Consider the following 72,089-nt stretch of genomic DNA (forward strand, 5'->3'; position numbering starts at 1 on the left):
TATGCGGATATGACTTTTTTAAAATGGCATATAAATGGTAAGTCATGTAAATATGAACAAATTCATTTTTAAACAGGTCATACAAATTTAAAACAATAGAATGCTTACCTTGTCCACAGCACAAAGTTCCAAAAGCCTATCTGTAAATGCCCATCGTCTTCACAACACCCCAATGCCTACAATCCTCAACACTTGAGTCCTCTCTTTTGAAATTGAAATCCAAAAAGACTGTTCAGGACTAAAATATTTAACAAATATTAATAAAATTGTTCAAAAATTAAACAAAGCTTCCCGTGTCCTTTTCTTCAGTTGCAGCTTTTAAAACGTTTTGAGATCACCCGCTGAGAGAACTGAGAGGTCTTCTTCCCGGTTCTTTCAACATCAAAAAGCAGTCAGAACAGTTGCAGCATAATTGCTGGGCAAATAGCCCAATCGCGCCAGCAATACTGAGCTTCCATGTTGTTTGGATGATCTGTCAAGATGTACAGATCGCAAGTTTGAGACTCAGTGCATGCGGAAATCCCGAACTTGCGGTGGATTTCAAAGGCAGTATGACGGAGTACGCTCATACACACTGCAAAATCTGGGCCTAAAGAAGGAACACACACACACACACACGCAAACAGCAGCAATGCAGATATTTTATTAAGCAGCAAATCGAAGAAGCTATCAAATGAGTCTGCTTTTGATCGGTTCACTTCATCTAGACATCTGACAATTATGTTTTCAGCAGTATACATGTGTGAAAAATCAGCCTAAATATTAGGATGGCATTAAGTACTGGCTGACTGCACAATCAAAGCAATTTTTAAAAAAATTCGTAAGGAAAGTTAGTTTTTAACCTCGTGAAAAAATTTGGACTTCCACTAAGTGGGAATTCGATACAAATATAAACAAACATCGAGAACAGTTCATGTAACCGTAGATTTCAACTGTAATGGGTACATAAATTCATAGGATTAGGCAGAAAACTAACTGCACAAAGTACAGTACTCTCGTAACAAGTTTTAGTATGTGTCAGTTTAAAGTTAGTGACCTTTAAAATTAGTATTTGACCTGTCGGATGCAAAGTAAGTATAAAATTTAATAACTGACAAATTTTAGTTTTACAAACAAATCTGTGATCTTATAAAATGTGTAATACAAATTACAATTAGTCAACATTTCATGGTTTGAAAATCTAAGATATTTGTGCTGACATAGGCAGGAAGCAAAGGGTAATGGTTGCGAGGAGTTCGTGTGACTGGAAGGCTGTTTCCAGTGAGATTCCACAGGGCTCAATACTCAGTCCCTTACTTTTTGTAGTACCTGTATATATTAATGATTTAGACTTGAATGTAAGGGGCATGATAAAGAACTTTGCAGATGATACAAAAATTGGCCATGTGATTGACAGTGAGGAGGAAAGCTGTAGACGGCAGGAAGATATCGACGAACTGGTCAGTTGGGCAGAAAAATGGCAAATGGAATTCAAACCGGAAAAGTGAGATAATGCATTTGGGAAGAGGCAACAAAGCAAGGGAATACACAATAAATGGGAGGATAGAGGTGTGGAGGAACAGAGGGACCTTGGCGTATATGTCCACAGATCCTTAAAGATAGCAAAACAGATCAATAAGATAGTTAAAAAGGCATACAGAATGCTTTCCTTTATTAGCTGAGGCGTAGAATACAAAAGCAAGGAAGTTATGCTCGAATTGTATACAACACTAGTTAGGCTACAGCTGGACTACTGCATGCAGTTCTGGTCACCACATTACAGGAAGGATGAGAGTTCACTAGAAAGGGTGCAAAGGAGATTAACAAGGATGTTGCCAGCATTGGAAAACTTTAGCTATGAGGAAAGATTCGATAGGCTGGGGTTGTTTTCCTGGTCAAAGGAGGCTGAGGGGAGGTTTAATTGAGGTGTATAAAATTATGAGGGGCTAAGTGGACCTATTTCCTTTAGCAGAGGGGTCAATATCCAGGGGGCATAGATTTAAAGTAGTTGGTAGATGGATTAGAGGAGAGAGGAGGATGCATTTCTTCACCCAGAGTGGTGAGAATCTGTAACTCACTACCTGAAAGGGTGGGAGACAGATACCCTCATCACTTTAAAAAGTACTTGGATGTGCACTTACTACAGACCTAGTGCTAAAAAGGTAGGATTAAGCTGGGTTGCTCTTTTTCGACCGGCATGGACACGATGGGCCGAATGGTCCCCCGTGTCACAATTTTTCTATGATTCTACAGATAGAAAACTGCTATTCGGTAGAAGAACTTCTTTCAAAATCCTATTAGAAATCCACAATTGGTTAGTAAAATTGCACCTTATTTTTTAAAATCAGTCAGAAAAAGTACAATTTAGATTTGTATTAGATGCATGTAAAAATGGAATATTCAGGTAATTAACCATTAGCATTGTCAACTAAAGATCACATTGGTCCAAGCTTCAATTTTCCTTCTTGGAAATGTGAGAGATAGACAAGAGTTCCCGATTTTAAAACTGGAGCAAACCACATATGGAGTTTAATACCACATGACTCTCACCTCATTATATGTCATAATTCAGGGCGAGGACATTCAGATTACACATTTTTTCCTCTGGTACTTCATTTTTAGATAACATTGTATATTAACTTCTCATTTAGCTTTCACAATAAACTAATCAACAATAACACTATCTCTAGCGAAGAGAAGTTTCAGTTTCTCCAAGTGGACAATTCTAGACAGCATTCCACTTCACATGAAATGCAACATTTGTGATCTGTAATTTTCTGCAGAATAGACTATGTTAGGAAGACTAATGGGACATGATGTATATCTCATTTTGATCTTTACTAAAATTCAGGATTCTTGCAAGCTATCCATCTAGCTCATGAAATATCAATCACATCCCAGTTATCTTTACAACGTGTCAGCTACTTGAATGTTACTGAAGTATTAAAACACTAAATGAGACTGGAGGTTTCTTCATTCAACCTGCAGACTTGGATTGCTCATACTGCTTTTGATCCCACTTAGGATAGCAAATCCCTGCAGAACTATGCAGAGCAGCACCGGAAGCATGCCAGGCTGTTCACCAGTTACAACTTTGATGGATGACTCTTTCCTTTCAAGGCAAACATTTGATAAAGAAAATAGTCGTTCAGCAATGTAGAAGTTGTCCTCTTCTTTCAAGAGCAGAAGGTCTTCTTTATCAATAGAAAGCATTCCATCATCAGGGATGTTATTAATCTGTAAAGAGGAGATAGCCTTTCAACAAGTGACTTGTGCTTTATTGAACCTTCATGCCCTTACAGAGCAATATGTTTAAAATCCATCTGGTAAACTGATCCTCTGCATAATCTCAGTTTGCATAATGCAAGAATTATAACCCTTTATACTTCCTGGACAAGGCATTTCTTACATTAGCAAATGGGTAATTAATGACAAGAAATCCCAAAAAACAAAAATTCTAAAATGAGGCAGATGCACTTTTCTTTGGTGTTGGAGATACCAGCCCAAGAATTGGCCTCTTCAAGACCATTCTAATTGGATCGCTTATGCAACAACCAAAAAAAGTTCAGATCACAAGGGGATAGTATTGGTACATCCTGGATTATGCAATCGTACAAGTAGATATATGTCAGTGTGTGTTAACTTCCTTAAGATGTTCATTAGTTTAAAAGGAGCAACTGACACCACTGAACCAAAGGAGGCACCTATGGCATACCTGAATTTGTAATAGTGAGTTTTGATTTCTGGGATGTGACCACTGACAAGGCCAGCATTATTGTCCATCCCTAATTGCCCTTGAGAAGGTAGTGATGAGCCACCTTTTTGAACCACTACAGACCTTGTGGTGAAGGTACTCCCACAGGGCTGCTTTGTCCTAGATGGTGTAGAGCTTAGAGTGTTGTTGGAAGCTTCACTCATCTAGGCAATGGAGGGTATTCCATCACATTTCTGACTATGCCTTGGAGATGGTGGAAAGGCTTTAGGGAGTCAGGAGACGAGACACTCTCCACAGAATACCCAGCGTCTGACCAACTCTTGTAGCCACATTATTTATGTGGTTGGTCCAGTTAAGTTTCTGGTCAATGGTGACCCCAGGATGTTAATGGTGGAGGATTTGGCCATGGTAATGTCATCCACTGTCAAGGGGAGGTTGCTAGACTCTCACTTGCTGGAGATAGTCATTTGTGTGACGTGAATGTTACTTGCCACTCATCAGCCCAAGCCTGAATGTTGTCCAGGTCTTGCTGCATGGACTGCTTCATCATCAGAGGAGTTGCGAATGGAACCAAGGAACTGAAAGCCTTATGGTGCTCGAGAGAACAATGTCCTTACTGAGTCTATGAGTACAAAGGGGGAAAAAAAACTGAAAAATATTAAGTAGTAAACTGCAAGCCACCATTTGTTATGGAAACTTACCAAATAATGCAATGTTGGAAGAATTTGAATTTCACAGCAAATACCCAAGACTGCAAGACTTTCTTCAGACATACCTAAACAAATGAAAAGGTACTTTAGATATAAAGTAACCCAAATATTGTTTAAAATGGAGCTTTAAAAAAATTCAAAGCTTGATAAATTTGACAAAATTAAAAGGTTACTTTAAGAAAATGCTGTTCCTGTTAATAAACACTTTGCTTTAGTAATTAATCCAGACAAAAAGTAATTTGGCTGAAAACTTACTGGTCTAAGCATACGATTCAAAACATTCCCATTTAAGTGCAATGAAAAGTTTATCAAGAATAATACAAAGAAGTATTTAATTAAAAATCCACTTGTTCCGATGGTGGACAAAGTTTAAGTTATGACAACTTACTTGATTTGAGAGTTATTATTTACAACATTATAGCCTCTAATTTCTGCAAAGTTCTCCTGATTTCCCACTGTAACTTCAGCAGAGCCACAGGAGAAACCGGGAAAATGAGAGGTTGTGTTGGTCCTCCAGGGGTTCGGCCAATTTCCTGCCAGAGAGCCTCAACAGAAATTTCAGGCAAATACATTGTAAATGTTTTGCACAATGAGAATGTTTTTTGCTTACTGGTTAATATTTTGGAAACATTCTCAGGCATGAAACTTCCTACTTTACCATCTAAAGCACTAAAAAGGTAGAATGCAGCTGTAAATAGTTCTGGTGTCGCAATATCTGTGTTTTTTGAAGAGCCGTCCTCATTTGGGTAACTATAGCCTAAAATCTGCAGTAGATCCTTGACTTTTTGGGCCTGTGTTGACTCCAGTTCTTGTAGTTCCATTAGATTTGGCTGCTCTGCTGAAGAGAGCTCATCCAGCTGCAGAATACCAAAGAAATAAAACTGTTGTCACACAAAGACAGGCACTTTCTGACCAATGATATATGGGATGGAATGTTAACGACTTATTAGGTACAACCACACATTATTTGAAACCTCATCATCCCATCTGGAAAAATGATGGCAAGACTGACCAAATGGGCACACTGCAACTCACCATCTCTCCTGCCTTCAGATGCGGCACTTTTGAGCTGAGGCTTTAGAGGCCAGAAGCAATGAATAATTTCATTACTCCCCCAGACCCACACCATTGCTCATGTAGTTTTCACCGACATCAGCAAAATAGTGTACACCAATAGCCTGGATCTCCCTCTCCTGCAATACACCTGTGTGAAAAGCACTTTAGACATTTATCAGCTCGTACAGGCGCTGCTTGGAAGCTATTACATGTCTGGGCATATTCCATCCAACTCTTCTTGTCAGCTGTGACCAACAAGACCTCAGGAGGTGCAGGATGTTGTTAACTACAGACTACCTTTCCCACGCAACTGAAGATTTATCCCCCATTTGGTGTACCCAGTAAATGATATACTCCCAAGGATGAGAAATTCACAGGCAAAGTGTTTTGTTCCTTGCAAGTGACCAATACATTCACAGGCTCATCCATTTCCAGAGGTGAAGATAAACAGTTAAAGATACTAAATTGTATCCCATTGTTGGCTACCCCAGTATTTCAGGTTTGGTTAACTATGTAGTGCCCACAGTTCATCCAGTACTATACAAATGAAGAGACATTTACAAGACCAACACTTGAAAAAGCCTTTCATTGTCATCACTGAAAAGCAACTGCTGAGATTATTTATTTCTCAGATGGATGTGGTTTGGTTCATTAGAGGTGCGTTCCTCTATACCAAATGTTACATAGTGATTTGAGGTTTACTGTAAAAGGACACAATTCAACCAAAATAATTTACTTACAACATTTTCGAGAAGGGAAATCACGTCCTCATGATACAGGAATTCACAGTAAAATTTAAACAGTTGCTGACACTTTTCCTCTGAAAGTTCAATGAATGGCTGGAACTGTTGCTTCGCCTCTTCAATAGCTGTAAAATATTAAAGATATGAATGCTAATTTCACCATTGTGTCAATGCTTGCATAGAATATAGGCACTTAATTCATAATTGTTTATATTTGACTAAAGCACTTATAATCACTAGATTGAAATGAAAAATATTTATGGAGGATGTTGATCACTGAGCATCCCCGATTACAATCGCTCAACCATTGGTGGCCGTGCCTTCTGTTGCCTAGGCCCCAAGCTCGAATTCCCTGCCTAAACCTCTACCTCTCTTTCCTCCTTCAAGAAGCTCCTTAAAACGTGCCTCTTTAACCTGCCCTGATTTCGCCTCATATGGCTCAGTGTCAATTTTTTTAAATCTCCTAATACTCCTGTGAAGCACCTTGGGATGTTTCACTGTGTTAAAGGCGCTATATAAATACAAGTTGCTGCTGCTAGCATATTTAGCAAACTCATTGCTAATTGAAAAAAATGCATTATACAAAGACCTGTGTAGTACCCTTTGTGCATTTAATATACAGACCATAGCATAGGAATTAAAATAGACACCACAAAGAGCAGGCATTAGCCTCCTGTTCTTCATAATCAGGCTTCTCAAAATTTACCACCAGTATTCTAGGCAGAAGCAAATGGGCTTTTGAATCAAATGTCCTGTAGCATAAAAGGCAAGAGTAGAAACTCCTGTTTTCAGTAAAACAAATGTGACAACAGATATGAGGAGATGCTAAAAAATGATAGGCTCTCCAGCTTCTTTAAAATTGCTAATGCTTGATGCTGCATAGGCACAGAAAAATTCTAATTTATCACACTGCTTCTAAGCCCTCAATATTTCAGAACTATCCACTACTAAAGCAACTATTAAACCAGGAGTTAATGTATAAACTCAACTGCATGTACAGCTTTATATCAATAAACCTTACCAAGTAACATTAATTCTTGAATCAGGATTTATATGAATTGGCTAAAAAACTAATTAAAAAATCATTGCTCCACAGCCCATCAATTGGACTGTTTTGTTGAATACATTAAATTAGAATAACACAAAGCAAAATCTAGAGTCCTAGTTTCACATCTGGATAGCATGCTTACTGACCTATTTTTGAGAGAATCTGGAGTCCAGCTACCACCAGGTGGCATACTTTCCCCTTGGCACAAATGCTGGAGCTAATCAATTACTGCCAGAGACAGAATTCCCAAGTTATCCTCTGGTCTTCTATTTTTGAAATGCTAATATTGGCCTTATTGCTAAACCACACCGCCAACTTCCTGATTTTTTAGTTCATGGCCTCCACAAGACAAAAATCCACAACATAGAACTTTTTCATATTACCATCTGGATGCCAATTAGCCTTTGTCAGTTTTTGTTCTCTTAGGATCCATGCTGCCCGCAATTCTATCAGAAGTCAGCTGATAATTTACATTAATAATCCTTTTTCCATTAGTGCCAGTTTTAATACAATGGTAAGTAGCACATTTTCTGTAGTCTGTAACCTCCCAGAAAAAAAAATAATCCCAGATCAATTTGCTATTGTTTTAAGTTGAATTTCATAGTTATATGTTGTGCTGAAAATTGAAAGCCAGAGGACCTGGAAACAACTTACAGGTGAATTGGAAATACTGCACGATAGCAATGGCTGGGAAATGCTTTGTTACACTGTAACGCAAGTCAGGATTATGCTACACATATTCAAAATCTTAAGGGGTATAGACAGGTCAACATAAATGTTTAACATAGTTACAGATTCTATAATAGGGGATATCTAAATTAGAAGAGGGAGGGTGAAAAGCCAGTTCAGATTTTAACTACTTTACAGAAAGAGTGATGAATGTATGGAATGTGATGTGTATCTGTAAAGCATGCACTCACATGTTCCGCCACCAGGGAGCTCATCCCCTAAAGTCCCAAAGGATCCCAGCATCCCTTGGGAGCACTGTATATAAGCCGGCCCCCAAGGCCTGTTCCTCACTCTGGAGTGTCTTATCAAAAAGACTGAGGTCACTGTTACTTTAAACTCCCTGTGCAGCCTCATGTGTGTTAGGAACACAATAACTGGCGACGAGAATATGAATCCAACGCAAAGATGCAGCAAACTGTGGGCATCTGGAGAAGTTCTCGGAGAGTGAGGACTGGGAAGCATATGTCGAATGGCTAGACCAGTACTTTGTAGCCAATGAGCTGGACGGAGAAGGAAGCGCTGCAAAAAGGAGCGCGTTCCTCCTCACAGTCTGCGGGGCACCGACCTACAGCCTCATGAAGAATCTTCTGGCTCCGGTGAAACCCACAGATAAGTTGTATGAGGAGCTGTGTACACTGGTTCGGGAGCATCTTAACCCGAGGGAAAGCGTGCTGATGGCGAGGTATCGGTTCTACACGTGCCAGCGATCTGAAGGTCAGAAAGTGATGAGCTACTTCGCCGAGCTAAGGTGATTTGCAGGACAATGCGAGTTTGATGGCTACCTGGAGCCAATGCTCAGACATTTTTGGACTGGGCATTGGCCACGAGACCATTCTATGAAAACTTTTGACTGTCGAGACACCGACCCTCAGTAAGGCCAGTGTGATATCACTGGTGGACATAAACGCCTGTGCTAACACCAAACAAATCTCTCAGCACACAAGTGCTAGCAATGTTCATAAATTAACTGGAACTGTGTTTGCGAGCAGAAATGTACAGGGCAGAAACCACGAGTCTGCAACTGCCAGCAGGCCTCAGGTGACCCAGATGACTCAGAATCTGCAACAAAGGATGAATGCAAGGCAATTCACACCTTGTTGGCGTTGGAGGATTCCATTCAACCTATTCATGCCGCTTCAAAGGGTATGCTTGCAAGAGCTGTGGAACAATGGGGCACCTCCAACGAGCTTGTAAACAAGCTGCAAGCTCTGCAAAACCTGCTAACCACCACGTGGCAGAGGAAGATCGGTCCATGGTGGATCAAAGCAATTTCAAGCCTCAGGAGGAGGCAGATGCTGAAGTACACAGGGTGCACACATTTGACAAAATGTCCACCTATAATGCTAAACGTAAAATTGAATAGCTTACCCGTAGCCATGGAACTGGACACTGGCGCTAGCCAATCCATCATGGGTAAAAAGATGTTCGAGAGACTGGTGCAACAAGGCATTCAGACCTGCCCTGAGCCCTATCCACACGAAACTGAGAACGTACACCAAAGAGCTTATCACTGTCCTGGACAGCGCCATGGTCAAGGTCACCTACGAGGGCACGGTGCACGAACTGCCACACTGGATTGTCCCAGGCAATGGCCCCACACTGCTTGGAAGGAGCTGGCTGGGCAAAATCCGCTGCAATCTGAGCGCTATCACATGTCAATGAGGCTTCATGTACCCAGGTTCTTAACAAATTTCCTTCCCTTTGAGCCAGGCATTGGAAACTTTCAGGGCGAAGGTGCGGATCCACTTGGTCCCAGAAGCACAACCCATTCACCACAAGGCGCGAGCGGTACCTCACATGAAGAGGGAGAGAGTGGAAATCAAGCTGGACAGGCTGCAACGTGAGGACACCATCTCCCCAATGGAATTCAGCGAGTGGGCCAGCCTGATTGTTCCAGTGCTCAAAAGTGATGGTACGGTCACGATTTGCGGCGATTATAAAGTAACTATTAATCGTTTCTCGCTACAGGAGCAATACCCGCTACCCAAGGTAGACAACCTATTTGCCACGCTGGCAGGAGGCAAGACGTTCACCAAGCTCGACCTGACTTCGGCCTACATGATGCAGGAGCTGGAGGAGTTTTCGAAGGGCCTCACCTGCATCAACACACACAAGGGACTGTTCATCTACAACAGATGCCCGTTTGGAATTCGGTCGGCTGTAACGATCTTCCAGAGAAACATGGAGAGCCTACTCAAGTCGGTACACCACACGGTGGTCTTTCAGGGTAACATATTGGTCACGGGTCGGGACACCGCCGAGCACCTACAAAACCTGGAGGAGGTCCTCCAGCGACTGGATCGCATAGGGCTGCGGCTGACGAGGTCGAAATGCGTCTTCATGGCAACAGAGGTGGAGTTTTTGGGGAGAAAGATCGCGGCGGACGGCATTCGGCCCACAGATGCCAAGACAGAGGCTATCAGGAACGTGCCCAGGCCACAGAACTGCAGTCGTTCCTGGGACTCAACTATTTTGGTAACTTCCTACCTGGGTTAAGCACCCTTTTAGAGCCCCTACATGTGTTATTGTGCAAAGATGAGAACTGGGTATGGGGAAAAAAAAAAAACAAGTAATTACTTTTGAGAAAGCCAGAAATATTTTATGCTCCAACAAGCTGCTTGTATTGTATAACCCGTGTAAAAGACTTGACGCGTCGTCGTACAGAATCGGGTGTGTGTATTACAACAAGCTAACGTTGTGGGCAAGTTGCAACCTGTCGCCTATGCTTCCAGGAGCTTGTCTAAGGCCGAGAAGGCCTACAGCATGATTGAGAAAGAGGCATTAGTGTGTGTGTTCGGGATAAAGAAAATGCATCAGTACCTGTTTGAACTCAAATTTGAGCTGGAAACCAATCAAGCCCCTCACATCCCTGTTCGCTGAAAACAAGGGGATAAATACTAATGCCTCAGCCCACATACAAAGGTGGGCACTCGCGCTATCAGCATATCACTATACCATCCGCCACAGGCCAAGCACCGAGAACTGTGCGGATGCTCTCAGTCGGCTACCATTGCCCACCACGGGGGTGGAAATGGCGCAGCCTACAAACTTGATGATGGCGCAGCCCGCAGACTTGTTGATGATCATGGAAGCGTTTGAAAAAGATAAATCACCTGTCACGGCCCACCAGATTAGAACTTGGACAAGCCAAGATCCTCTGCTGTCCCTCGTAAAAAAACTGTACTGCATGGGAGCTGGGCCAGCATCCCCGTTGAAATGCAAGAGCCAATCAAGTCGTTCCAGCAGCGAAAGGACGAGCTGTCCATTCAGGCAGACTGCCTGTTGTGGGGTAACTGCGTAGTGCTACCAAAAAAGGGCAGGGAGACGTTCATCTCGGATCTCCACAGCACACACCTGGGTATAGTAATGATGAAAACAATAGCCAGATCCCACGTGTGATGGCCCAGTATCGACTCTGACTTAGAATCCTGTGTACGGCAATGCAGCGTATGCGCTCAGTTGAACAATGCGCCCAGAGAGACACCACTAAGTTTGTGGTCCTGGCCCTCCAGACCATGGTCGAGGATCCATGTCGACTATGCAGGCCTGTTTCTCGGTAAAATGTTCCTGGTAGTGGAGGATGCTTTTTCAAAATGGATTGAATGTGAAATAATGTCGGGAAGCACCGCCACTGCCACCATTGAAAGCCTGAGGGCCATGTTTGCCACCCACGGCCTGCCGGAGATACTCTGACAACGGGCCACATTTCACCAGAGCCAAATTTAAAGAATTCATGACCCGCAATGGGATCAAACATGCCCCGTTTAAACTAGCCTCCAATGGGCAGGCAGAGCGGGCAGTACAAACTATCAGAAGGCTCACACCAAACCCACCTGTCCCGAGTACTGCTCAGCTACCGCATGAGACCCCACTTGCTCTCAGGGGTGCTGCTGGCTGAGCTACTCATGAAAAGGACACTTAAAACCAGACTCTCGCTGGTTCACCCCAACCTGCATGTTCAGGTAGAGAGCAGGCTGCAGCAACAAAATGTAAATGATGGTCGCGGCACTGTGTCACGGGAAATTGATCTGAATGACCCTGTGTATGTGCTAAACTATGGACATGGTCCCAAGTGGATCGCAGGCACGGTGATAGCTAAAGAAGAGAATAGGGTGTTTGTAGTCAAACTAGACAATGGACAAATTTGCAGAAAGCACCTGGACCAAACGAGGCTGCGGCTCACAGACTGCCCTGAACAACCCACAGCAAACACCACCTTCTTTGAGCCCACAACACACACCCAAGGGATCAACGACACCACGCTGGACCAGGAAATCAAACCCATCACGCCCAACAGCCCAGCAAGGCCAGGCTCACCCAGCAGGGCCAACAACACGTCAACCCAACGAGGGCACAGCCAACACACCAGAACAGACATTTGTACCGAGGCCGTCCACCAGGGAAAGAAAGGCTCCCAACCGCCTCACCTTATAAATAGTTTACACTTTGACTTTGGGGCTGGAGTGATGTGTATCTGTAAAGCATGCACTCCCATGTTCCGCCACCAGTGAGCTCATCCCCTGAAGTCCCAAGGGATCCCAGCATCCCTTGGGAGCACTTTATATTAGCCGGCCCCCCAAGGCCTGTTCCTCACTCGAGTGTCTTATTAAAAGACTGAGGTCACTGTTACTTTAACCTCCCTGTGTGCAGCCTCATCTGTGTTAGGAACACAATAGAATGAACACAATTTATAAATGGAAATCTGTATGGAAACATTTAGTGTGACTAATTCTATGTAAACAATAGTTCGTTATACTGTAGTTGCGTGTTTTGTGGCCCAAATCACCCAACTTCCCATTTTGTTCTTTTTTTATTAATACTTACTGCATGCGATTTTATCTGCAATTTTTTTAATTTAAAAACATTTTTTTTTTAAAAAAAAGCTAGTTTTTGCCATAGGCCTTATGTATTGGCCTAGCCTGTATGTGCTTGCTGCTGGCAACTTGTCCTCAAATTATTTTTTTTTAATTATGGTCTCATCCTCACTGACTGAAAATTAAACTACCAGCCATGCACAGACAGCAACGATGAGGGGCCAGAACAAAAGACAGGATTGTGGAACAAGTGGACAGCAATGGCCACACACAGGCTGAATTGATAAACAGGTCTACAGCAAATATCAGCCAGAAAAAAAAAATGGGACTGTCTGCCCTTCCTCAAAAGGCAAAAGAAAAAGAATGAGCAGACAAAAATGAGGGACGTTGGGGGAAAAGTGAGCAATAGAGAAGGCTCAGTGTCAAGATACCAGCATGCACAGATTGACAAAGTGTGACAGTGAAGTGGGCATCTAAGGGAGCGATACTAAGGAAGAATTTCACACAGGGCAAAGGAGATGGTAGAATGTGCTGAGACATGAAAGCACATCACCTATTTTGTTTTTTGTTTATTCGTTCTTAGGATGTGGGTGTCACCAGCAAGGCCAGCTTTTATTGCCCCTCCCGAATTGCCCTAGAGAAGGTGGTGGTGAGCTGCCATTTCAGAGGGCAGTTAAGAGTCACATTGCTGTGGATCTGGAGTCACATGTAGGCCAGAGTGGGTAAGGATGGCAGATTTCCTTTCCTAAAGGGCATTAGTAAACCAGATGGGTTTTTACAGAAATCCCGTAGCCATTACTGATACTAGCTTTTTATTCCAGATTTATTTAATTAACTGAATTTAAATTCTGCAGCTACTCTGGTGGGATTTGAATTCACGTCTCTAGATCAATAGTCCAGGCCCCTGGATTGCTAGTCTAGTGATGTAACCACTATGCTATCATACCCACCAATTGGTGCAGCTGAAAAACTGTCAGAAGGATGGGAAGAAATGCAATGCATGGAAATGAGAAATGTACAAAAAGGGAGCACCTAAAAGCAGAAATAAGAAAGTAGTGATAAGAAACGGAAGTACTGAAAGACAGGGCAAACGAGAAAGAAGAACAAGCCAAACAAGGGGAAACAATTGGAGGTTAGCCACAAGAAAAGTGAACGGGGACAACAACATGATGCAACAGTTAGACAACTAGAAGTGCAATAGCCCACATTCTTCCCCCAGCCATGGGAGCACAGAAACAGATAAAGGGTACAGCAGACAAACAAAAAGGCAAAATATCAGCCCAATAACCACTAAACATAAAAAGGCAATTACAAAAGAAAACAGCAATACCATGTGGAACAACGCAGACAAGTAAGGCACAGATATAGCTGCAACTTACCATGAGCACTTCCACAGAAAATTCATGAGCATCTTTAAAAAGGGCAAGCAGAATTTGACAAATATTGCCACTGACAGAAAGCTCTGCGGTACAACAGTTAGACAAATATTTGAAATTACCGTCAAACAACGTTATGATGGTGTTCATTTACCTGGTTTTAAAATGCTTAGTGAAGTTTCACTGGGGACATCTGTCCTAACCGCACACATCTGGCTTTTATTTGCTCCGTCAACACAAGAGGAGCACAATGTGCTGGCATAATCTTTTTTAGTTTTGCCTAGCAGGACTTTATCAAAACCGCCACATTTTTCTGAAATCAGGCATAACTCTGGCATAAAAATAAAACTTAAAAAATTAGTAACAGTTACATCAGCATCAAAACTATCAAAACAACAGCACTATTAGAGATAAAATTGCAATAGCCAATTAACAGCACTGGAAATTATTAAAATCAGACGGCAAACAACTAAGATATTGTATATTTATGAGCTACACTCTGATTTCAGTGATTAGCTGCATGTTTAAGCTCAACTGAAGACAGACTTGAATCCAACTGGGTGTCAACTCATCTCCAATACTATGCTTTACATCTCCACTTATCCTTTAACATGTTGATTTAGCTGGAATGAATTTTGATTTCATCCTCACTTAATGTCTTTATAAACTTTCTATTAAAAAAATCTGTAGTCCTCACAACCGTTATTCTCCAATTAACTTAAAAATTTATTTTACATTCCCTTCGCGCTACTCTTGTAAAGCGCACTCAAATGTGAGAAAACAGGACAATGATTTATTAGGTGACAGACTAAAAATGGGATCAAAATTTGAAATAGCATTTTGCAGCACAAAAACATGTTGTTATTTGCCAATAAAGTCAGTGCTGGCATTTTTCCTCCCACGAGCCACCTAGTTTAATCCCACTCTAATTCCTTTTAAAATACTTTATGGAATCGGCTTCAACAATGGCAGAGAATTCCACATTCTAACCATCCTCTATAATTCTTTGTGACTAATTTACATTCTCTCATTACTTGCTTGATGAATGCAAACACTACTATATATATCAGATGTACTTTCTAATGTCAGAGATTGAAAGCACAATTGGTTGTTCGAAAACAAAACTACCAGCCTATAGCAGGCCTATTATTATACTATTTGACTTAAGTGTCAAGTCCAATGCATACCAAACTGCCCACTCTGGTTTATAAAAAGCTCTGTGACACTGTATGCAATAACGGTGCGAGGTGGGATCTCCAACACAATATCAGTATCCTTGGATATAGTACCATCATCGTTAGCTGAAACCTACAAAACAAAACCAGTTTAGAAAAATTTTCAATCACTTATCAGAGACTGCAAGGTTGTTTGACAGAATACTAATGTTTCGAAGTATACTGAGAGATTGTGGTTCACAAACAATAATTTGAAATCCACTATTTCTTGCATTTTAGAATCTTGCTAATGTGTGTCTGCCTGGTTTCCTTCTTTAGATTGTCAGGTACATTATCGGAGTGATAGTGTCATATTGCATCTGCTGCTACAACCCCCTTTCCTCAACCAACAGATGCACAGAAGCTTCTCCCTGGCTAAATGGGAACCGTTTCAGTCCTTGCTGTATGTAGAGTTCAAAATGGCCAGGGCAGGGGGTGGTGTAACGCACGCACACACACACACACCTCTGTGGCTTTCACAGATTGATCTCTTAAAGGGAATATGGGCAACATTGTATACAGCAGATATACAACGTTGCTGTATAATTATTCTTGCATCAAGGGGTCTTAAGTATTACAAGTAGCACACTTTTCTTTTTAAAAATAAAGCCACAACCCAATAGGTCTGCTATTCCCAACAGCTTTTTTTTTAATGCTACTCCTCATTGAATGAGTGACCTCTCTTGTTTTGTGTGCTTTATGAGGCCATTTCCTCTCCAAGGAACCAGATGGAATTTGTGTACACTGATGCAAGAAAGCAGAGGAAGTGCTTCCACATCGTTTAGTATCCGGCTTTTAGGCCAGGGCACAAAAAGGATCAACATATCTACACTGCTATAAAATAAATAGAAAGGCCCTAGAGATGTAGCACTATTTTACATCAGTTATATCTTGTTGATCCAGCCCATTACATCACTTACCAATGTTTTCCACTGTTTTAATGAATTTCTAAATACATTTCCAAACAGGCTGCTTATAGATTTGTTACAATTAATGCAGAGAGAAAAATATTGGGCAAGCCCCCAAGATCCATGCTATATATAGTCAAAATGTTATGGCAGCTACAATGAGAAACAACTTGTTTGGAGTCAATATACACACCTTCAGTATTTTTGTTTTTAGCCCCAGTGTGCCACCACACTTTTCTTCAATCTGCAAGTGTTCGGAAATAGAGCACTTTTGGGATGTGATAACCTTTTCATTTACAATACATAAAATTTCATTCTTTTTTTCACAAGTTTGCTGGACGAAAGAGTGGTCCAAATGTATAGCCCTAAAAAAGTAAGCAAGCAGATGAGATGACTGTTTGACCCTTTCATCACCATAAACCTTTCTATAGGTCTGACCAAATAGCATCAGATCGCCATTAATCTATTGTGTTCTAGAAAATGATTACTTATTGCAGAGAGTAGGCGTGATGCTCATCTAAGTAAACAATTGAGTATTTGTCTGAAATTCATGCTTGCATTTATTGCCAACTACTGAAAGTCTATATCCTAGATTTCATAACGCCAATTGTATTCAGCTAGGGGACAGACTAGAAAAACAACAGCAAGAAAGAACTGACATTTATATAGCATTTTTCACAGCCTCGGGATGTCTCAAAGCACTTTACAGTCAATGAAGTACTTTTGAAGTGCAGTCACTGCTGTAATGTAGGACACATGGCAGCCAATTAGCACATAGCAAGGTCCTACAAACAGCAATGAATTAAATGACCAGATCATCTGTTTTTAGGTGGTGTTTTAAGGATAAATATTGGCCAGGACACGGAGAACTCCCCTGCTCTTCTTCGAATAGTGCAGTGCTATTTTGTACATCCACGTGAGGGAGGAGACAGGACCTCGGTTTAAAGTCTAATTCGAAAGACAGCACTTCCAAAGCATAGAACTTGCTCAGTACTGCACTAAAATGCTCGCCTAGATTATGTGATCAAGTCTCTGAAGGAGGGCTGAAGGAGACCTTCTGAATCAAGAGGCGAGAGTGCTACCACTGAGCCAAGGTTGGCACACAAGCCAAAACTTCATGGAACTCCACGATAAACAGTCCTCAGAATCTAGCGAAACTAAATCTGCAGATACACACGGCTTTTGTTCATTTAATAATTTCTTTGATGATAAGAAGATACATTTTAAAGATGTTACTAAACTAAAACATAATAGACGAACACATACCTTTAGGTCCAGTCTATGGCTATGTTACATTTCTGAATTTTTTGACCAAGTTGAGTGTTCAAGTTTTAAAAAAGAGGCACCCAGACAAAAGCTGGTGAATATGCTAATCAGAAGTTGCTTCTCCCAGAGACTAAACCACAAGTGATTTATTGGTATGTCTGGGTATTCTGAAAGACATCCAGCATAGTTTTAGAAAATCCTTTGATCATCATTGGTCTGCGAGGAACGAGTTTTTTTTAAACACAGATTGAGGGGCTTAGGAACAGAACAGACAAGAAGCAGTTGGAGTTTGGAAATAAGAGGTTGCACACGCAGCCAATGGCTGTGAAAATATGGAAGTGCAGGAAGAGTGTTGGGACAGGATGCAGAAGGATTATTTAATTTAAATTAAGTAAGCCTACCCAATGATGTGGGGATAACGTTGCATGGTCCTAATTTTGTACCATTATGGAAATTTAAGTTGTACCACTTGAACTAACAACTCTGATGGTGCCCAGTACTCAGTACATTTTACATTTGAAACCAAGCTTCACAACAAATTGTTCAATCTCTCCAAAGGTGGCCAGAGTTAAGAGATAAATGTGTGAAAGAACATGCACTCCAGATCACAAGGGATTGCTATTGTTATTCGGGTACAACGTCCAAAATCATCAGGATAGAGTCCGCTCAGGTTTTTGGGTTTTTCCAGATTTCAGACAACAAAACCAATAGTCTGAAATTCGAGATCCTTGGCCGAGCCGGGTTTTGAGCAGCGAGGTCCCAAATCTGGAAAAAACCAAAATCCGGCATGAATTTAGTCGAGGATTCCGGATTGCAGACTTGATTTTCTGGTCTGAAATCCGGAATCCTCGACCGAATGCGTTCCTCAAAAATGTCCGGTTTTCGGACAATAATTCCGGATTCCAGACGACTCCATCAGCTATGCGCAAAATGTCCAAATTTTGGACAATTCTAGTTTTCGGATTCGGGATGTTGCACCTGTATCTCTGGGTTAATGCTTATGCTATTGTACAAGCAGATATGGGGGTGGGGTGCGAGTCAATTCCTGCAAGACGCCCAGACCACTTAAGGGAGTGACTACCACCACTGAATCTGCAAAGATACCAGTGACAGACCCAATTTCACTGTTAGACAACACAATGAAACCACAGTTGAGTCTAATATTATGCAATGAAGAAACTCAAATAATTCCTGACCTGGAATTGAATAGCTGGGACCAAGTTAGTGAGTTCCAACCTAGCATTTAGAGTTAGTACATTAAACTCTATTAAAATGTTCCCTGTAAATTTTTTGATACTGAGCAAGCCATAAACTCCTTTGAGCAGTCTTTTTGACAGTGGGCAAATTTCACAAAAATATTTTTTACGACGACAACAGCAACCACTTAAAAGCATGTATACAGTAATGTCATATTGCCACCCCACTGTCTCAAATCATGAGACTCAGACAAGGTTCTATATAGGTTTAACATAACTTCACGGCTTTTGAATTCTATTCCTCTAAGAATGAACCCTAGTGCTTTATTTTCACATTTATGGGTTTTTTTTAAACCTGTGTTGCTACTTTTAATGATTTGTGAATCTATACCTTTAGATCCCTTTGCACCCATTTTGACTAATTTTAAAGGAGTAGGTAGCTTCCTTATTCCACCTACCATCTCACTTATCTATATTGAAATTTAGGTGTCATTTACATACCCATTCTTCAAGTTTATTTACGGTAGAATCAATTAAAAGCTTTTAGTTCATCATGTACAATTTTAAAAAATGTAGTAACTTGTCAGAAATGACGGATATAAAAGAACTGCATAATATTGCGTTAACTTCAGAACTAGGAGTTTCACTTCAGTTACACAGTTATGCATCAACAATCCAAAAGCCCAAGGTGAGCTGAAAGAGGCATATCCATTTGTGCAATTAGTATTAATTTTAAAGTTTTCAATGCATTAGCCTATCTCTCATGTCACTACAGCAATGGCTGCACAAGCAGCAGAAATATGCAACTTCTACAAACCCTCCCCAGCCCTCTCTCCTCAACAGCATGGTTGCATGTCTGTGTAAAGCTACTCACTTCAGGCGATCATTCAAAAATTTAATTTAAAAAAAAAATGCTTTGAGCACTTCAGAGCCTCTTTAAAAGCATTTGGACTTCAAGACTTGGTTGAAATGTGTTTAGATGAGGGGGAAATTATTTTTGCTTGTGTTTCTTAAACATCACATTCGAAACTTGGAGGGGAAAGGTTTTTAAACACTTATTTTTTGTGAAAAGTTCATTAAAAATCTTTAAATTATTTCAAGTCTCGTAACTTCAACAGAAGAAGTTGAGTCCAAGTTGCTTTTTCTCTCTTCAAAGCTGTTGCTAAACATACAAACAAAATAAATTAACTAATTCCAAACGGAGTTCAAGTAAGAAAGTGAATAGTCATTAAACTCTCCAATCCAAAGGTGGTTATCCATCCCCAGCCTGAGGAGTTGGGATCAGTTGGAGAAGTTGTTTCGGCTTTTTCTGCTGCTGTTCCCTCTCACAGACAGAGGTACAAACAGGAGCATAAACTTTAACCATGCGGGTCTATCTCCGGCCCAAGATCCACAAATAGACCCATCGTTTCAGCCCGTTCTTGCCCCACGAAACTTATCTCTTCCTATCTCAACTCGATTTTTTCTCCCCTTATCCATTATCTTCGCACCTTCATCCACGACTCTAACACCCGCCACCATTTTAACAGATTCCAGTTTCCTGGCCCCAATCATCTCCTTTTCACGATGGACGTCCAATCCCTCGACACCTACATTCCCCAAGATGGGTGAATCAGCCAACAGATAATTAGATGATTGTTTTGGCAGGGGAGCTCCCGAGGGAGCTGTCACCCTGGTGGCATCATCTCCCGCCACCCGACAACTTTTCACCCTCAACCTCCCCCCTCCCACTGTTTAAACTTCCCCTAGTCCTAATAAACCCTAATAGGGGATCCATTTTCTTAATACTTCACTTTAAACCTTAATCCCACAAATTCGGGCCGATCTCAGGCACGAACCTCTCCTCCCCTCCAAGCATCCATGCCTCTCACCGGCGACGACCGCAATACCAGCGACCAAACCTCCTGCAACGGCGACCTGGACCCCTTGGTCATCCTTAAACCTCTATAATCCACAAATTCGGGCCTACCTCATGCGCAAATCTTCCTCATAAGCCCCACAGCACTCCTCGACGATGACCGGACCATCAACAACGATGACCGAACCTCCTACTGCAGCAGCGAACTGGACCTGGACTGCTTCCCTCCTTCAGCGACCTGCTCCTTTGACGTAGACTCAGCTGTCCCACCGGATCCTCGGCGACGCCCTGCAAGCCAGGTGAGCCTCCAAATGTGACTGGACCTCCTCTAGCAATGATCAAGCCCTCCCCCTCCAGCGGCGTCCAGGCCTCCTGTATCAACGAGGACTGGGCCTCTCCTCTCCAGCAACGATGACTAGCCTTTCCTTCTCCCTCAACGATGGCGGGACCTCTCCTTCCCCACTGATGACCTGATCTCTTCGCCCCCAGCACGTGGCGAGTACCATGGCTGTGACCACCCTGACCTCCCACACTGAACTCCAGGGGATCACTGACCCCCCTCAAAGCCTGCCCCCAACCACCTACCATCAAGTGCACTACCCAGCACAGAGCTTGCGGCCAACATCTCGCCGTAAGCAACTAAGCTCATACAGCAGTGCCTGGTCTCCAGTTGTCTTGGACCCCCTTGCCACTGGACCAAGACCTTGCTCAGCTAAGCCCGTGTGGTGATCGGTGTGCAACGACCACCCCACGTTAAAAGAACTCACACACAGGCATCTTCCACTCATTTAATGAGATTTGGGGCCTGGAACGTCAAGCCCCTAATGGACAATTCCAACAGCGAAAGGCCGGAGTGCCGCACTGCCATAGTTGCCTGGGAACTTAGACTCTTGGACATCGACATCGCCGCCCTAAGCGAGACCTGGCGGGCAGGGGAAGACCAGCTTAAAGAACATGGTGGAGGTTATACCTTTTTCTGGAAAGGTAAACCAGAGGAAGAACACCGTCTTCATGGAGTTGGCTTCGCTGTCAAAAATGACCTGGTCGGCCACCTCAAAGACACCCCCTGTGGGATTAACAAATGCCTGATGACTCTTCGCCTTACCCTATGCCGGAAACAATGCGCCACAGTCATCAGTGCATGCACTCCAGCACTTGATGCAACGGATGAGACTAAAAAGGGATTCTATTCCAACCTCGAGACATCCCTGTCCTGCGTCCCCAAGGACGACAAATTGATCCTCCTAGGAGACTTTAATGCTAGGGTCAGCAAAGACACAGCCCTTTGGGGAGGCATAATTGGCAGAGAGGGGGTAGGGAAAGCCAATTCCAGTGGTACCCTACTCCTGACAAAATGTCTAGATCACGAACTCCTCATCACCAACACCCTGTTCCACCAGAGGGACAAATACAAGGCATCGTGGCAACACCCTCGCTCCAAACACTGGCACCCGCTCGACTATGTCATCGTCCAAGCCAAGGATCGCAAGGATGTGCGCATCACCCATGCCATGACAGGAGCTGATGACTGCTGGACGGACCATCGCCTAATCCAATCCACCATCATCAATATAAACATAGCCCCAAAGTAAAGTAGAGGGTTCAGCAGAAGCAGTGCCGCAAAAAAAAAAATTAATACCGGGGCACTTAAAGATCCAGCTAAGAGAGCCCTATACAGCCAGTGCCTCACAGCCAATCTGGCGTGCCTTGATGGCCCCGAGATGCTCAATGTCCACAGCGCTTGGTCTGCCATCCAGGCCTCCATAACAGTAGTTGTGACGTTGGGGACAGCATCAAACAAGAAATAAGGGATGTGTGCAATGAAGGTACAGCAGATATCATGGGTGACTTTAATCTACATATTGATTGGGCTAACCAAACTGGTAGCAATGCGGTGGAGGAGGATTTCCTGAAGTGTATTAGGGATGGTTTTCTCGACCAATATGTCGAGGAACCAACTAGAGAGCGGGCCATTCTAGACTGGGTGATGTGTAATGAGAAAGGACTAATTAGCAATCTTGTTGTGCGAGGCCTCTTGGGGAAGTGTGACCATAATATGGTAGAATTCTTTATTAAGATGGAGAGAGACACAGTTAATTCGGAAACTAGGGTCCTGAACTTAAGGAAAGGTAACTTCGACGGTATGAGGCGTGAATTGGCTAGAATAGACTGGCAAAGGATACTAAAAGGGTTGACGGTGGATAAGCAATGGCAAACATTTAAAGATCACATGGATGAACTTCAGCAATTGTACATCCCTGTCTGGAGTAAAAATAAAACGGGGAAAGTGGCTCAACCGTGGCTAACAAGGGAAATTAGGGATAGTGTTAAAACCAAGGAAGAGGCATATAAATTGGCTTGAAAAAGCAACAAACCTGAGGACTGGGAGAAATTTAGAATTCAACAGAGGAGGACTAAGGGTTTAATTAAGAGGGGGAAGAGAGAGAGTATGAGAGGAAGCTTGCAGGGAACATAAAAACTGACTGCAAAAGCTTCTCTAAATATGTGAAGAGAAAAAGATTAGCGAAGTCAAATGTAGGTCCCTTGCAGTCGGATTCAGGTGAATTTATAATGGGGAACAAAGAAATGGCAGATCAATTGAACAAATACTTTAGTTGTGTCTTCACGAAGTAAGACACGAATAACCTTCCGAATGTACTAGGGTCAGTGGGTCTAGTGAGAAGGAGGAACTGAAGGATATCCTTATTAGGCAGGAAATTGTGTTAGGGAAATTGATGGGATTGAAGGCCGAAAAATCCCCAGGGCCTGATAGTCTGCATCCCAGAGTACTTAAGGAAGTGGCCCTATAAATAGTGGATGCATTGGTGATCATTTTCCAACAGTCTATCGACTCTGGATCAGTTCCTATGGACTGGAGGGTAGCTAATGTAACACCACTTTTTTTTAAAAAGGGAGGGAGAGAGAAAACAGATTATAGACCGGTTAGCCTGAATCAGCAGTGGGGAAAATGTTGGAATCAATCATCAAGGATGAAATATCAGCGCATTTGGAAAGCAGTGACAGGATCGGTCCAAGTCAGCATGGATTGGTGAAAGGGAAATCATGCTGGACAAATCTTCTGGAATGTTTGAGGATGTAACTAGCAGAGTGGACAAGGGAGAACCAGTGGATGTGGTGTATTTGGACTTTCAAAAGGCTTTTGACAAGGTCCCACACAAGAGATTGATGTGCAAAGTCAAAGCACATGGTATTGGGGGTAAATGTACTGACGTGGATAGAGAACTGGTTGACAGACAGGAAGCAGAGTCAGGATAAACGGGTCCTTTTCAGAATGGCAGGCAGTGACTAGTGGAGTGCTGTAGGGCTCAGTGGTGGTACTCCAGCTCTTTACAATATACATTAACGATTTGGATGAAGGAATTGAGTGTAATATCTCCAAGTTTGCAGATGACACTAAACTGGGTGGTGGTGTGAGCTGTGAATGGGACGCTAAGAGGTTGCAGGGTGAGTGGGCAAATGTATGGCAGATGCAGTATAATGTGAATAAATGTGAGGTTATCCATTTTGGGGGCAAAAACACGAAGGCAGATTATCTGAATGGCAGCAGATTAGGAAAAGGGGAGGTGCAACAAGACCTGGGTGTCATGGTTCATCAGTCATTGAAGGTTGGCATGTAGGTACAGCAGACGGAGAAGGCGGAAAATGGTATGTTGGCCTTCATAGCTAGAGGATTTGAGTATAGGAGCAGGGAGGTCTTACTGCAGTTGTACAGGGCCTTAGTGAGGCCTCACCTGGAATAGTGTGTTCAGTTTTGGTCTCCTAATCTGAGGAAGGACATTCTTGCTATAGAGGGAGTGCAGCAAAGGTTCACCAGACTAATTTCAGGGATGGCTGGACTATCATATGAGGAGAGACTGGATCAACTGGGCCTTTATTCACTGGAGTTTAGAAGGATGAGATTCTGACGGGACTGGACAGATTAGATGCGGGAAGAATGTTTCCAATGTTGGGGAAGTCCAGAACCAGGGAACATAGTCTTAGGATAAGGGGTAGGCCATTTAGGACTGAGATGAGGAGAAACTTCTTCACTCAGAGTTGTTAACCTATAGAATTCCCTGCCGCAGAGAGTTGTTGATGCCAGTTCATTGGATATATTCAAGGGGGAGTTATATATGGCCCTTACAGCTAAGGGGATCAAGGGGTATGGAGAGAAAGCAGGAAAGGGGTACTGAGGGAATGATCAGCCATGATCTTATTGAATGGGGTGCAGGCTCAAAGGGCCAAATGGCCTACTCTTGCACCTATTTTCTATGTTTCTATAACCAGTGCCTGTGAAAAGACACTTGGTTACTCAACCCAAAAGCACTAGGACTGATTTGATGAAAATGATCAGGAGGTCCAAGAACTAATCGACCGTAAGCATTTTTGAGCCTCAAGCAACAGCCAAACTCGGGTGCTTCAAAGCAACATTACAGACGGCTCAAGGCTGAGGTCCAACAAAAATCCCAGGACCTAAAAAACAGGTGATGGATGGAGAAAGCACAGGTAATACAACAACTAGCCAACATCCATGATATACGAGGATTCTTCACTGCAGTCAAGGCCACCTACGGTCCAAACTCACAAGGCCCCACCCCACTCCTGGCAAAGAACGGGGAAACACTCAAGGACACCAAGGCGGTCAGGGCCCACTGGAAGGAGCACTTTGAAGATCTCCTCAATCGAGACTCTGCCTTTGACTCGGGTATTCTCAACTCCATCCCGCAGCATGCAACCCGCCATCACCTCAGTGAAACTCCAACGTTGCAAAAAGTAGCAAAGCCATAAAACAGCTCAAGAACAACAAGGCTATGGGTGCAGATGGAATTCCTGCTGAGGCGCTTAAATATGGTGGAGAGGCGCTGTTGGAGTGGATACATAACCTCATCTCTCTCATTTAGAGGGAGGAGTGTATGCGGGGGGGGGGGGCATCTCAGAGATGCAGTGATCATGTCCATTTTTAAAAGGGGGATCTTTTAAAAAATGGACTGTGGCAACTACAGGGGAATCTCCCCACTATAAACCACTGGGAAGGTTGTCACTAGAGTCCTCCTCAATCGTCTTCTCCCTGTGGCCGAGGAGCTCCTCCCGGAATCGCAGTGCCGATTTCGTCCCCTACGGGGAACAACGGACATGATCTTTGCAGCGCGCCAAGTACAGGAAAAATGCAAAGAGCAGCGCTAGCCCTTAGACAAAGCCCTTTTCGACCTTACAAAGGTCTTTGACACTGTTGACCGTGAGGGCTTATGGAGCGTCCTCAGTTTTGGGTGCCCCCAAAAGTTTGTCGACGCCATTTGCCTGCTCCACGACGACATGCAGGCCGTGATCCTTACCAGCGGATCAATTACAGAACCAATCCACATCCGGATCGGGGTCAAACAGGGCTGTGTAATCGCCCCAACCCTCTTCTCAATCTTCCTTGCTCCACCTCAGTCAACAAGCTCCCCGCCGGAGTGGAACTAAACTACAGAACCAGTGAGAAGCTACTTAACCTACGCTGCCTCCAGGCCAGATCCAAGACCACCCCAATCTCCGTCTTTGAACTGCAGTACACGGACGACACCTGCGTCTGCGCACATTCGGAGACTAAACTCCAGGATATAGTCAATGTAGTCACTGAAGCACATGAAAGCATGGACCTTACGCTTACCATCCGAAAGACAAAGATCCTACACCAACCCGTCCTCGCCACACAGCACTGCCCCCCAGTCATCAATATTCATGGCGCGGCTCTCGACAACGTGGACCACTTCCCATACCTCGGGAGCCTCGTCAACAAAGGCAGACATTGATGCGAAGATTCAACATCGCCTCCAGTGCGCCATTGCAGCCTTTGGCTGCCTGAGGAAGAATGTTCGAAGACCAAGCCCTCAAACCTACCACCAAGCTGATGCTCTACAGGGCTGTACTAATTTCCGCCCTCCTATATGGGTCAGAGACATGGACGACTTACAGAAGACACATCAAGTCACTGGAGATATATCACCAACGATGTCTCTGCAAGATCCTGCAAATCCCCTGGGAGGACAGGCGCACCAACATCAGTGTCCTTGCCCAGGCTAACAACCCCAGCATCGAAGCACTGACCACGCTCAATCAGCTTCGCTGGGCAGGCCACATAGTTCGCATGCCAGACACGAGACTCCCTAAACAATTGCTATATGCGGAGCTCCTTCATGGCAAACGAGCCAAAAGTGGGCAGCGGAAATGGTACAAGGACACCCTCAAAGCCTCCCTGGTGAAGTGCGACATTCACCACTGATGCCTGGGAGACCCTGGCTGAAGGCCGCTCTAGGTGGAGAAAGTGCATCCAGGAGGGCGTTGAGCTCTTCGAATCTCAACGCAGCGAGCGTGATGTGATCAGGCACAGGCAGCGGAAGGAGCGTGTGGTAAATCAGTGCAATCCCCCTCCCTTTCCCTGACAAATATCTGTCCCACCTGACAGCGTCTGGCTCTCGTGTTGGACGGTTCAGCCACCAAAGAACTCACTTTAGGAGTGGAAGCAAGTCTTCCTCAATTTGAAGGGACTGCCTATGATGATGACATTCCCCACCAGGACAGCCTGAGGGCACTACACTTCTTCCGAAGAGGCCCAACTAGTCCCCATCCTCTGCCTAGCTGAACTTGTTCTCACATTGAACAACTTCTCCTTTGACTCCTCACTTCCTCCAAATTAAATGTGTTACTATAGGAACCCGCATGGGCCCTAGCTATTAGCTATGCCTGTCTTTTCGTGGGATAGATGGAACATTCTTTGCTACAGTCCGACACAGGGCCCCTCTCTCACCTCTTTTTCCAGTACATTGATGACTGTCAGTGCCGTTCCCTGCTCTTGCCCTGAACTAGAAAACTTCATTCACTTTGCTTCCAATTTCTGTCCTGCCCTCACCTTCACAGGGTCCATCTCCAACTCTTCCCTTCCTCGACTTCAGTCTCCATTTCTGGGGATAGGCTATTGACCAACATTCACTATAAATCCACTGACACCCACAGCGAACTCGACTACGCTTCCTCCCACGCCGCGTGCTGCAAGGATTCCATTCCATTCTCCCAGTTTCTCCGTCTCTGTCGCAACTGCTCGGGCCACCACCTTCCATATTAGTGCTTTCGATACTTCTTCCTTTTTTCTCAACTGAGGTCGACATTGCTCTTGACCATGTCGGTTCTATTTCCTGCACTTCTGCTCTCACCCCTTCACTTCCCTCACAGAATCATGATGGGGTTCTCATTGACCTCACCGTTCACCCCACCAGCCTCCACTTTCAACGGATCATCTTCCACCACCTCCAGCGTGATCCCATCACTAAACATACCCTCCCCTCCCCTCTCAACATTCCGAAGCAACCGCTCCTCAAATCATCCCCAAAACCTTTTCCCACAGCACCTTCCTGTGCAAGCGCAGGAGATGCAACACCTCCCCTTTTACCGCCTCCCTTCCCACTTTCCAAGGCCCCAAACACTCCTTCCAGGTGAAACAGTGATTTACTTGTACTTCTTGCAATTTATTAATATTTTAATATTGTATTCGCTGCTCATGTAGTCTCCTCTACATTGGAGAGATCAAATGCAGATTGGATGACCGCTTTGCGGAACACCTCCGTGGTCCATAATCATGACTCCGAGCTTCCGGTCGCCTGTCACTTTAATTCCCTGCTCCACTCCCAATCTGACCTCTCCGTCCTCGGCTTCCTACATTGTTCCAATGAAGCTCAACGCAAGCTCGAGGAACAGTACCTCATCTTTCGATTAGGTACTTTACAGCCGTCTGGACTCAACATTGAGTTCAACAATTTCAGACCATGATATCTGCCCCTATTTTTGTTTCCCACATGGAAGCTGTTGATTCTTCCACCTCCACCTCAGCTAGACTCATCTTTTGTTTCTTTACTTGTGCCATTACCATCTCCTTTTGTCTTTTAATCGCTCCTGCCTTCCATTCTATCACAGACCTTACCTTTTGTTCATTCCTCCCCTCCACCCGCCCTCCCCTTTCCCTGCCCCTACACTTGCTTAAAATCTGTTACATCTTTAACTTTTTCCAGTTCTGACGAAGGGTCATCGACCTGAAATGTTAACTCCGTTTCTCTCCACAGATGCTTCCTGAGCTGCTGAGTATTGCCAGCATTTTCTGCAAAGTTCCCCTCCCCCCACATAATTAATAACCTTGATAAACTCTTTCAAAAGGGAACAGCAGCGGATTCCCCCCGCTCTAGCTCACTGTGCGACCTTCGAACTTAAGTTCATGGGATCTTACAGATTAATGTGCGGCAGTGCACCTTACAAAGAACAGCATTCCTCACGTCTCTCCCTGTTTCTCAGTCTTTCTGTCCACCGCCCCCCCACCACCCACCCACCAGGCCTGTGCGTGTGTCTCTTTCCCTCTGTCTCTCACCAAAGAACATTGGAGCAAAAGGAGAAATAGTGTTGGTTGAGGAGAGAGAAATCCAACCAAGGAGTGAACCAATAATTAAAGTACAGACACCCTAATGTATCTGGATGTACAAGGGATGAATGCTTTGTTTAAAGTACTGATTTCACTAATTGAATGGCCCTTAATGTGCCAGCTCAGTGCAACCCTGAGTGCAACTGCTGGAAGGTTTTGGAAGAGACAATTAAATGAGGCTCAGTTGGTGGCTGGTAAAGATTTTTTTTACCGTTATTCAAAGTAGTGCAGGAAATTCAACAGCCATTCTGACCAACATTCCTGACTCAGTAACACCAGAAACAGTTGAACACAGATGAACTGAAGGGTCAATGTTTAAGGAAGAAAACAAAATCCCTCTGACATTACACAGGAACCCATCGACCATCGGAACACACACTTCACAAGTTGCAATGCCGATCATTGAGCTATACGTCCCGCCAACTGGTATTAGCTCGGAAGTCGCAAGGCTCGCAAATGACTTTCTATCTGGATCCAGGGCCAGTATATTAGGCCCCTTCCCCCACGCCAGCTGTCCAGCTCTCTGCGCGGCCTTTGAATGAAAGTTCATGGGAGCTCAGGGATCAATGCGCGGCCTCACACCCATGCACCTTAGAGGGAACAGTGCTCACTAAGCGAGTCTCCCAAGGACAAAAATAAAGATGCACCGCCTTTTAGTTAGTGTGGAATCATACTGCTACTTTTTGTCATTAATAAAAGCACAAATGTTAATGATTTATGACAGCAAGTAAAATACCTATTAAAGGGAGACTAAAGAACACTGGGGAGGAATGTTTTCTTTATAGTTGCATTCTAATTAAAGCTTATTATAATGTCTGATAAGTTTAGAAGTACGAGAAAATGGGGAGAAACTCATGTATTATTGAATATTCATATGTCAGTGGTAACAACTGGATCGTCTCACAAATTTAAGATACACTCCTTCCTTTCAAAATTAGATTATGCTTTAACGGTTTTCTGTACCATTTTTCTCTATGAAATGAAAGTTAACAACTATTAAGTGGCCTTGGTTTGAACTTGTACCTATTCCATGTGAGCATGAATAGCTAGGAGCTATATACTAGCTGTCATTTACCTTTTCTCAGCTATTTTCAAAAGTTGATGCAAATCAAATTCTTGTTTCTTCAGGTTCCCAAAGGAAGATTCTAGTGATATCGAATCCTGACCTTCCAGGCTGAAGCTTAAATTGGCAATCTGAGTTTCTGTACTTGCCCCCACCTTGTCTTCAAATTTTCCTTCATACTTGAGAAAGACGGATTCAGTGACAGCTGCAAAACAAGAACCTTTTCAGTTCAACTATTGAAAGGACAAGTGAGCATTATAGCAGTTACTAACACGTGACTGGTTCCCAGCATGCTTTAAGTCAACAGTACTAAAGCCAATTGTTCTACCCAAGTCTGATGAACATTTAGAAAGTTCTAAGTATGTGGTCATATTATATGTTTGTAAAAGCATGGCCAGATAAATGCACAGAATTCTCAATGCAGTAAATCTATTTTCAGTAGGAATACAGGACCTGATGAGGGTCTGCCATCAAGATTGGGGTAAATACAAAGAACTTTCAGGCTTCTTCCAAATGACACTTTGTAACTGGTCACTAAGTGGCAAGCAGTAGTTGTTCAAGGAGACACCGATTCTTCTCAATCTCAGAGACTGATCACAGGAAATTTTCAAAGATTTGTTGAATTTCAATTTAATTATTTTTTAATATACAAAATCGATTCAATTTGTATAAACTAAGACTCCCAGTATGTGCCATTTTCTAAATAAAGTGTTCAACACGATATCTTAAATTCTGAAACGAACACAAATTGGTTCAAATTAAGCCCTTCGATCTCAGATTTCATCTTTTCAGAAATCTTACTAACATCCTGATACAGTGCAAGGATACGATTAAATTCTTCAAATTCATTTTTAGCTTTTAAGTGAGTTTCTGTTAGCAATGTTCAGATAATAAAAAGGGATTCCAGTCAGACAAGGTTTTAGATGATAAGCAGAGGCTACAAACTATCTTTGTTCACTCAGCCTCGAGAGTAGCGATAGATCTCTCAGCAGCGAGATATTTCTGGACGTTTTGACCATCAAGTGAAGAAACTATGGCTTTATAGAGTGATTCCTTCGAGGACAGCTGTGTAACATCCCTGAAGAGGGCCTTTGTTCTCTGCAACTGTCTCCAGTTGAATTACTTTATTAACAGTTCAGTCAAGGTGAAAGCTTGGGGAGTTATTCTTGTTAAAACTGAAATTCATTGTGAATTAACCGGATGAGGTAATCGTTTGAGAACATTTGAATCTGCACTAGTGAGAAAGAAAAGTATAAAAAGGAGCAATCTAGAATAGAGGGGGGTTGTGAATCTTTGGAATTCTCTATCCCAGAGAGTGTGGACCCTCAGTCATTGAGTATATTTAAGGCTGAGATCGATAGATTTTTAGACTCTAAGGGAATCAAGGGATATGGGGATCGGGCAGGAAAATGGAGTTGAGGTTGAAGATCAGCCATGATCTTATTGAATGGCAGACCAGACTCGAGGGGCCCTCAGGCATACTCCTGCTTCTGTGTACAGCAGGTTCTCCTGTATGGACCAGAGTTTGGACTCTCGTAGTGTAACTTATCTTTTACCATACCCTCCTATATCTACTTCCACCTTTTCTCAACCCCCAATCATCTCCCTTTTAATTTGTCCCATTATCCTGTTGGGCTGTGCCACAATGGTCCTCATGTGGCTAATGTGAGGTTTATACATCTCATCTCTACCATACCAATACTATCTTTTTACTTTCTATTACCTCCTTGCATCAACAATTCCCAAGTTCCTGTACCTTTTGCCACATAGCAATTTCTGAACTACCACTCTTGCCTTTATGACCACTCCCACCCCGCCTTACAGTGGTCCAGTTTATTTTATTAGCATCTTCTTCCATTATATCTTCCCCATATTACCATTTTGCATTACCGCTTGTTGATCCTTTTTCCCATTCTCAGATGTCTCCAACTGGGTTGCAGTCCAGCCAATGATAAATGAACTTCTCAGACACTCTGTCCTTCTCATTAATTTCCCCTCTCCTGTGCTTAAACTTTTACACCTATTGTAATAGTACCCTTAACTGCATTTCTCCTTTGACAGTTGTAAATATTTCCACAGTACAAGTCATTGCCTTTATTCAATTTTCCATTTCTTTTGTGGCTTAGTCTAGACCGGAATGTGTTTTTTTTTTAGATCAACAGCCTATGAATGATTATAAAAATGGGACAAATTAGGAGGCAGATGACACTAGCCTTTGCATATTAAATATTCTTTATAACTAAAAGTTTCTTAACTTACTAGTTCAACACATTACCAGCTTGAATACCTTTCACAGTTAGGGTTGGGCAATAAATGCCGACCTTGCCAGCAACGCTCACATACCATGAACGAATAAATTTTAAAAAGTTGATGATTTTGTAAATAACTTTTTGATGAAACATTTGGTGAGTAAAGGGCAATGGCTGGGAACATAGCCTGATTGTGGATTGATGGGGTGTTGGTGAAGACAATAGTCACTACCCTACTCTTAGTGTCCAAAGATGGCTGGTGGGAAAGACTAGACCAGGGTAGGTAAAGATCCCTGGCAAGCTCAGCGAATCTTTGCTGACTTTGAAAAAGAGACTGGACATTTGTGTTTACAAATCTATCATTTCTAGCTATAAGGAGAGAAATGGGTTATTTGCTGATACATATATCATATTTGTCATGTGCCAATCGCCTGTCAACTGAATATTTTGAACTAACTTCAAATATTTATGGCATGTCTGAATATGCCCATCCATTAATCCAATTTCTCCTTATAGTACTAGAATAGCATGGAGAACAAATCAACACTTTGCACATTTTAAACCAGCATACTAAAACATTTCCCAGCCCTTTCTCCCAAGAACAATATTCATAACACTAAATTCTTTAGAGCATTTAGTCTATTTTCTTTTGCTATGAATGAAATGAAGACCTCAAACTATTCAGTTTATATCAAAGTCTGCAGTCATACAACGGCCTCGCTACTCTCATGCTTGACATTTTATTAAGTTTCTGCAATGAGTACTAATAAGTGAACCAAAATCCGTACCAGGTTTAATGGGTGCGTCACCAGTCAATATGTCTTGGAGGCTAAAAGAAGAAGGATGATATTTTGGCTTCTGCCAGAACCATCCCTTCTTCCTCTTTGTTACCAGGTTCAGAAGCTGCAGCTTATCAGAATCATTCAGACTGCTAACAGGAATCAGGTCACCACTGCTTTCAATCTGCTTTACAAAACTGCTGGTTGCCTTTGCAAACATCTTCAGGGATTAACTATGAACCTAAGAAATAAACATAATTTGGTCTATTAAAAAAGAGTTTCACTTTTTATTACATAATACAATCTGCTTTACAACCACAATGCTAGAAAAGCTCCGCACATCTGTGAAATACATTACTGTCCCAGGTGAACTTTAAACAGCCACATTCAAATACAAAGGCGACAATATAACCAATTTATCTTTGAGGCTTTTGAGGACAATGTCGTAATGTGGTTGTAGCAGCTATTTCATTATTGAAAGAAAGATAATTTGGAAGAAGCAACTAAATCCACACTTGGTAATTTGACTCAGTCGAGGCTGGAAAATGCAACAAATGCTGCTAGAATTATAAAACCCAAGTAGATCATGGCTCAAGAAAGGTATTATGCACTTTTAAAAAAAAAAACACATACACAGATTAGGTAGAACCAGGGCTCCTAATATTCTGTGGCTCCTCAAAACTAATTTGTGGCAAGCCTAACAAAATCCTGCAGCATGAAAATGTAGCTTCTGCGATATGTTTATCTAGGTTTGGTGAAAGGGAAGGACATTTCAATATAATAAATATTCTTAAAATACCCTATCAATATGTAGATAATTTAAAATACCCTTTAAATAATATTTTAAAGAGACTATATAGAACAGTGCAGTTTTGGAAAAACTGGTTTCTTAAGATGTTTAGAAGTAGTTTACTACGTCAGTCATTTTCAGTAATAGCTACAGTTCAACACCAAACTTTACTGGTGACTTTTTGTTTAAAGTTCTGGTAGTTATATCATTTCGCCCAAATACGGTGAGCAGAATCGAGCAATTATAAGTACTGCTCAAACCGACTTTTGAAATTAGACTTTAAAATTACAGCATTGCATGTTTAAAGTGCCTAAGAGCCCAGCACTTCATTAACAGATACATAAATTGCTGTTAAATACAACAACTTGTCCTAGGCTGCATTTACCATACTAGGAAATGCAATTTGTTAATACTGACAAGTTTAAAAAAAAGAAAGAAATTGCATTCAGAAGTTCTGCAGACATAGCTGATTAGGTAGCCAAGATCAATTTGGGTTATTTTGAAAGGACTGCCTAGCAGGTAAAATGCACAAGGTGTGAAGCACAGATTAACAAACTGAAAAGCAAATGGGATGGGTTGAATGGGGTCATTGACACCACTTGGTCTTGCAAAACTAGATATTTGTTTCAGTACAATCACAATGGGGAGAACAATCCAGAGGAAAGGGAAAGAAGGACAATATGGCAGGAAGATTCAGCAGTATGGCCACAGAATTGCAGAGGATTTGGTGCCCTAGGTATAATACGGGTTAGATACATGGACAAGTTTCAACTACAATGTGCCTCCACTACAATTTCAGAAAATCCTCTAATGCTGTAATAATTCCACATCATCTCCCACAACACCCACCCAATTACTTGAGTGAAGCAGAAAGTTTGGTACCAAATTACAGGCAGTTTTCACTTGTCAATTCAAACATACTAAGAACAGGGTTGTAACAGCACCAACTAATTCCAATTAAGACCTTTACGTAGCTCAGAGGAAGTTTATGTTATCTGCTCTGTTTTGCTTGGATTTGAACACAAATCCCATAGGGAGAAAGGATCGTTACTTCTCCAGTTTTGGATTGGACTGTGTCCAGATATTTCTAAATTGGATGTCCATTGTTTCCATTTACATCAATAGCACTTCAGTAAAGAGAGCAAGTAGGTTATTGGCCTGTACAACCAGGAGATGTAAAGCACAAATCTCAGGAAGAGTTTGACAGAGTGCGTGCCTGGTTCCAACTGCAATATTCTGTACAGTGCTGGTGGTATTGAGAAAGGCATGCAGACATTGGTGAGGGTGCAGTGAAGAGAATTAAACTGATTGCTGGGATTGGGCACCCGAGTTACGAGGAGAGGTTGCAGAAGCTAGGAATATTTACACTGGAGAAAACTCGGGTATTCTTGTATGCCCTTTACAGAATCTTAAAAGGGAATAGGGAAGATGAAAATGTTTGACCGTCAAATTCTACAAGAGGGCATAGCCTAAAACTTAGAGGGAAATTGGAGAATTATGCAGAGGGTGGTTAATGCATTAGGGGACTGATAATATAGCAAGTTCAAGAGAGAGCTGGAGAAATGATTATCAAAAATGTGATAATGGAAGAAGGTGGTATCAGTCATATTTCCTAGATAATGGAAGCGGCTAGATGGACTGCAATTGTCGAGTTCAGTCCTGCATATTCCAATGTCTTGTGATACGGAGACATTGTTCATGGTCATTTTATTTTTAAAATCAATAATTTTATTTCCTCAATCAGCTATACTTTAGTTTAATCTTCTTCAGTTTTTAAAATTTACTCCCCATTTTGTTTTGATTGTGCCTCAATTTTGATTTATAGCCTTTAGTTTAGGACAAGATTTTTACCCTTTTATAGGCCACAGACTGAAAAATCTAGCCGAACCAGTGTTTAGTTTAGTGCAAAACTAATGTTTTTCTTTAATGCATTTTTAAAATATTTAGTTTAATATATTGGGTATATCCTATCTGCCTGCCAATACTGCAAACCAGGTTATGAAGGACTCAAATCTATGGAGATAGTTCAATATTGGCACAGTTGTAAATTGCCATTGATTATATTCACACACATTGGACGAGTTCCCTTCAGGTGCAAGGCAGCGTGATTTAATGAAAGCTCAATTTAAATTCAAAAAAGTGCCATTTTTGCACCAGTCACTTTTTAACAAAATTAAATAATATTCCATGCTAGAAAATAGTCATTTGAATAAAGAATAAAGTAATGTGGCTCAATATAACTTTATATTCCTGTTTTTTCCTCTTAAAAGCAATATCTAGAATAATAAATTAATGGTCAAATTGTTTAATATTTTAATTATGTTTCATATATTTGGCACTAATGGCTTTTTTTCAAAAAATATTAGGTAGTAATGATTTTGTTTTAATACAATTATTTGAAGTAATTAAGTGAAAGTAATGCCATCTTTTTGCAGTGGTACCTCAAGTTTTATATCAATATTTCAAGTAATGAAACTATTCAAGTAAATTAATGTAGCTTAGTATATTATTGCAGCAAGGATTCAGTTGTTTATAAATCACATTTAATATATAGCAGTATTTGAATAAGAGCAATGATGAAACAAAATCAACTGTTTCAAGGAATCAATGATCCCAAAGTGTTGAGGCCACTGCAATGGCAGAGCTTCAGAACTGTAAAACAGGTTTATTATCTGTTCAGAATACTTTTACTAAGTGTTAAAAAGCAAATAATTATTTTACTGTTTCAGTTCACAAGTTGACTATAGGCTCAGGAAATGGTTGACAATTCGATAGCTTCCAACCTCTTGCAGGGCCTTCAAACTACAAAAATGATCACGTGCTCAGCAAGGACCAATTAGATATGATTACTGTGAAACACTCAGATGAAAAATGTCAGTCATACAGTGAGCACAGACCAATCAGATGAGACCTAAAGGGTTGACAGTGGATGGGCAATGGCAGACATTTAAAGATCACATGGATGAACTTCAACAATTGTACATCCGTCTGACATAAAAATAAAACGGGGAAGGTGGCTCAACTGTGGCTAACAAGGGAAATTAGGGATAGTGTTAAATCCAAGGAAGAGGCATATAAATTGGCCAGAAAAAGTAGCAAATCTGAGGACTGGGAGAAATTTAGAATTGAGCAGAGGAGAACAAAGGATTTAATTAGGAGGGGGAAAATAGAGTTTGGAATAAGCTTGCAGGAAACATAAAAACTGACTGCAAAAGCTTCTAAAGATATGTGAAGAGAAAACGATTAGTGAAGACAAATGTAGGTCTCTTGCAGTCAGAATCAGGTGAATTTATAATGGAGAACAAAGAAATGGCAGACCAGTTGAACAGATACTTTGGTTCTGTCTTCACTAAGGAAGACACAAATAACCTTCCGGAAATACTAGGGGACCGAGGGTCTAGCAGAAGGAGGAACTGAAGGAAATCCTTATTATTCAGGAAATTGTGTTAGGGAAATTGATGGGATTGAAGGCCAATAGATCCCCAGGGCCTGATAGTCTGCATCCCAGAGTACTTAAGGAAGTGGCCCTAGAAATAGTGGTCATTGGTGATCATTTTACAACATTCTATAGACTCTGGATCAGTTCCTATGGATTGGTGGGTAGCTAATGTAACACCACTTTTTAAAAAAGGAGGGAGAGAAAAAACAGGTAATTATAGACCGGTTAGCCAGACAGCGGAAGTACGTAAAATGTTGGAGTCAATTATTAAAGATGAAATAGCAGCGCATTTGGAAAGCAGTGATAGGATCGGTTCAAGTCAGCATGGATTTATGAAAAGGGAAATCATGCTTGACAAATCTTCTAGAATTTTTTTGAGGATGTAACTAGAGTGGACAAGGGAGAACTAGTGGATGTGGTGTATTTGGACTTACAAAAGGCTTTTGACAAGGTCCCATACGAGATTAGTGTGCAAAATTAAAGCACATAGTATTGGGGGTAATGTACTGACGTGGATAGAGAACTGGTTGGCAGGCAGGAAGCAAAGAGTAGGAATAACGGGTGACTAGTGGTGTACCGCAAGGTTCAGTGCTGGGCCCCCAGCTACTTAGAATATACATTAATGATTTGGACGAAGTAATTAAGTGTAATATCTCCAAGTTTGCAGACGATACTAAGCTGGGTGGTGGTATGAGCTGTGAAGAGGATGCTAAGTGGCTGCAGTGTAACTTGGACAGGTTAGGTGAGTGGGCAAATGCAGTATAATGTGGATAAATGAGAGGTTATCTACTTTGGTGGCAAAAAGAGGCGCAAATTATTTGAATGGTGACAGATTAGGAAAAGGGGAGGTGCAACGAGACCTGGGTGTCATGGTACATCAGTCATTGAAAGTTGGCATGCAAATACAGCAGGCGGTGAAGGCGGCAAATGACATGTTGGCCTTCATAGTGAAATGATGAGAGTATAGGAGCAGGGAGGTCCTGCTGTAGTTGTACCAGGCCCTGGTGAGGCCACACCTTGAATATTGTGTACAGTTTTGGTCTCCTAATCTGAGAAAGGACATTCTTGCTATTGAGGGAGTGCAGCGAAGGTTCACCAGATTGATTCCCGGGATGGCAAGACTGACATATGAAGAAAGACTGGATCGACTAGGCTTATATTCACTGAAATTTAGATGAATGAGAGGGGATCTCATAGAAACATATACAATTCTGACTGGCTTGGACAGGTTCGATGCAGGAAGAATGTTCCCGATGTTGGGGAAGTCCAGAACCAGGGGTCACAGTCTAAGGATAAGGGGTAAGCCATTTAGGACCAAGATGCGGAGAAACTTCTTTACTCAGAGAATTGTGAACCTGTGGAATTCTCTACCACAAAGTTGTTGAGGCCAGTTCATTAGATATATTCAAAAGGGAGTTAGATGTGGCCCTTACGGCTAAAGGGATCAAGAGGTACAGAGAGAAAGCAGGAATGGGGTACTGAATTTGCATGATCAGCCATGATCATATTGAATGGTGATGTAGGCTTGAAGGGCCGAATGGCCTACTCCTGCACCTATTTTCTATATTTCTATGTCAACAGATCTTTAAAAATATTATATCGATTAAGACTTTAATTTAACAAACTAAGCATTAGAGGGTAATCTTCCAATTACTCTGCCACAGCACATGCTCAAAGTTACACTCAAAGCTACACTCAAAGCACATTCCTGGACAATATCCTCTGCTCCATTTTCATTCTGGGCTTAGTAAAAAGTGACAACTCACACTTTCATTATTATTGATTGAACTGTTACTGTATTACTACTAAAATGCAAGAAACCACTCAACATGAAACACATTCACTCATCAAACCCATTCTTATAACTTAAGGACTACCTCACAGTGATGTCCAATCGCAAAATAAATATCTGTACCAGAATTTGTAGAACTCAGCAAAACATACTTTATGAATGACAGATTTTAGAATCTAAGACTACATATCAAATGGACACATATCCCCCTCCCCAAATGATTTCTTTTTTGGGGTATAATTCCACAGGCACCCTGTGCTCCCTTTCCCAAATTGCTGTTATTCACACACAAACCTTTACAGGTTTATTTGAGTGCAGGGAGCATTACAACCAAGCTAATCCTGTCTTTACCCATGATCATACGCAAACTTCCAGTAGGACTCACGGAATCAGAAGTGGCTAATTTCCCTCAGGGCCACTGATCCTAACTGTAGCATCCCTACTCATCAAGGACACCGAGGCTGTCAGGGCCCACTGGAAGGAGCAAATTGAAGATCTCCTCAAATCGAGACTCTGCCTTTGACTCGGGTGTTCTCAACTCCATCCCGCAACATGCGACCCACCACCACCTCAGTGAAACTCCAACACTGCACGAGATAGGCAAAGTCATAAAACAGCTCAAGAGCAAGGCTACGGTTGTGAATGGAATTCCTGCTGAGGCGCTAAGGTATGGTGGAGAGGTGCTGTTGGCACGGATACATGACCTCATCTCTCTCATTTGGAGGGAGGAGAGCATGCCGGGAGATCTCAGACATGCAGTGATCGTAACCATCTTTAAAAAGGGGGGACAAGTCCAACTGCGGCAACTAAAGGGGAATCTCCTGGCTATCAGCCACTGGGAAGGTTGTCACTAGAGTTCTCAACCATCTTCTCCCTGTGGCCGAGGACCTCCTCCCGGAATCACAGTGCGAATTTCGTCCCCTATGGGGCACAACGGACATCGTTGCAGCGAGATAGCTGTAGGAAAAATGCAGGGAGCAGCGCCAGCGCTTATACATGGCCTTTTTCAATCTTACAAAGGCCTTTGACACGGTCAACCGTGAGGGCTTATGGAGCATCCTCCTCAGTTTTGGATGCCCCCAAAAGTTCAGCAACATCCTTTGCCTGCTCCACGACGACATGCAGGCCGTGATCCCTACCAGCAGTTCCATTACAGACCCAATCCACATCTGGACCGGGGTCAAACGGGGCTGCGTCATTGCTCCAACCCTCTTCTCAAATCTTCCTCGCTGCCATGCTCCCCCTCACAGTCAACAAGCTCCCCACTGGAGTGGAACTAAACTACAGAACCAGTGGTAAGCTGTTTAATCTACACCGCCTCCAGGCCAGGTCCAAGATCACCCCAACCTGTCGTTGAGCTGTAGTACACGGACGACACCTGCGTCTGCGCACATTCTGAGACTGAACTCCAGGATATAGTCGATGTATTCACCGAAGCATATGAAAGCATGGGCCTTACACTTAACATCCGTAAGACAAAAGTCCTCCACCAGCCTGTCCTCGCCACACAGCGCTGCCCCCCCCAGTCATCAAGATTCACGGCATGGCCCTCGACAACGTGGACCACTTCCCATACCTCGGGAACCTTTGATCAACAAAGGCAGACATTGACGTGGAGATTCAACATCGCCTCCAGTGCGCCAGTCCAGCCTTTGGTCACCTGAGAAAGGCCAGGCCCTCAAATCTACCACCAAGCTCATGGTCTACAGGGCTGTAGTAATACCCGCCCTCCTGTATGGATCAAAGGCATGGACAATGTACAGAAGGCACCGCAAGTCACTGGGGCTATATCACCAATGATGTCTCCGCAAGATCCTGCAAATCCCCTGGGAGGACAGGCACACCAACATCAGTGTCCTCGCCCAGGCTAACATCCCCAGCATTGAAGCACTGACCACACGCGATCAGCTGCGCTGGGCAGGCCACATAGTTCGCATGCCAGACACGAGGCTCCCTAAACAATTGCTCTATGCGGAGCTCCTTCACGGCAAACGAGCCAAAGGTGGGCAGCGGAAACGTTACAAGGACACCCTCAAAGCCTCTCTGGTGAAGTGCGACATCACCAGTGACACCTGGGAGTCCCTGGCCGAAGACCGGCCTAGGTGGAGAAAGTGCATCCGCGAGGGCATAGAGCTCTTCGAATCTCAATGCTGCGAGCGTGAGGAGGTCAGGCGCAGGCAGCGGAAGGAGTGTGTGGTAAATCAGTTCCAAACCCCCTCCCTCAGGGTCCGTGGCCCTCGCATTGGACTGCTCAGCCACCAAAGGACTCACTTTAGGAGTGGAAGCAAGTCTTCCTCAATTCCGAGGGACTACCTATGATGATGAGCATCTCTACCATTCCCCCTGGCTAGGATCAGATAACTCAGAAGAGTTCAAGTATTGAACTTGCAACCTTCAATTTCAGCATTGCTCAGCTACGCACTCGAGAAACCTGTTGAACCATCATGGCCTTGTTACATGTTTCACTACTAATTTTCTGATTTTTAATAGGTTGGGAGAAAAAAAGTCAAACTAATTACAGTTGGAAAACTAGCCATTTTGTTGAAATAAAATTAGACGCCAGAGCACATATTGCGCTAACTGATAATTCGTTCATGTTGCTTTAAATCAATTCAATCCCACATATACAAGTATTTTGTCTACATTGGATTGTTTTAACAAATGTTAATAGTTACCATTATGCAGTCAGTTTGCTAAATAGTGTACCTCTTTCTGCATCATGGTTAATGAGAACATGTTTAATAATAACGCTAAATGCCAAGAGTTATTCAAATTGGCATGTAGGCTTGGCTGGGCATATCTAATTATATGATAACTTTTTTTTCCCTCCGCAGGGCACATTTACACAGCAAGTCATTTGTCTTCTAGGATAATACTCAATGTTCCATGGTCTTTTCAGTGACTTAATATAGCACACTGAAAATTAACCATTTACTTTAGAAAGTTTGAGTTATATTCACTGCAAATTCTGACTTGTAACAACAGTATCTGAATATTTAGTTAGTACAAGGGGTCCAGATTGTATAGCTCAAACAGAACACTTTAACAGAGCATTTTAATGGAGCCAGTGAAACGTAATACTGTGCCCCAAGATTCAATTGTGAAAACTTTTAGGTATTATCCCATACCCTATGTACTACAAAGTAGAATTTACCCAAAAGTACAAAAATAGTACATGCTGCGAACACAGGTCAGTTAGCATCTGCAAAGAGAGCAAATTAATTATCTCGAATGCAGCTCCTTCTTTAAAACTGAAAAATAAGAATCAAGCAGCCATTTTAATATAAGAGATCATTCGGACAGGTTAGATGCAGGAAGCATCTTCCCGATGTTGGGGGAAGTCCAGAACCAGGGGTCACAGTCTAAGGGGTCACAGTCTAAGGATAAGGGGTAAGCCATATAGGACTGAGATGAGGAGAGACTTTTTCACCCAGAGAGTTGTTAACCTGTGGAATTCTCTACCACAGAAAGTTGTTGAGTCGAGTTTGGTGGACATATTCAAAAGGGAGTTCGATGTGGCCCTTACGGCTAAGGGGATCAGGGGGTATGGAGAGAAGGCTGGGGTGGGGTACTGATGTTGAATGATCAGCCATGATCATAATGAATGGCGGTGCAGGCTCAAAGAGCCGAATGGCCTGCTCCTATTTTCTATAATATACTGTATACAGGAAAAACCTAGAGAAGACTAATGGGTGGGATGACACAGATTACCTCAGTCAAATGACAGACATAATTAGATATTAGAGATGCCAGATTTCCAGCATCCACAGTATTTTACTATTTACTTATTCAAGAGTGTGACTAATTTCACTGTCATGTGACATAAATAAAAGTTACTGTTTATGCAAGGTCAAAGGATGTAAATTACACCCAATGCAAACAATCAAATGAGACTATATCTGTCACCCACTGATTATCTTCTTCCTACAGCTTTTATTTGTGGCTCTAAGGATATATTTACATGAGTCCAGTGCAAAGTGGTTTCAGATTCGCAACGATGCAGTAACAGTGTAATGTAAATAGGTTCACAGTCCTGAATTTGGAGCCGGCAGCGTAGCTATGGAGTACACCGCTGACCTTCAAATGGAATCCACACTTACCTGCTGCGAACCCCCCTTCAAGAAGATGCTTTGAAATGCTGCAGAGTTGTGCGCAGCCCACGGATCACAGGGGCGCACCCTTGTGCCTAAGCGTACCTGGGATCACATGGACCGGTGCTCCTTTCACTAGCCAATCAGCAAACATTTCAACTCGACATCAAAGAACTTGTAAATTAAACGGTGTGATACTCATTAGATTTATTTGACAAGTACAATATGTGGCTTTAAAAAGCACAGGGAATACTAGAATATGTAGTTATTTACTGGAAGACTCAGGAAGTTTAAAGATTAAAATGATCTCATCCCTCAATTCAAGCCTGGCAGGTTCCATTCAGAGTTCGTTTTTAATTATTATACACTTTTTTCACACACCTCCCCTTATGCTGAGCAAACAGGCTCCTGCGCCTGTTTGCACAAGTGGTAACATTTTCCAGCGTAATTGAAGCGCAGGTGGGCAATTAGCTCAATTTTTAGCCTGCACATCATTTCAATGAGGACTTGAAAGTCGCAGCGGATCATCTGTCTATTCGGAACTTGACATATCGCAGGTTCGGCATTTAACACGTGTGCAGACACATGCGGAAAACCCAAACTTGCGGTCAATTTCAAAGGCGGTATGACGGCATATCTCTCTCAAATTCAGGTCCAATAAGTCAAGCACTGACTATAAAATGAAGTGGCGTCTCAGTCTACTCCACTCCTGTGTCAAGTTAGGCCCTTACCCTCCGGCTGCACTAGCACCGGTGCAAAGCAAAACCGCCCAACACTGCAGCTGTAAGTGAAACCGCACCCAAAATAGCCCCGCACCGGAATCTTCCACCCTGGAATAGCAGGCCCCTTTTTGGTGTGGACGCGGTCATTCTCGATACCAGCGACCGCCTGAGAAGAACCGCATCCAAAGAATGTCAAAACGTGTTGTTTCATGGTGCCATAATACAAGTTACCAAATCACAATTGTATTCAATAATTTGTTAGCGAAATGTAATGTTACTTTATAAGCTATGAAGTAGCACATCTGCATAAGCAGAAATTCTCATCAAGACTATAAGGAATCCAGGTTTGAATTGTGCTCTGATGAAAGCTCACGCCTAACGCGTTTTCAGAGGCAGGCCGTGGGGAGCGCGTTTACATTTACATTTACTCCTGATTTGGCTTTTGAATCGGTTCTGTAACCGCGATATAACGATCACTTTTTCTAACTTCTATTGTGGTCAAAATGTGCCCGGATTCGGAGTGTGATTCAAGCATCTTTCTTACATCAGCCATGAAGACATGCACAAAAACACGGAACCAAACCACCTGAAATACACAAATTGGTTAGTCACAGAATGAACTGGAGGCAAATGTTTGATATTCAGACCGGGAAATAAACCAATCTTCTTCAAAACTAGATTCAGTAGATACAGAGAAGACGATGTTTCCCGAACGGAAATAGTTTACGACAGTTACATTTCTAAATGATGAAATGCGAGTGTGTGAAATCTCACAACCAACAGAGTCCAGCGGTCCCGAGCTCCCGCTAACTGGTTTACCGGGAATTCTTTACAAAATCTTGCGCCAGAGGACCGATTGACACAGAGCTCCGCCCGGATTTCCCGAGAACTGAAAACAAGCAAAACGCCCTTCAAAAACAGCCCAAGCAATCCGGCGGGAGCAGAGTGTTTGGGGTTGTGGAGCCGGCTCTCCGGGCCATACAGCGGCACAGCAGCTCAGTCAGTCCCTCCCAAATACCCACGGAGACCTCACACCCCCCCCGCACCCAGGGAGACTCAGCCCTCCCCCCATCCCCAGGGAGACCCCCCCCACCCCGGGAGATCTCTCTCCCCCCCTCCCCCACCCCAGGGAGACGCACACCCACCACATCGCCGCCCCCCTCCCCCCAACAGACACCGGGAGACACCCCCACCCCCCAACAGACACAGGGAGACACACCCCCCCCCACACACACAGGGAGACACCAACCCCCCCCACACACACACACACGGAGACACCCACCCCCCCACCCCCCCACACACAGGGAGACACCCACCCCCCCACACACACACACAGGGAGACAGCCACCCCACACACACACACACACACACAGGGAGACACTCCCCCACACACACACGGAGGGGGAGGGGAGGGGAGGGGAGAGGGAGAGACACACACACACACCCAGGGAGGGAGACACACACACACACCCACCCAGGGAGGGAGACACACACACACACCCACCCAAGGAGGGAGGGAGAGACACACACACACCCCCACCCAAGGAGGGAGGGAGACACACACACACACCCCCCCACCCAGGGAGGGAGACACACACACACACCCCCACCCAGGGAGGGAAACACACACACCCAGGGATGGAAACACACACACACACACACCCAGGGATGGAAACACACACACACACACACACACACCCCCACCCAGGGATGGAAACACACACACACACACACACACACACAGGGATGGAAACACACACACACACACACACAGGGATGGAAACACACACACACAGGGATGGAAACACACACACACAGGGATGGAAACACACACACACACACACAGGGATGGAAACACACACACACACACACACAGGGATGGAAACACACACACACACACACACAGGGATGGAAACACACACACACACACACAGGGATGGAAACACACACACACACACACACAGGGATGGAAACACACACACACACACACAGGGATGGAAACACACACACACACACACCCAGGGATGGAAACACACACACACACACACCCAGGGATGGAAACACACACACACACACACACACCCAGGGATGGAAACACACACACACACACACCCAGGGATGGAAACACACACACCCAGGGATGGAAACACACACACACAGGGATGGAAACACACACACACAGGGATGGAAACACACACACACAGGGATGGAAACACACACACACACAGGGATGGAAACACACACACACACAGGGATGGAAACACACACACACACAGGGATGGAAACACACACACACACAGGGATGGAAACACACACACACACAGGGATGGAAACACACACACACACAGGGATGGAAACACACACACACACAGGGATGGAAACACACACACACACAGGGATGGAAACACACACACACACAGGGATGGAAACACACACACACACAGGGATGGAAACACACACACACACAGGGATGGAAACACACACACACACAGGGATGGAAACACACACACACAGGGATGGAAACACACACACACACAGGGATGGAAACACACACACACACAGGGATGGAAACACACACACACACACACCCAGGGATGGAGGGAGACACACACACACCCACCCAGGGATGGAGGGAGACACACACACACCCAAACCCAGGGATGGAGGGAGACACACACACACCCCAACCCAGGGATGGAGGGAGACACACACACACCCCAACCCAGGGATGGAGGGAGACACACACACACCCCAACCCAGGGATGGAGGGAGACACACACACACCCCAACCCAGGGATGGAGGGAGACACACACACACCCCAACCCAGGGATGGAGGGAGACACACACACACCCCAACCCAGGGATGGAGGGAGACACACACACACCCCAACCCAGGGATGGAGGGAGACACACACACACCCCAACCCAGGGATGGAGGGAGACACACACACACCCCAACCCAGGGATGGAGGGAGACACACACACACCCCAACCCAGGGATGGAGGGAGACACACACACACCCCAACCCAGGGATGGAGGGAGACACACACACACCCCAACCCAGGGATGGAGGGAGACACACACACACCCCAACCCAGGGATGGAGGGAGACACACACACACCCCAACCCAGGGATGGAGGGAGACACACACACACCCCAACCCAGGGATGGAGGGAGACACACACACACCCCAACCCAGGGATGGAGGGAGACACACACACACCCCAACCCAGGGATGGAGGGAGACACACACACACCCCAACCCAGGGATGGAGGGAGACACACACACACCCCAACCCAGGGATGGAGGGAGACACACACACACCCCAACCCAGGGATGGAGGGAGACACACACACACCCCAACCCAGGGATGGAGGGAGACACACACACACCCCAACCCAGGGATGGAGGGAGACACACACACACCCCAACCCAGGGATGGAGGGAGACACACACACACCCCAACCCAGGGATGGAGGGAGACACACACACACCCCAACCCAGGGATGGAGGGAGACACACACACACCCCAACCCAGGGATGGAGGGAGACACACACACACCCCAACCCAGGGATGGAGGGAGACACACACACACCCCAACCCAGGGATGGAGGGAGACACACACACACCCCAACCCAGGGATGGAGGGAGACACACACACACCCCAACCCAGGGATGGAGGGAGACACACACACACCCCAACCCAGGGATGGAGGGAGACACACACACACCCCAACCCAGGGATGGAGGGAGACACACACACACCCCAACCCAGGGATGGAGGGAGACACACACACACCCCAACCCAGGGATGGAGGGAGACACACACACACCCCAACCCAGGGATGGAGGGAGACACACACACACCCCAACCCAGGGATGGAGGGAGACACACACACACCCCAACCCAGGGATGGAGGGAGACACACACACACCCCAACCCAGGGATGGAGGGAGACACACACACACAGGGATGGAAACACACACACACACACACACCCAGGGATGGAAACACACACACACACCCAGGGATGGAAACACACACACACACCCAGGGATGGAAACACACACACACACCCAGGGATGGAAACACACACACACCCAGGGATGGAAACACACACACACCCAGGGATGGAAACACACACACACCCAGGGATGGAAACACACACACACACAGGGATGGAAACACACACACACACACACACCCAGGGATGGAAACACACACACACACACACACCCAGGGATGGAAATACACACACACACACACAGGGATGGAAACACACACACCCACACACAGGGATGGAAACACACACACCCACACACAGGGATGGAAACACACACACACACACACCCAGGGATGGAAACACACACACACACACCCAGGGATGGAAACACACACACACACACACACACACACACACAGGGATGGAAACACACACACACCCACACACACACACACACAGGGATGGAAACACACACACACACACACACACACACACACCCAGGGATGGAAACACACACACACACCCAGGGATGGAAACACACACACACACCCAGGGATGGAAACACACACACACACACACAGGGATGGAAACACACACACACAGGGATGGAAACACACACACACACAGGGATGGAAACACACACACACACAGGGATGGAAACACACACACACACAGGGATGGAAACACACACACACACAGGGATGGAAACACACACACACACAGGGATGGAAACACACACACACACAGGGATGGAAACACACACACACACAGGGATGGAAACACACACACACACAGGGATGGAAACACACACACACACAGGGATGGAAACACACACACACACACAGGGATGGAAACACACACACACACACAGGGATGGAAACACACACACACACACAGGGATGGAAACACACACACACACACACAGGGATGGAAACACACACACACACACAGGGATGGAAACACACACACACACACAGGGATGGAAACACACACACACACACAGGGATGGAAACACACACACACACACACAGGGATGGAAACACACACACACACACACAGGGATGGAAACACACACACACACACACACAGATGGAAACACACACACACAGGGATGGAAACACACACACACAGGGATGGAAACACACACACACAGGGATGGAAACACACACACACAGGGATGGAAACACACACACACAGGGATGGAAACACACACACACACAGGGATGGAAACACACACACACACACACACCCACACCCAGGGATGGAAACACACACACACACAGGGATGGAAACACACACACACACAGGGATGGAAACACACACACACACAGGGATGGAAACACACACACACACACACACCCACACCCAGGGATGGAAACACACACACACACACACACCCACACCCAGGGATGGAAACACACACACACACAGGGATGGAAACACACACACACACAGGGATGGAAACACACACACACACACACACCCACACCCAGGGATGGAAACACACACACACACAGGGATGGAAACACACACACACACAGGGATGGAAACACACACACACACACACACCCACACCCAGGGATGGAAACACACACACACACACACAGGGATGGAAACACACACACACACACACAGGGATGGAGGGAGACACACACACACACACACACCCAAACCCAGGGATGGAGGGAGACACACACACACACACACACACACACCCAAACCCAGGGATGGAGGGAGACACACACACACCCCAACCCAGGGATGGAGGGAGACACACACACACCCCAACCCAGGGATGGAGGGAGACACACACACACCCCAACCCAAGGATGGAGGGAGACACACACACACCCCAACCCAGGGATGGAGGGAGACACACACACACCCCAACCCAGGGATGGAGGGAGACACACACACACCCCAACCCAGGGATGGAGGGAGACACACACACACCCCAACCCAGGGATGGAGGGAGACACACACACACACAGAGGGAGATACACCCCCCGGAGACACACATACCACACACACACACACAGGGACAGACACAACTCCCCACCCCACACACGCACAGAGACACAGCCCGCCACCCCCGCACGCACACACCCAGGGAGGGAGAGACACCCAGGGAGGGAGACGCGGAGACGCACACACCCCACACACGGAGACAGAGGTATACACACACACACAGGGAGACACCCCCACCCCACACACAGCGAGATAAAGGCGTCAGCACCGACACCTACCTCAGCGCGACCCGCTGCAGTGAAACCAATGGACGGAAGGACCGACAGGGAGCAGCAGTGTCCCCGCTCACTGCAGCTTCTGGGCGGGACGGGGATGGGACGAGATAGGACGGGGCTCCGCCGCCGCCGCCGGCAGTGGGCCAACAAGATGATAAATCACAGAGCACTCAGTCAATAGGCGAGGACAATCCGACCTTGCATCGGGGATAAGTTGCTGCAATTCTTGTTTGGCGCCGACCCACCCGGTGGGGGGAGAAGTAGCAGCAACTGGGACTGTGTGTGCGCTGCAAACTGGCGCTAAACTCATTCAGGGATGTCCAGCCCCCTTTCCTACCAGCAGCGTTGCCAACTCTGGTTGGAGACGTAATTGGAGGCTTGGTCACGTGACATTCGGAGCCCATGATGTCAGCAATGTTATTACATTTAACTTCTAACGTTTCAGAGTGCTGCGGTTGAGCCTTTCGCTGGTTTGGTGCTGACAGCTGTTGTGCAAGAAGTTGCAAGAACCAGAAGACCAGCAGGTGAAACAGGGAAACCGAGGGCGAGAAGCGATTCGCAGAGGGGAAACCAGAGGTGGAAGGAAATTTGATTCCACCATCGACTAACAGAAAAACTGAAATTACACTGACAACTAATATTAATACTGGTAACACTCACAACCAACAGTACTACAATAACTCACTGATGATCTATAGGTAACTGTTAGTAACAGGTGTAACACCCCAATATCCTACCTGTAACTAGTAGTGTGGTGTCCCTGCACCTTACTACAAACTCACACGAGGCATGGATTATATCAGACACGGTTACTCTGTGACTTTCACCTTTATTGCCAGGACCAAGGAGTGCTGACCCTGGGTGGGACTTCCCCTTTTGTACCTGGAAACCCAGGTGAGGAGTGTCTCCCGCAAGTTCACCCTCTGTGGTCAGGGTGTGCCTTTCTATGGTACAGGTACAGTACTATGTCATTGCAAGATGGTTAAATACATGACAAGTAGTAATCCTATAATTCACTGATATTCATCCTTAAACTACAGCCAGAATCTCCCAATAAGAACATAAGAACTAAAGAACATAAGAATTAGGAACAGGAGTAGGCCATCTAACCCCTCGAGCCGGCTCCGCCATTCAAAAAGATCATGGCTGATCTGGCCGTGGACTCAGCTCCACTTACGCGCCCGCTCCCCATAACCCTTAATTCCCTTATTGGTTAAAAATCTATCTATCTGTGATTTGAATACATTCAATGAGCTAGCCTCAACTGCTTCCTTGGGCAGAGAATTCCACAGATTCACAACCCTCTGGGAGAAGAAATTCCTTCTCAACTCGGTTTTAAATTGTCTCCCCCATATTTTGAGGCTGTGCCCCCTAGTTCTAGTCTCCCCGACCAGTGGAAACATCCTCTCTGCCTCTATCTTGTCTATCCCTTTCATTATTTTAAATGTTTCTATAAGATCACCCCTCATCCTTCTGAACTCCAACGAGTAAAGACCCAGTCTACTCAATCTATCATACGGTAACCCCCTCGTCTCCAGAATCAGCCTAGTGAATCGTTTCTGTACCCCCTCCAAAGCTAGTATATCCTTCCTTAAGTAAGGTGACCAAAACTGCACGCAGTACTCCAGGTGCGGCCTCACCAATACCCTGTACAGTTGCAGCAGGACCTCCCTGCTTTTGTACTCCATCCCTCTCGCAATGAAGGCCAACATTCCATTCATCTTCCTAATTACCTGCTGCACCTGCAAACTAACTTTTTGGGACAAAAAAAAACAAAAAAGAAAAAAAGGGCCTTGTAAATGTCTGGTGTGTCATCCAGGTCGGGTGGCACGGATAAATTTTTTATGTTTTGCAGGTAGACTCTAAAAGAGTTTCATGCACAAGGAACCAATGGTAGAGCAGTGGAGGCGTGTCCTGCACAGTTGGAGCTGAGCTGCAGTGAGGAGAGGAGCTACCAACCTTAGCTCCTGCCTTGGAAGGCCTGGAGAGCCCTGAGAACAGCCCAGGAAGAGAAGGGAGGAAGGGGCTTCACCACCAACTTTCACCCAGAGGGAGAGGAGGAGAAAAGAAAACTTTTTTAACAACTTTTTACCATTCTGCAAAGAGTTGGAGAGAGGGGGAAAAGACCAACAACAACAACATCCAGTGTGGAAGGAGGGAGACTCTACCATTCTACAGGTGGGTGTGGGTGCATTTCCCTAAAAGACTTTGTTGTATCGGTGGGGGGAGGAAAGAAGACCACTGAGGGCCGGAACATCGCGGGGGGTGTGTGTGTGTGTGGAAAGTGTGTGTGGGGGCCTTGCTTACAACTAGGCCCCACACACAACTGAACCCCCCCCCCCCCCCCCCGCCAATTGCCTAGCCTGGGATAGCTGGAGCTACCAGGCTGAAGATTTCTTTAAATCACCAATTGAATATCGTTAGGAGTGTGTGCCTGGTGGCTCTAGCTGCCCCAGGTGAAGACATCTTCTCCCCCCACCTGAAGACCAACCCAAAGACTGTGCTTGTGTGTTTTGCCATCTGGGGAGTGCACCCACCCACAGCTGTGAGGGGAGACCTGCCCTCGCAGTTCCCCCCCTTCCCACCCCCCTCTCTCTTTCTCTGTTATTCTCTGTTTCTCCCCTCTCTCTCTGAGAGCCCTTTTCCTCCCAAATTAATTTTAAAAAAACAATTGAGACAACTGAGCAGAGGGAGCAAGGCCCCTCCCCAATTGCCAACTAGGGGAGAGGTGTGCCTCGTTAAGAGCTCCTCTGCTCAGTCAAATCAAATGAGGCCAATCAAGACCATTAAGGCCTGTGACTTTGGGGTGGGTGTAGCCCTTAAAGGGACCCCGTGATGGCGACCCCATCCACGCCGGTGGCAGGGCCAGCAAGAACATATGCGCAGGTGGCAACCGCTTCCACGGCACCTCCTGCGCCACCTGCTGCCCTGCCACCCTTTCGACTTATTACTAAAAAACACGGGGTCAAGAGCTACACTCACCCCACAATGACCATCGAGGAGTGCGTGCGGGCGATGGCTGGGGTAGTCGGCCCCTCGGCCATTGTCGCAGCCTCCAAGATGTCTGGGAAGGCCGTGTTCTTCCTGGGGTCGGAGCGGGCGGTGTCCCTGGCCCTCGAAAAGGGGCTCACGGTGGGCGGGACGTTCCTGCCGGTGGACCCTCTCGAGGCCACCACGCAGAGGGTCATCATATCGAACGTCCCGCCCTTTGTTCCCGCTGAGCTCCTCCTCCCTCACCTACACCAACTGGGGGAGGTAAGGTCGGGGATCAACCCCATACCGCTTGGCCTCCGGGAGAACAGCCTGCGCCACGTGTTCTCCTTCCGCCGCCAGCTCTTTGTCCGGCTGGCGCGGGAGGAGACGACGGAGGGAAGTTTCAATGTGGTGCACGAGGGGACTGCCTACCGCGTCTTCTGGACGTCGGACGGCGTGCGGTGCCATGCCTGTAGGGAGGTGGGGCATGTTCGTAAGAACTGCCCCGCCTCCAAGGCCGCCAAACCACCGAGGGCGGCCAAGGCTGGCGCCGCCGCCACCCCTCCCCCTAGTTGCGTCCGCGTGCCGGGAGCCGTAGGTGCGCGGGCATCGTCGGGGGCCTTTGTTTTCACGGCCTCCGGCGGGGGGGAGGGAGAGCGTCCGATCGAAAAGAAGGCGCGGAAGAAGACGAGACATCTAGAGGCGGGTCCCCTCATTGCGCCGGAAAGTTTGACCACCGCGCTCAGCCCAACCCAGTCACCGGCGAGCGCGGGGTGCCCTGAGCCCGTGCCCGAGCCCTTGACCAATACCGCAGAGGGGCTCGGGCGAGGGCAAGATAAGGAAAAGGGGGGGGCGGAGCGGGAGGCCTCGGCAGACATGGAGGTCTCCCTCCCTCCGCGCACCCCCAGGAACAAAAGGAGGCACCGCCCCAATGAGGCGGAGGGGGAACAAAATCCCTCCGCGGAGGAGGCGGTGCCTGCCGCATGTCCCGCGTCCCCCACCAGCGCCCCCAAATTGCGCTGTAGGCGCGAGGAGTCTTTCCCCGGGAAGGGTGAGGCAGTCGAGGCTGCCCAGCCGCTGCCTCCTGGGGAGGGCGTGGAAGATCTGCCTGTCGTGGGGGGCGTGGGGCCAGCGGAAGAATGCGTAGCCGCCGGGTCGAGCGTCCCGGGGACTGAGGCGGGCGGGGCCGAAAAGGCCGAACCTGAGCCCGCCCAGCCAATACCCAACTTCCCCCGGGATTTGCTCGACTCGGCAGAAACTGAAAATGCCAATTTTAATATACATCCACACGCTGGGCCGGGGGGTGGCGGCGGGGAGGGGGAAGAACAACAACCCTCGCCCCCTACTTTGGAGCTGAGGGACTTGGTGGACCTGGAGAACTTCCTAAACCAGGTCTCTCCGTGTTCCCCGGCTCCTGGGACGGAGGAGGAACCCCTTCCGCTGTCGCTTCCCAACCCAGCACCAATTTTAAAAGAGCCCAGTGGGGACTCCTCTGCCGACGATCCTGGGGGTGGGATCGGGGCAGAGCCAGGGCCAGATGGAGCGGCCGGGCCGTTTGCCGTACCTCGTGCGGTCGACGGGCCGGCTGCTAGCGGCGACCTCCCGGAGGGGGACGGGAACTCGGTGGAGGACGCGGGTGAAGATCTCGAGTCCATCGCCAGTGAGGCGGTGGATCTGCTCGCGGCCGCCACTGAGACCCTCCTCATTCCCGCAGAGGAACTCCTGGACTTTTTGGTCCAGTGCCGGGGTCGCCGCGACCAAGCCCGTCTGGCCCTGGAAAGATGGTCCGAGCCGGGGCTGCTCATCGCGTCCGTCCGCGCCGCCGCTAAAACCATGGCCGCGGGCGGGCCCTTATCAAAGGCTCATGGCCTTGAGCTGCGCCGGCTCAAAAAGTTCCTCGCTGGGCTGCTGAAGGAGTGGAGGTCAACAAACGACTCCACTCCCTCCCCACAATAGGTTAGGTAGAGGCTGCACTATGCTCTAGTCATGAAGATAACCATAGCCAGCCTCAACATCAACGGCAGCAGAGAGGCACGCCGTAGATTTAACAATTTTTCGCTCCTGCGGGAGGGGAAATATGCGGTGTGCTTCCTGCAAGAAACCCACACCGTTCCGGGAGACGAAGCCACATGGCTCCTGGAATGGCAAGGAGAGGTCCGCTTGAGCCACCTCACCGCTACTTCTAGTGGGGTGGCCATCTTGCTGGGCCCGCATTTTCAGCCGGAGATCTTGGGGGTCGAGGAGCCCGTGCCAGGCCGCTTGCTGCACGTAACGGATCGCCTGGGGGACGTGCCGCTCCATCTCATGAACGTGTACGCCCCTCAGCCCGGCCCGCAGCAAACGCGCTTCTTCGAAGAAGTGTCCGCTCTTCTTGGCTCCGTCGACGTCGGCGACTGCATTGTCCTTGGGGGGGATTTTAACTGCACCCTCGAGGCGAGGGACCGCTCCGGTGCCCCGCAGTGCATGACGGCGATGGAGAAGTTGAGGGACCTGGTCGGGTCCTTCGACTTGGTGGACGTCTGGCGAAATCTCCACCCCGACTCCAGCGCCTTTACTTGGGTGAGGCCTGGAGTAGGATGGTCTAGAGTCGACCGCCTTTACGTGTCTCGGGCGTACGTTTCCTGCGTCCCGGCGGTCTCCATGCGGCCGGTGCCATGTTCCGACCACCACCTGGTGTGGGCGGAGCTCGCTTCGCTCCGCGCGAGGACGGGGTCCGCGTACTGGCATTTTAATAACCGGCTGCTGGAGGACGTACGGTTCCAGGACTCGTTCCGTCGATTCTGGTCCGACTGGAGAAGGAAGCAGGGGGGCTTCCCCTCCTTGAGGCTATGGTGGGACGTGGGCAAGGCTCACGTCCGCGTCTTCTGTCAAGAGTACGCGAGGGGGTCGACCAAGAGGCGGGCGGCCAGAGTCGGGCGCCTAGAAAAAGAGGTGCTCGACCTGGAAGCCCGTCTCGGTCAAGTCGTCCAGGACCCGGCCCTGCGGACGGTGTACGAAGCGAAGAAGGCCGCGCTGAAGGACCTGCAGCTCGTCGGGTCCCGAGGCGCGTTCGTGAGGTCGCGGATCCGGTTCCTGCGGGATCTGGACCGCGGCTCCCCCTTCTTCTACTCGCTGGAAAAAAGGCAGAGTGGCCGTAAGCAGCTCTTGACGCTGCTGGCCGACGACGACTCTCTCGTCTCGGATCCGGAGGGCGTCAACAACAGGGCCCGTGAATATTACGGGGCTCTGTTCTCTCCGGATCCGTCCAGCGAGGAAGTGCGTAGAGTTTTGTGGGAGGACCTGCCGAAGGTCAGCCCGGAGGGCGCCGAAAATCTGGAAGCTCCGCTAAGCCTGGCGGAGCTGACCGGTGCCCTCGCCCGGCTCTCGAGGGGAAAATCCCCGGGGCTGGACGGGCTGACCGTGGAGTTCCACAGGGCATTCTGGGACGTCCTGGGGGGCGACTACGCGCGGGTCCTGGGGGAAAGTCTGGCGACCGGGGAGATGCCCCTCTCTTGGCGCAGGGCAGTCATCGTCCTGCTGCCTAAGAAGGGCGATCTCCGCCTCCTTAAGAACTGGCGCCCGGTCTCCCTCCTCAGCACGGACTACAAAATCTTCGCCAGGGCGATGTCTGCTCGCCTTGGTGCCGTGCTGGACCACATGATCCACCCCGACCAGTCCTACACGGTCCTGGGCCGGACAATCCACGATAACATCCATCTGGTCCGGGGCCTCATCCATTGTTCCCAGGAGGCTGGTCTGTCGGTCGCCTTCCTATCCCTCGACCAAGAGAAGGCGTTCGACAGGGTGGATCACGACTATCTGCTCGGAACTCTGCGCGCTTTCGGGTTCGGGACGCATTTCGTCGCCCGGATCCGCATTTTGTACGCTGCCGCGGAGTGTCTGATTAAGGTTAACGGGTCCTTGACGGCGCCCCTTCGCTTTAGGAGAGGGATGCGCCAGGGATGCCCCATGTCCGGCCAGTTAAAAGCCGTTTGCGTGGAGCCTTTCCTGCGCCTCTTGCGGACGAGGTTGACGGGACTGGCTCTGCAAGGGCCGGTGGTGGAGGTCGTCCTCTCGGCTTACGCCGATGACGTGCTCCTCGCGGTAGAGGATCCCGCTGACCTGCGGAGGATGCGTGAGTGCCAGGAGATTTACTCGGCCGCGTCCTCCGCCAGGTTCAACTGGGAGAAATGTTCCGGACTCCTGGTGGGTCAGTGGCGGGTGGACTCCCTGCCGGAGGAGCTCAGGCCTTTTGCCTGGAGCACGACCCATCTCCTCCATCTGGGAGTCTACCTTAGCCCCGACGAGGGAGCCTGGCCGGCGAACTGGCAGGAGCTGGAGGCCAAGGTCGCCGCTCGCCTAGGACGCTGGACAGGACTGCTCCGAGTGCTGTCCTACAGGGGTCGAGCGCTAGTCATAAACCAGCTGGTGGCCGCAATGTTGTGGTACCGGCTGGTCACTTTGACCCCTCCCCCTGCGTTTGTCGCCAAGATACAGAAGAAGCTGGTGGACTTCTTCTGGAACAACAGGAAGCACTGGGTCTCTGCCGCGGCTTTGAGTCTCCCGCTTGAGGAGGGCGGTCAGTCGTTGGTGTGCGTCAGCGCCCAGCTCGCGACTTTCCGTCTTCAGACCCTGCAGAGATACCTTTACGTCGAGCCCCCTCCTAGGTGGTGTGCTCTGGCGAGGTATTTCTTCCGCCAGCAGCGCGACCTCAATTATGACACGCAGCTCCTGTTTGTGAACTTGGGGGGTGCCAGGACCGCCCTCCGGGAGCTGCCTGTCTTTTACAGGGAACTCATCAGGGTCTGGAACAAAGTCTCCACCAAGCGCAGCTCTCCGCCGGCTGGAGTGGCGGCCGTCCTGCAGGAGCCGCTGCTCGGGAATCCGTACCTCCACGGCCGAGGTTTCATGTGGCGGTCGGAAGAGAGGGCTGTGGCTGGTGAGGTGACCAGGGTCAGGGACCTGCTCGATGGCGGAGGAGCGGGCTGGATGGCGCCAGACACGCTGGCGCGGCGCCTAAACTCTGCCAACGTCCGCCACGTGGCCGATGCCATCGAGTCGCTAAAAACAGCTCTGGGCCCTGACTCCGTTAGGTGCATCGAGGAGGCTCAAGCACGTGGGGAGATCCCGTCCGAACTGACCCCCGTCCGGACGGAATTCCTCATCGGCGCCAAACCCCGGAACCTCCCTCGGGGGCCGGCGCCTCACAACTTGAGCCGCCTCGGGGAAATCCCCTCCGTGCCTTTCAGTTCCGCGCGGAGGGGTTTCCTGTACGGGCTGCTCCTGCACACCCTCAACTTTGCCATCCTTGCCTGCCGTCCGGACACGCCATGGCGTACCATCTTGCCGTCCGGAGGAGGCGGGGGTCCCCGATGGAGGGCACTCTACGCAGGGGTCCTCCCACTATTCATCGGGGACTTGGCCTGGAGGGTGGTGCACGGAGCAGTGCCGTGCAACAAATTTTTAAGCCGGTTCACGGACTCCCAGGCCGCCTGCAATTTCTGCGGTCTGGAGGAGTCCGTGTTCCATGTTTTTATTGAGTGCACGAGGTTGCAGCCCCTGTTCCATTATTTGAAGGGGCTGCTCCTGAAATTCTGGCTGCACTTCAGTCCCACCCTCCTGATCTTTGGGCACCCTGTGCGGAGGGGAGTGGGTAGGTCCGAAGGCCTCCTCGTAGGACTGCCTGCCTCTCTTCCGCTCTTACATCCGGTCCAGGGTGTCCTTGGAGATGGAGCACGCGGTGTCCACCGGTACGCTCGCGGCCTTCCGCGAGAGGTGGGCATCGGAGGGACTGGAGTGCATCATCACGCCCGGCAACCAAATTTTAATTTGATTTTACGTTTTAAAGTTTAATTTGTTTTCATTGCCGATGCTTTTAGTCTCCCCCTCCCCTTTTATAGGGGGCACTGGAAAAATTTGATTTTAGCGCCCCAAAAAAACCAAAAAATAAATAAATAAATAAAAAAAGGGGCCTTGAAAATGTCTGCTGTGTCACCCAGGTCGGGTGGCATGGTCTTAATGTTTATGTTTTTGCAGGTAAACTCAAAAGAGTTAGACTCTAAAAGAGTTTCATGCACAAGGAACCAATGGTAGAGCAGTGGAGGCGTGTCCTGCACAGTTGGAGCTGAGCTGCAGTGAGGAGAGGAGCTACCAACCTTAGCTCCTGCCTTGGAAGGCCTGGAGAGCCCTGAGAACAGCCCAGGAAGAGAAGGGAGGAAGGGGCTTCACCACCAACTTTCACCCAGAGGGAGAGGAGGAGAAAAGAAAACGTTTTAACAACTTTTTACCATTCTGCAAAGAGTTGGAGAGAGGGGGAAAAGACCAACAACAACAACATCCAGTGTGGAAGGAGGGAGACTCTACCATTCTACAGGTGGGTGTGGGTGCATTTCCCTAAAAGACTTTGTTGTATCGGTGGGGGGAGGAAAGAAGACCACTGAAGGCCGGAACATCGCGGGGGGTGTGTGTGTGTGTGGAAAGTGTGTGGAGGCCTTGCTTACAACTAGGCCCCACACACAACTGAACGCCCCCCCCCCCGCCAATTGCCTAGCCTGGGATAGCTGGAGCTACCAGGCTGAAGATTTCTTTAAATCACCAATTGAATATCGTTAGGAGTGTGTGCCTGGTGGCTCTAGCTGCCCCAGGTGAAGACATCTTCTCCCCCCACCTGAAGACCAACCCAAAGACTGTGCTTGTGTGTTTTGCCATCTGGGGAGTGCACCCACCCACAGCTGCGAGGGGAGACCTGCCCTCGCAGTTCCCCCCCCTTCCCACCCCCCTCTCTCTTTCTCTGTTATTCTCTGTTTCTCCCCTCTCTCTCTGAGAGCCCTTTTCCTCCCAAATTAATTTAAAAAAAACAATTGAGACAACTGAGCAGAGGGAGCAAGGCCCCTCCCCAATTGCCAACTAGGGGAGAGGTGTGCCTCGTTAAGAGCTCCTCTGCTCAGTCAAATCAAACGAGGCCAATCAAGACCATTAAGGCCTGTGACTTTGGGGTGGGTGTAGCCCTTAAAGGGACCCCGTGATGGCGACCCCATCCACGCCGGTGGCAGGGCCAGCAAGAACATATGCGCAGGTGGCAACCGCTTCCACGGCACCTCCTGCGCCACCTGCTGCCCTGCCACCCTTTCGACTTATTACTAAAAAACACGGGGTCAAGAGCTACACTCACCCCACAATGACCATCGAGGAGTGCGTGCGGGCGATGGCTGGGGTAGTCGGCCCCTCGGCCATTGTCGCAGCCTCCAAGATGTCTGGGAAGGCCGTGTTCTTCCTGGGGTCGGAGCGGGCGGTGTCCCTGGCCCTCGAAAAGGGGCTCACGGTGGGCGGGACGTTCCTGCCGGTGGATCCTCTCGAGGCCACCGCGCAGAGGGTCATCATATCGAACGTCCCGCCCTTTGTTCCCGCTGAGCTCCTCCTCCCTCACCTACACCAACTGGGGGAGGTAAGGTCGGGGATCAACCCCATACCGCTTGGCCTCCGGGAGAACAGCCTGCGCCACGTGTTCTCCTTCCGCCGCCAGCTCTTTGTCCGGCTGGCGCGGGAGGAGACGACGGAGGGAAGTTTCAATGTGGTGCACGAGGGGACTGCCTACCGCGTCTTCTGGACGTCGGACGGCGTGCGGTGCCATGCCTGTAGGGAGGTGGGGCATGTTCGTAAGAACTGCCCCGCCTCCAAGGCCGCCAAACCACCGAGGGCGGCCAAGGCTGGCGGCGCCGCCACCCCTCCCCCTAGTTGCGTCCGCGTGCCGGGAGCCGTAGGTGCGCGGGCATCGTCGGGGGCCTTTGTTTTCACGGCCTCCGGCGGGGGGGAGGGAGAGCGTCCGATCGAAAAGAAGGCGCGGAAGAAGACGAGACATCTAGAGGCGGGTCCCCTCAGTGCGCCGGAAAGTTTGACCACCGCGCTCAGCCCAACCCAGTCACCGGCGAGCGCGGGGTGCCCTGAGCCCGTGCCCGAGCCCTTGACCAATACCGCAGAGGGGCTCGGGCGAGGGCAAGATAAGGAAAAGGGGGGGGCGGAGCGGGAGGCCTCGGCAGACATGGAGGTCTCCCTCCCTCCGCGCACCCCCAGGAACAAAAGGAGGCACCACCCCAATGAGGTGGAGGGGGAACAACATCCCTCCGCGGAGGAGGCGGTGCCCGCCGCGTCCCCCGCGTCCCCCACCAGCGCCCCCAAATTGCGCTGTAGGCGCGAGGAGTCTGTCCCCAGGGAGGGTGAGGCAGTCGAGGCTGCCCAGCCGCTGCCTCCTGGGGAGGGCGTCGAAGATCTGCCTGTTGTGGGGGGCGTGGGGCCAGCGGAAGAATGCGTAGCCGCTGGGTCGAGCGTCCCGGGGACTGAGGCGGGCGGGGCCGAAAAGGCCGAACCTGAGCCCGCCCAGCCAATACCCAACTTCCCCCGGGATTTGCTCGACTCGGCAGAAACTGAAAATGCCAATTTTAATATACATCCACACGCTGGGCCGGGGGGTGGCGGCGGGGAGGGGGAAGAACAACAACCCTCGCCCCCTACTTTGGAGCTGAGGGACTTGGTGGGCCTAGAGAACTTCCTAAACCAGGTCTCTCCGTGTTCCCCGGCTCCTGGGGCGGAGGAGGAACCCCTTCCGCTGTCGCTTCCCGACCCAGCACCAATTTTAAAAGAGCCCAGTGGGGACTCCTCTGCCGACGATCCTGGGGGTGGGATCGGGGCAGAGCCAGGGCCAGATGGAGCGGCCGGGCCGTTTGCCGTACCTCGTGCGGTCGACGGGCCGGCTGCTAGCGGCGACCTCCCGGAGGGGGACGGGGACTTGGTGGAGGACGCGGGTGAAGATCTCGAGTCCATCGCCAGTGAGGCGGTGGATCTGCTCGCGGCCGCCACTGAGACCCTCCTCATTCCCGCAGAGGAACTCCGGGACTTTTTGGTCCAGTGCCGGGGTCGCCGCGACCAAGCCCGTCTGGCCCTGGAAAGATGGTCCGAGCCGGGGCTGCTCGTCGCGTCCGTCCGCGCCGCCGTTAAAACCATGGCCGCGGGCGGGCCCTTATCAAAGGCTCATGGCCTTGAGCTGCGCCGGCTCAAAAAGTTCCTCGCTGGGCTGCTGAAGGAGTGGAGGTCAACAAACGACTCCACTGCCTCCCCACAATAGGTTAGGTAGAGGTTGCACTATGCTCTAGTCATGAAGATAACCATAGCCAGCCTCAACATCAACGGCAGCAGAGAGGCACGCCGTAGATTTAACAATTTTTCGCTCCTGCGGGAGGGGAAATATGCAGTGTGCTTCCTGCAAGAAACCCACACCGTTCCGGGAGACGAAGCCACGTGGCTCCTGGAATGGCAAGGAGAGGTCCGCTTGAGCCACCTCACCGCTACTTCTAGTGGGGTGGCCATCTTGCTGGGCCCGCATTTTCAGCCGGAGATCTTGGGGGTCGAGGAGCCCGTGCCAGGCCGCTTGCTGCACGTAACGGATCGCCTGGGGGACGTGCCGCTCCATCTCATGAACGTGTACGCCCCTCAGCCCGGCCCGCAGCAAACGCGCTTCTTCGAAGAAGTGTCCGCTCTTCTTGGCTCCGTCGACGTCGGCGACTGCATTGTCCTCGGGGGGTATTTTAACTGCACCCTCGAGGTGAGGGACCGCTCCGGTGCCCCGCAGTGCATGACGGCGATGGAGAAGTTGAGGGACCTGGTCGGGTCCTTCGACTTGGTGGACGTCTGGCGAAATCTCCACCCCGACTCCAGCGCCTTTACTTGGGTGAGGCCTGGAGTAGGATGGTCTAGAGTCGACCGCCTTTACGTGTCTCGGGCGTACGTTTCCTGCGTCCCGGCGGCCTCCATGCGGCCGGTGCCATGTTCCGACCACCACCTGGTGTGGGCGGAGCTCGCTTCGCTCCGCGCGAGGACGGGGTCCGCGTACTGGCACTTTAACAACCGGCTGCTGGAGGACGTGCGGTTCCAGGACTCGTTCCGTCGATTCTGGTCCGACTGGAGAAGGAAGCAGGCGGGCTTCCCCTCCTTGAGGCAATGGTGGGACGTGGGCAAGGCTCACGTCCGCGTCTTCTGTCAAGAGTACGCGAGGGGGTCGACCAAGAGGCGGGCGGCCAGAGTCGGGCGCCTAGAAAAAGAGGTGCTCGACCTGGAAGCCCGTCTCGGTCAAGTCGTCCAGGACCCGGCCCTGCGGACGGTGTACGAAGCGAAGAAGGCCGCGCTGAAGGACCTGCAGCTCGTCGGGTCCCGAGGCGCGTTCGTGAGGTCGCGGATCCGGTTCCTGCGGGATCTGGACCGCGGCTCCCCCTTCTTCTACTCGCTGGAAAAAAGGCAGAGTGTCCATAAGCAGCTCTTGACGCTGCTGGCCGACGACGGCTCTCTCGTCTCGGATCCGGAGGGCGTCAACAACAGGGCCCGTGAATATTACGGGGCTCTGTTCTCTCCGGATCCGTCCAGCAAGGAAGCGCGTAGAGTTTTGTGGGAGGACCTGCCGAAGGTCAGCCCGGAGGGTGCCGAAAATCTGGAAGCTCCGCTAAGCCTGGCGGAGCTGACCGGTGCCCTCGACCGGCTCTCGAGGGGAAAATCCCCGGGGCTGGACGGGCTGACCGTGGAGTTCCACAGGGCGTTCTGGGACGTCCTGGGGAGCGACTACGCGCGGGTCCTGGGGGAAAGTCTGGCGACCGGGGAGATGCCCCTCTCTTGGCGCAGGGCAGTAATCGTCCTGCTGCCTAAGAAGGGCGATCTCCGCCTCCTTAAGAACTGGCGCCCGGTCTCCCTCCTCAGCACGGACTACAAAATCTTCGCCAGGGCGATATCTGCTCGCCTTGGTGCCGTGCTGGACCACATGATCCACCCCGACCAGTCCTACACGGTCCCGGGCCGGACAATCCACGATAACATCCATCTGGTCCGGGACCTCATCCATTGTTCCCAGGAGGCTGGTCTGTCGGTCGCCTTCCTATCCCTCGACCAAGAGAAGGCGTTCGACAGGGTGGATCACGACTATCTGCTCGGAACTCTGCGCGCTTTCGGGTTCGGGACGCATTTCGTCGCCCGGATCCGACTTTTGTACGCCGCCGCGGAGTGTCTGATTAAGGTTAACGGGTCCTTGACGGCGCCCCTTCGCTTTAGGAGAGGGATGCGCCAGGGATGCCCCATGTCCGGCCAGTTATACGCCGTTTGCGTGGAGCCTTTCTTGCGCCTCTTGCGGACGAGGTTGACGGGACTGGCTCTGCAAGGGCCGGGCGTGGAGGTCGTCCTCTCGGCTTACGCCGATGATGTGCTCCTCGCGGTAGAGGACCCCGCTGACCTGCGGAGGATGCATGAGTGCCAGGAGATTTACTCGGCCGCGTCCTCCGCCAGGATCAACTGGGAGAAATGTTCCGGACTCCTGGTGGGTCAGTGGCGGGTGGACTCCCTGCCGGAGGAGCTCAGGCCTTTTGCCTGGAGCACGACCCATCTCCTCTATCTGGGAGTCTACCTTAGCCCCGACGAGGGAGCCTGGCCGGCGAACTGGCAGGAGCTGGAGGCCAAGGTCGCCGCTCGCCTAGGGCGCTGGACAGGACTGCTCCGAGTGCTGTCCTACAGGGGTCGAGCGCTAGTCATAAACCAGCTGGTGGCCGCAATGTTGTGGTACCGGCTGGTCACTTTGACCCCTCCCCCTGCGTTTGTCGCCAAGATACAGAAGAAGCTGGTGGACTTCTTCTGGAACAACAGGAAGCACTGGGTCTCTGCCGCGGTCTTGAGTCTCCCGCTTGAGGAGGGCGGTCAGTCGTTGGTGTGCGTCAGCGCCCAGCTCGCGACTTTCCGTCTTCAGACCCTGCAGAGATACCTTTACGTCGAGCCCCCTCCTAGGTGGTGTGCTCTGGCGATGTATTTCTTCCGCCAGCAGCGAGACCTCAATTACGACACGCAGCTCCTGTTTGTGAACTTGGGGGGTGTCAGGACCGCCCTCCGGGAGCTGCCTGTCTTTTACAGGGAACTCATCAGGGTCTGGAACAAAGTCTCCACCAAGCGCAGCTCTCCACCGGCTGGAGTGGCGGCCGTCCTGCAGGAGCCGCTGCTCGGGAATCCGTACCTCCACGACCGAGGTTTTATGTGGCGGTCGGAAGGAGGGCTGTGGCTGGTGAGGTGACCAGGGTCAGGGACCTGCTCGATGGCGGAGGAGCGGGCTGGATGGCGCCAGACACGCTGGCGCGGCGCCTAAATTCTGCCAACGTCCGCCACGCGGCCGATGCTATCGAGTCACTAAAAACAGCTCTGGGCCCTGACTCCGTTAGGTGCATCGAGGAGGCTCAAGCACGTGGGGAGATCCCGTCCGAACTGACCCCCGTCCGGACGGAATTCCTCATCGGCGCCAAACCCCGGAACCTCCCTCGGGGGCCGGCACCTCACAACTTGAGCCACCTCGGGGAAATCCCCTCTGTGCCTTTCAGTTCCGCGCGGAGGGGTTTCCTGTACGGGCTGCTCCTGCACACTCTCAACTTTGCCATCCTCGCCTGCCGTCCGGACACGCCATGGCGTACCATCCTGCCATCCGGAGGAGGCGGGGGTCCCCGATGGAGGGCACTCTACACAGGGGTCCTCCCACTATTCATCGGGGACTTGGCCTGGAGGGTGGTGCACGGAGCAGTGCCGTGCAATAAATTTTTAAGCCGGTTCACGGACTCCCAGGCCGCCTGCAATTTCTGCGGTCTGGAGGAGTCCGTGTTCCATGTTTTTATTGAGTGCACGAGGTTGCAGCCCCTGTTCCATTATTTGAAGGGGCTGCTCCTGAAATTCTGGCTGCACTTCAGTCCCACTCTCCTGATCTTTGGGCACCCTGTGCGGAGGGGAGCGGGTAGGTCCGAGGGCCTCCTCGTAGGACTGCTCCTGGGCACGGCCAAGGGTGCCATCAGCCGGTCCAGGCAGCGGGCGGTCGAGGGGGTCGTTCAACCTGACTGCCTGCCTCTCTTCCGCTCTTACATCCGGTCCAGGGTGTCCTTGGAGATGGAGCACGCGGTGTCCACCGGTACGCTCGCGGCCTTCTGCGAGAGGTGGGCACCGGCGGGACTGGAGTGCATCATCACACCCGGCAACCAAATTTTAATTTGATTTTACGTTTTAAAGTTTAATTTGTTTTAATTGTCGGTGCTTTTAGTGTCCCCTTCCCTTTTATAGGGGGCACTGGGGAAAAATTGTGATTTTAGTGCCCAAAAAAACCCCCCAAAAAAAAGAAAAAAGAAAAAAAGGGCCTTGTAAATGTCTGCTGTGTCATCCAGGTCGGGTGGCACGGATAAATGTTTTATGTTTTGCAGGTAGACTCTAAAAGAGTTTCATGCACAAGGAACCAATGGTAGAGCAGTGGAGGCGTGTCCTGCACAGTTGGAGCTGTGCGACAGTGAGAGGAGCAGCTACCAACCTTAGCTCCTGCCTTGGAAGGCCTGGAGAGCCCTGAGAACAGCCCAGGAAGAGAAGGAAGGAAAGGGCTTCACCACCAACTTTCACCCAGAGGGAGAGGATGAAGCAGAAAACTTTTAACATCTTTACCATTCTACAAAGAGTTGGAGAGAGGGGGAAATACCAACAACAACATCCAGTGTGGAAGGAGGGAGACTCTACTATTCTACAGGTGGGTGTATTGGTGCAGTCCCCAATAGACTTTGTTGTATCGGTGGGGGGAGGAAAGAAGACCACTGAGGGCCGGAACATCGCGGGGGGTGTGTGTGTGTGGATAGTGTGTGTGGGGGCCTTGCTTATAACTAGGCCCCACACACAATTGAACCCCCCCCCCCATTGCCTAGCCTGGGGTAGCTGGAGCTACCAGGCTGAAGATTTCTTCAATCACCCGTTAAACATCGTTGGGAGTGTGTGCCTGGGTGGCTCTAGCTGCCCCAGGTGAAGACATCTTCTCCCCTCACCCGAAGACCACCCCAAAGACTATTTGTGTTTTGCCATCTGGGGATTGCACCCACCCACAGCTGCAAGGGGAGACCTGCCCTCGCAGTTCCCCCCCCTTCCCACCCCCCTCTTTCTTTCTCTGTTACTCTCTGTTTCTCCCCTCTCTCTCTGAGAGCCCTTCCTCCCAAATTGGAAAAAACAAAACAATTGAGACAACTGAGCAGAGGGAGCAAGGCCCCTCCCCAATTGCCAACTAGGGGAGAGGTGTGCCTCGTTAAGTGCTCCTCTGCTCAGTCATATTAAACGAGGCCAACCAAGACCATTAAGGCCTGTGACTTTGGGGTGGGTGTAGCCCTTAAAGGGACCCCGTGATGGCGACCCCATCCACGCCAGTGGCGGGGCCAGCAAGGACATATGCGCAGGCGGTGTCCACATCCACGGCACCACCTGCGCCACCCGCTGCCCTGCCACCTTTTACACTAATAACGAAGAAACACAGGGTCAAGAGCTACACTCACCCCACAATGAGCATCGAGGAGTGCGTGCGGGCGATGGCTGGGGTAGTCGGCCCCTCGGCCATTGTCGCAGCCTCCAAGATGTCTGGGAAGGCCGTGTTCTTCCTGGGGTCGGAACGGGCGGTGTCCCTGGCCCTCAAAAAGGGGCTCACGGTGGGCGGTACATGTTCCTGCCGGTGGACCCTCTCGAGGCCACCGCGCAGAGGGTCATCGTGTCAAACGTCCCGCCCTTTGTTCCCGCTGAGCTCCTCCTCCCTCACCTACACCAACTGGGGGAGGTAAGGTCGGGGATCAACCCCATACCGCTCGGCCTCAGGGAGAACAGCCTGTGCCACGTGTTCTCCTTCCGCCGCCAGCTCTTTGTCCGGCTGGCGCGGGAGGACACGACGGAAGGGCATTTTAATGTGGTGCACGAGGGGACTGCCTACCGCGTCTTCTGGACGTCGGACGGCGTGCGGTGCCATGCCTGTAGGGAGGTGGGGCATGTTCGTAAGAACTGCCCCGCCTCCAAGGCCGCCAAACCACCGAAGGCGGCCAAGGCTGGCGCCGCCGCCACCCCTCCCCCTAGTTGCGTCCGCGTGCCGGGAGCCGTAGGTGCGCGGGCATCGTCGGAGGCCTTTGTTTTCAGGGCCTCCGGCGGGGGGGAGGGAGAGCGTCCGACCGGAAAGAAGGCACGGAACAAGGCAAAACATCTAGAGGCGGGTCCCCTCAGTGCGCCAGAAAGTTTGACCACCGCGCTCGGCCCAACCCAGTCACCGGCGAGCGCGGGGTGCTCTGAGCCCGTGCCCAAGCCCTTGAACAACACCGCAGAGGGGCCCGGGCGCGGGCAAGAAAAGAAAAAGGGGGGGGGCGGAGTGGGAATCCTTGGCAGACATGGAGGTCTCCCTGCCTTCGCGCACCCCCAGGAACAAAAAGACGCACCGTCCCAATGAGGCGGAGGGGGAACAACATCCCTCCGTGGAGGAGGCGGTGCCCGCCGCCTGTCCCGCGTCCCCCACCAGCGCCCCCAAATTGCGCTGCAGGCGCGAGGAATCTGTCCCCGGGGAGGGTGAGGCAGTCGAGGCTGCCCAGCCGCTGCCTCCTGGGGAGGGCGTGGAAGATCTGCCTGTCGTGGGGGGCGTGGGGCCAGCGGAAGAATGCGTAACCGCTGGGTCGAGCGTCCCGGGGACTGAGGCGGGCGGGGCCGAAAAGGCCGAACCTGAGCCCGCCCAGCTATTATCCAACTTCCCCCGGGAGTCGCTCGACTCGGTAGAAACTGAAAATATGATTAATACCACAGAACATCCACACGCTGGGCTGGGGGGTGGCGGCGGGGAGGGGGAAGAACAACAACCCTCGCCCCCTACTGTGGAGTTGGGGGAATTGGAGGACCTGGAACATTACTTTGACCAGGTCTCTCCCTGTTCCCCGGTTCCTGGGGCGGAGGGGGAACCCCTTCCGCTGTCGCTTCCCGACCCAGCACCAATTTTAAAAGAGCCCAGTGGGGACTCCTCTGCCGACGATCCTGGGGGTGGGATCGGGGCAGAGCCAGGGCCAGATGGAGCGGCTGGGCCGTTTGCCGTACCTCGTGCGGTCAACGGGCCGGCTGCTAGCGGCGACCTCCCGGAAGGGGACGGGGACTCGGTGGAGGACGCGGGTGAAGATCTCGAGTCCATCGCCAGCGAGGCGGTGGATCTGCTCGCGGCCGCCACTGAGACCCTCCTCATTCCCGTAGAGGAACTCCGGGACTTTTTGGTCCAGAGCCAGGGTCGCCGCGACCAAGCCCGTCTGGCCCTGGAAAGATGGTCCGAACCGGGGCTGCTCGTCGCGTCCGTCCGCGCCGCCGTTAAAACCATGGCCGCGGGCGGGCCCTTATCAAAGGCTCATGGCCTTGAGCTGCGCCGGCTCAAAAAGTTCCTCGCTGGGCTGCTGAAGGAGTGGAGGTCAACAAACGACTCCACTCCTCCCCCACAATAGGTTAGGTAGAGGTTGCACTATGCTCTAGTCATGAAGATAACCATAGCCAGCCTCAACATCAACGGCAGCAGAGAGGCACGCCGTAGATTTAACAATTTTTCGCTCCTGCGGGAGGGGAAATATGCGGTGTGCTTCCTGCAAGAAACCCACACCGTTCCAGGAGACGAAGCCACGTGGCTCCTGGAATGGCAAGGAGAGGTCCGCATGAGCCACCTCACCGCCACTTCTAGTGGGGTGGCCATCTTGCTGGGCCCGCATTTTCAGCCGGAGATCTTGGGGGTCGAGGAGCCCGTGCCAGGCCGCTTGCTGCACGTAACGGTTTGCCTGGGGGACGTGCCGCTCCATCTCGTGAACGTGTACGCCCCTCAGCCCGGCCCGCAGCAAACGCGCTTCTTCGAAGAAGTGTCCGCTCTTCTTGGCTCCGTCGACGTCGGCGACTGCATTGTCCTCGGGGGGGATTTTAACTGCACCCTCGAGGCGAGGGACCGCTCCGGTGCCCCGCAGTGCATGACGGCGATGGAGAAGTTGAGGGACCTGGTCGGGTCCTTCGACTTGGTGGACGTCTGGCGAAATCTCCACCCCGACTCCAGCGCCTTTACTTGGGTGAGGCCTGGAGTAGGATGGTCTAGAGTCGACCGCCTTTACGTGTCTCGGGCGTACGTTTCCTGCGTCCCGGCGGCCTCCATGCGGCCGGTGCCGTGTTCGGACCACCACCTGGTGTGGGTGGAGCTCGCTTCGCTCCGCGCGAGGACGGGGTCCGCGTACTGGCACTTTAACAACCAGCTGCTGGAGGACGTGCGGTTCCAGGACTCGTTCCGTCGATTCTGGTCCGACTGGAGAAGGAAGCAGGGGGGCTTCCCCTCCTTGAGGCTATAGTGGGACGTGGGCAAGGCTCACGTCCGCGTCTTCTGTCAAGAGTATGCGAGGGGGTCGACCAAGAGGCGGGCGGCCAGGGTCGGGCGCCTAGAAAAAGAGGTGCTCGACCTGGAATCCCGTCTCGGTCAAGTCGTCGGGGACCCGGCCCTGCGGACGGTGTACGAAGCGAAGAAAGCCGCGCTGAAGGACCTGCAGCTCGTCGGGTCCCGAGGCGCGTTCGTGAGGTCGCGGATCCGGTTCCTGCGGGATCTGGACCGCGGCTCCCCCTTCTTCTACTCGCTGGAAAAAAGGCAGAGTGTCCGTAAGCAGCTCTTGACGCTGCTGGCCGACGACGGCTCTCTCGTCTCGGATCCGGAGGGCGTCAACAACAGGGCCCGTGAATATTACGGGGCTCTGTTCTCTCCGGATCCGTCCAGCGAGGAAGCGCGTAGAGTTTTGTGGGAGGACCTGCCGAAGGTCAGCCCGGAGGGCGCCGAAAATCTGGAAGCTCCGTTAAGCCTGGCGGAGCTGACCGGATCCGACTTTTGTACGCCGCCGCGGAGTGTCTGATTAAGGTTAACGGGTCCTTGACGGCACCCCTTCGCTTCGGGAGAGGGGCGCGCCAGGGATGCCCCATGTCCGGCCAGTTATACACCGTCTGCATGGAGCCTTTCCTGCGCCTCCTGCGGACGAGGTTGACGGGACTGGCTCTGCAAGGGCCGGGCGTGGAGGTCATCCTCTCGGCTTACGCCGATGACGTGCTCCTCGCGGTAGAGGATCCCGCTGACCTGCGGAGGATGCGTGAGTGCCAGGAGATTTACTCGGCCGCATCCTCCGCCAGAATCAACTGGGAAAAATGTTCCGGACTCCTGGTGGGTCAGTGGCGGGTGGACTCCCTGCCGGAGGAGCTCAGGTCTTTTGCCTGGAGCACGACCCATCTCCTCTATCTGGGAGTCTACCTTAGCCCCGACGAGGAAGCCTGGCCGGCGAACTGGCAGGAGCTGGAGGCCAAGGTCGCCGCTCGCCTAGGGCGCTGGACAGGACTGCTCCGAGTGCTGTCCTACAGGGGCCGAGCGCTAGTCATAAACCAGCTGGTGGCTGCCATGTTGTGGTACCGGCTGGTCACTTTGACCCCTCCCCCTGCGTTTGTCGCCAAGATACAGAAGAAGCTGGTGGACTTCTTCTGGAACAACAGGAAGCACTGGGTCTCTGCCGTGGTCTTGAGGCTCCCGCTTGGGGAGGGCGGTCAGTCCTTGGTGTGCGTCAGCACCCAGCTCGTGACTTTCCGTCTTCAGACCCTGCAGAGATACCTTTACGTCGAGCCCCCTCCTAGGTGGCGTGCTCTGGCGACGTATTTCTTCCGCCAGCAGCACGGCCTCAACTACGACACGCAGCTCCTGTTTGTGAGTGTGGGGGGCGTCAGGACCACCCTCCGGGAGCTGCCTGTCTTTTACAAGGAACTCATTAGGGTCTGGAACAAAGTCTCCACCAAGCGCATCTCTCCGCCGGCTGGAGTGGCGGTTGTCCTGCAGAAGCCGCTGCTCGGGAATCCGTACCTCCACGACTGAGGTTTTATGTGGCGGTCGGACGAGAGGGCTGTGGCTGGTGAGGTGACAAGGGTCAGGGACCTGCTCGATGGCGGAGGAGCGGGCTGGATGGCGCCAGACACGCTGGCGCGGCGCCTAAATTCTGCCAACGTCCGCCGCGCGGCCGATGCCATCGAGTCGCTAAAAAGAGCTCTGGGCC

At 49.1% G+C, this 72,089-nt stretch overlaps 1 protein-coding gene across 3 annotated transcripts; it reads right to left on the reverse strand.

Annotated features, from left to right (window-relative positions):
* Positions 1-629: 629 nt before the first annotated feature.
* On the reverse strand, positions 630-50,543 carry gsdmeb (gasdermin Eb). Of its 3 annotated transcripts, none has more exons than XM_070880799.1 (10): positions 50,236-50,543; positions 33,156-33,387; positions 30,131-30,323; positions 16,486-16,657; positions 15,358-15,478; positions 14,325-14,483; positions 6,201-6,328; positions 5,063-5,261; positions 4,396-4,469; positions 630-3,216 (listed from the first exon to the last, which is right to left on the reverse strand). In XM_070880799.1, exons 2-10 carry the CDS (start codon positions 33,364-33,366, stop codon positions 2,953-2,955), a joined length of 1,521 nt encoding a protein of 506 aa, XP_070736900.1. In that variant the 5' UTR covers positions 33,367-33,387; positions 50,236-50,543; the 3' UTR covers positions 630-2,952. The 3 variants fall into 3 exon arrangements, with proteins under 3 accessions (XP_070736900.1, XP_070736899.1, XP_070736898.1); XM_070880798.1 differs by having other exon boundaries at positions 14,325-14,501; positions 50,430-50,542; XM_070880797.1 differs by having other exon boundaries at positions 14,325-14,501; positions 50,236-50,542.
* Positions 50,544-72,089: the final 21,546 nt, after the last annotated feature.

The sequence above is a fragment of the Pristiophorus japonicus genome, chromosome 5, assembly GCF_044704955.1.
Source record: "Pristiophorus japonicus isolate sPriJap1 chromosome 5, sPriJap1.hap1, whole genome shotgun sequence".
In the NCBI taxonomy this organism is placed as follows: Eukaryota; Metazoa; Chordata; class Chondrichthyes; family Pristiophoridae; genus Pristiophorus; species Pristiophorus japonicus.

Excerpts from the sequence above, each read along its gene's own strand:
- gsdmeb (XM_070880798.1), bottom strand. The coding sequence starts at position 33,366 with ATGTTTGCAAAGGCAACCAGCAGTTTTGTAAAGCAGATTGAAAGCAGT. Across the intron at positions 16,658-30,130 it reads TTGAAAATAGCTGAGAAAAG|GGCTATACATTTGGACCACT; the intron begins GTAAATGACAGC and ends TTACTTTTTTAG. Across the intron at positions 14,502-15,357 it reads AAACCAGAGTGGGCAGTTTG|AGTTATGCCTGATTTCAGAA; the intron begins GTATGCATTGGA and ends TTTTTATGCCAG.